We start from the raw sequence: 67,428 nt of genomic DNA on the forward strand, positions 1-67,428 counted from the left end.
AAGTTTTCCCACCATCTTGCCCATATTTAACATGGATGCAATGCCGTTTTCTTACACAGACAGGGCACTGGCCACTTACAATAGAAGCCGATGGAAATCCAGGAGGTGCCCAATCATCGGTCATTGGTCACTGCTTGTTGGGACCTTTGTCTTGTGCTCCAATTTTGTGTATATATATGCATACAGGGTGGTCATTTTTAAGTTTTACAGAATTTTTAGAAATCGCCTGTGGCAGGTAGCATAATTCTTATCATTGAGCTGGGTTAATCGATGAGGCGGACATTAGTAACACGAGCAATCGAAACATAGATTCAACTAATTAACAAGAAATCACTAATTAGCTTCTTATTTTATTACTTTACGACACATATTGCGATTTACGAATTTGAGCCGGTGAGCTTGTGAGGCGTATCCACTTGGAATGAATTTCCAGAATGACACCAGTTTGGAAATATGCGCCATCAAATTCGCCGTAAAAATGCACTGTTGTTACACTTTGTTACCAAAATGCTGTTTTATACATTGAAGCACAACAGTAACTAAAACGCCCATGTATTTCGTCCCACACTTTGGGCAATAATATCTCGAAACTGGTGTTATCCTGGAAATTCATTTTAGGTGGATGCGTCTTGCAAACTCACCGGCTACAATTCATATATTGCAATATGTGTCGTAAAATAATTAACTAAGAAGTTCATTTGTCAATTTTTGTTAATTATTAGAATATTAGTTTCAATTTCTTGTGTTACTAATGTCCGTTTCTTCGAATAACCAAGCTAAGCGATAAGAATTATGCTACCTGCTACAAGCAATTTTTAAAAATTTTCGTAAAGCCTATAATTTTGAACACCCAGTATATACAGGGTGTCCCAACTTTCTTGCACCGACACTTAAATATATGCAAATGCCACGTAGCTGCACAGAACCAAGGTAATGTTGTTTGCCGTCGCTTACAAATACTCAATTTTTTGCATTAGATAAATAATAAGATAATCATTGTAATTAATAATTATTAATCAATTATTAATAAATAATTAGCTTCTCAGATATTTAGATGAAAAGTGTCAATCAGAAAATTATAGAGCAACAGGAAAAACTCCCGATACAGCTTTCTGTTGCCCAATACGTGGTACATAAAAGTGTTTTTCCGAGCGTGAAAGAAGCCCGCGGATACACGCATAGTGCCTCGAGCGGCTAGTTGTGCGGCAATTTTGCGTGTATTCGCAGGCTTCTTTCACGCTCGAAAAAAGAAGAAAAAGAAAAAAAAAACAATTTTATGTTGCACGTATTGAGCAATAGAAAGCTGTATCGGGAGTTTTTAGTGGCAGGAGCGTCGAGTACCATTTGTTCTTTGGACAGTACTTCTGGTTCACCTCCTGAGATGATCAAGAGGTGAAAATAAATCGGAAAAAAATAGTACAGTACAAAATTCACGAATTTCATTATAGATATGATATCAGAGCATAAGTTGAGCTATAAGTTGAGTTACTGAAGTGTCTGAAATAATTAGAATTAATTAGCTGAGACGACCAGGGACGCAATCCAAGTATATCAGAAAAATAGAAAAAAATGGTTCGTTTCAGAATTCATGACTTTCATTATAGATATGATATCAAAGCATAAGTTTTGTTGCAAGCTGACTTGCTGAAGTGTCTGGGATAATTATATCTAATTAGCTGAGACCAGATTAAAAATAAATCAGGAAAAAAAAGTAGTACAGTGCAAAATCCATCGGTTTCTTTATAGACATGATATCAAAGCATAAGCTTAGTTCAAGTTGAGTTACTGAAGTGTCTGTAATAATTAAAATTGATCAGAAATCACTTATTACTGCTTACCAAAGCACAGAACACCAACGCCGGGATGCGAGTGCCAAAAAGAAACACCTAAGTCAAAGTTTAAGGTTGCCTACTCTTTTAAGCATGAAATGCTTTTAGCTCCCGTTGTCGGCGATCTTCAAGTGACCTTGAGCCAAAAGCCAAAGCTGTTATCCGGGCATTCAAAACGAGAACATGTCGGCAAGTTGAAAATGAAATTTAGTCACCCGTAGGCACGAGTACAACTGTGGCATGGACGTAGAGTGCAATATAGTGTACCGTACATGCAATGCATTGTACTTGATATAAACAAAACATATGAGCAAACAAAATAGTAAATGGTGTCTGCTTGACACTGGCTTTAATTGCCACACATCAAAAACCACTATGACAAGTTGCGAGAACAAAACGAGATCATCCGAGCAACCAGTAAAACTTGAAAAAAGGCGGTCTCTGGCACCAACCCTTTACTACACATGCTAGTTACTCTCCAAACAAATTTCAAAAAAAAATTGCTTGCGAGTTCTTCCCAATGTTTCTTGACAATATCACTCAAGCTGTAACTTCTATTACGCTGAAGTTTTATTTGTCATTTCCAATGGCGACGTTAAAAAGGCAGATAGATACAGGGGCAGATAAAGTGGGCCGATCCTGGAGGCAGTGCAGAAAGGGTCCAAGATTAATGGCACCCCTTTTATGTGGGCCGATCCTGGAGGCAGTGCAGAAAGGGTCCAAGCTCAATGGCACATATCTCCTGTTGGCACGGGGACCTGTAACGCTTCCTTGAACTGCCCTTGTCATACGTGGGACCCAAAGAGACAAAATCAACAGCCCTTCCTCTGTCGAGAAAATGGAGTACTGACTATTGATATGTTGTTGGCATATTGTTGAGGAATTGTTGACACAATATGCTTTCAATAATGCCTCAATAGTTATTGAACGTACACAACAATACCTCAACAATAATGTTGTTGAGCACTTCACAACAGTAAAGTCATTGACTAATTGTTGTTGACATATTGTTGAATAATGTTGAGTATTATTGAGAAGTATTATTGAGAAGTGAGAAGAATATATATATATATATATATATATATATATATATATATATATATATACCCACACACTGTGGAATGTTCTGAACGCGGTGTATATCGAGAATCCGGGACCTCAATGAAGTGCGACGAAATGCAGTTGCCTCGCATTTACCGGTATATTACCATTGCATTTTTCTTTCTTTCGCCAAAACGTGCCAAGAGGCGAGCCATGTATGAATAGTACCTACAAACGTAGTTTTTTTTTTTTTGGGGGGGGGGGGGGACTGACCCATGTTAAAAGAATTTCTGAATCTGCGCGTAGGCTTTTGCGCAACATGCAACCTAGCTGAGTATTATTGCCGTCGTTGGAAGCGTTGTAGTGCTTGCGAAGTTATAAGGAGAAGCAGTGAGATTGTGGTGGATGTGAGCATTATCATTCTCCGCTTTTTGCCGTCTAACTGTGGCGTTTTTGTGTGTCATATCAGTGTACGCGCAAAATACTACCGTCCTAAATTTGACTGGCATGCCGTCATAGGGGGCTAACAAATTCACGGGCACGCTTGATTCGTGGAGTAATAACGTTGATTCCTGTACAGAATTAACTGTTTTATTAAGCAATAATCATTTCTGTTAAGTTTATCAGTACAATATTATTTTTTATCTTTGCCAAAAACATATTGAAAACATTGCGTACCTTAAATTACGCACGTCTTTGCTGGACCGATATGCAAGAGCTCGTGCCATGCAGGCGTTTCCTAACCCTGGCCCTCGGGTCACATCCGGAACCCGGGGCGCTTCCGACCGGCCCGTCGCTTATCGCTGCCACGGTAACGGCGACCGGCTTGTTGCAGCACTTTCTATCCCAGGAGGCAGCAGCGCTGGAACTCGGGCTTGTACCATACACTTCTTGACAACAAGGTGAGATATCTAAACGTAACAAGATAGAACATTTTTCGAATCGCAGAAGTAACTTCTGGATTACATCACCGACTATAACTATCTGAACAGCAGAACGATTGAGCATTAACATGCGTTGCGATGGTGTATACAAAATTTCTGTAGCTTTCTGGGTGAATGAATATGAATTCTGCTGTACAATGGCAGTACCATGGTGTACTTATGAGGCATGAGAAAGCAAGGAACTCCGCAATAATTTTGACCGCCCGGAGGTATTTAGCCACGAAGGCAGAGCACTAGAAACGAAGACACAGAATGAGACAGACGAGACAGAGGCTGTCTAGCAACTGAAACATTAGTGGAAGCGAACCACGACTTGGTGAGTAGAAGTAACAAAAACAAAAAATAAAGCACCGACACATCAATACAAGTCAACGCCGATGTGTTGCGGTGGTTTATTCGATATCACTGTGTCTTATAATACATGTCAGACTACTTTTCCAATAAAGTTTCAGTTGCATTGAAGACAGTGCCTGTTCTGTTTGCCTATTTCTGTCTATTCGTTCATCCTGCGCCGCTATCCTGGATGAACTCAAACTAGCCCGACTCGCTATCCTTGAGGGGTTCGTTAACGTGCACCTAAATCAACGTACACAAGCGTTTTCACAATTCACTCATCATAGGAAGGCGGCCGCTGCGGCAGGAATTAAAACCGCAGCCGTAAAGGTCAGCAGTGTGGCACCATATCCACAAAGCTACCGCCATGAGCATTCTGGTTAATAATAATAATCATCAGCTATCAGAGCACAACAGGAAACGCTTATACTGGCAATTAGAATACTTTTGAAAAAGATCTCTAATTAGGTGAAATATTTCACTAGTTTGATGCTAAGTACGTACGTGTGAATTATTGCACTACAATGCCTGAAATGCGTCAGGTTTATCATATGTGGTCAGCAAGGACAAAAAATAGAGGTATTACTTTCAGGAAAGAACCGACCTGGGCTGCAGTTGTCTGTCAATGAGTGGGGATGGAAATACCACTGAAAATTCACTTCGTCATATCATGCCATGATACATGAGTAAGGTTAATGCAGGCAATCAAAGTCGAACACGGTGGATTTGTAAATTTTTGTGGATATCAACAGCATTCGATGCAAAACTACACATTTTTAAAAGAAAGTTCTACCCTAACACTGGCGACATTTCGGATGTTCTGTGCAGACGCCGAGGGAGAGTTGCCATGGGTATTTAGAATATAAATGGTCTGAAACCTGTAGATTACTAAGAAAACATAATTATGACTTTAATTGAGATTGGAGGGGAAGTAACTATTACAGAATTTGTTTGACTGGTATGTGGACACAATTCCGGAGGAGTTTACACTGGAAGTTGTTCAGCTGTAGCCAAGTGGTCACTTAAACGACAAACACCAAATGGTAATTTGGTACCGCATGGAGGTATCACATCCTAGCTGATCACGTACCTTAAAAGATGCGTTTGAAGTTATGTTTCTGCTTTTTGCCCGGCATACCTCGGCCAGCACAACCTTTCTTAAAATTAATGCATAATATTTGGGCACATGGCTCCGACCTTCGGGCGATTGGCCCGCCATGCCAATTATTTTATCTTCAAGGTTCGAACCAAGTATCAGTAAAATATATTAAAGAAACATCTTACTTGCATGATTATGCTGTTTTTTATTTTAAGGAGGGCTGCCTGGAGGCGTGATAGAAAAAATCTTTATGACCCACGTTGTCGACGATTTCTATGAGGGTATGCAATAATATTCATTTATACAATACTTTCTGAGGTCAGCATGCCGGTCACTGCCAAGGCCATACCGTCCGGGCAAGGACCCGCAACATATCGGGTGCCTGGGCAACGCCACATCAGTTAGTACTCATTTGTGTCAAAGCCCCGTCATCTTGTCTTCCAGTGAACTGGCACATTTATTTGTGATTGCACATTTGGTGTTCTCATGCATCTGCAGTAGCTTATTTTCTATTTGTCTTATTGTGTGTCTATGCAAAATTTATTTGAAAATGATACATGTATCATGCAAAGAGCGGCTGCTTATTTCGGTGTAACTGGACACCGTCAGGACAAATCTTGCGGAAATGTTCAGTAATCATATATAGTGTCACACGCTCTGGTGGCTTAGTGGCTATGGTGTTACTCTTCTACTCACGAAGTTACTGATCAAATCCTGGCCACTGCGGCCGCATTTCAATGGGACGAAATGCGAAAAAGCCCGTGTACCATGTATTGGGTGCACCTTAACGCACTCCTTGTGGTTCAAATAATCCGGAGTTGCTCACTACGGCATTGTCCGTAATTATATCGTGATATTGGCACGTAAAACGTCAGTTTCAAAAAAAATATAGTGTCAGTGAAAAAGATATGCTCGTATATGCTGTATATAAATACACCTGTTGATGCGTCATGCTAAGAAGGGAATGGCAAAACACTAGAAGTACGAAATTTATACAGGAATTGGGAAACAGTTAGGCGACATTGCGAAATGGTCAATCAGGTGATGATGCAACAAGAGAACGAGTTAAGTGGATCAATAACGCGCCACAACTCGCAATTCAATAAAATATCACAGTTTCACCCGAAAGGCGAAGCAGCAATTGCGATAGCAAATTTAGTAGTAGAATATACGGAGTAAGGATAGTAGTTTATCGGCTGCACAAACTTGTACACATTCGCTTGCTATCTGAATTAAAAGCGTGGTGTCACTGCACACAAGCAAACATGAATAGATCACACTCGATGACCGCAGACAAGCACTGTCAAAACGCTGGCATGAGCAAGCGCGTCAGGAGCAGCGACCGAAGGTTCGTGCTGTCTATCGCTTCAACAGAAACTGAGCGGCGAAAGCACAGCGCATACAAAGTTCAGAGCCGCGTGGAGATCGCTTTCAAGGTATGGTGCTTGCGACAGCCCTCAGCCGCGCAAAGTGCAAGTGCGCAGTTGCTGGCAGAGTAGAAGCCGCGCCCCCTTCCTCCCGCGCTGCCTACCCGCTTTCCTCCCTTTCGCGCGGGTAATTAATTCACCAGTTCCTCTTGCGCACGGTCGCAAGATACGCATTCAGTGCCGCAGCTAAACGTCGCCTCCCCTCCCTCCCACCCATCCCCCTACGGCCTTTCCGCACGACGGGAGACGTCGCGTTTGCACTCCGCCGTGCGTTCGCTCTAGGTGAAAGCGTGCGTCCCTCGCGCGCTTTCACTCGCACATACAGCATACGGCACGCGACGACGATTTTATCGCCATTGGACTTTATACGGAACCTCACGGCGACAACAACAGCGACGGCAGGAATGCGCTTGGAGTGCCGATATAATTCGCAAGAAAAGAAAACAATTGTTGACAGACTCAGGTAGACTCAGACGTGATCTGTCACTCGATGCGTCGAAGAAGCAATGGCGCTATCGACGGCCACTGAAACACAACATGCGACCCAAAAGATATAATTAGCTGATGTTCCAACAGCTGAGAATTTACGCCGATACGTTAAAGTAAAATATCACATCACATCAATTCAATCATTTTATTTTATCACCAGAGGACACAGTACAACCGTCACAACAGTGATGCCACGCGGTGAAAGCAAAAATCCGTCAACGCTTGACAAGGGCTTTCACACCATTTAACACATAGCAAGCAGCAACGTGAAATCGTAAGTATTTATGCAGTGGCAAACATGTCTTTGAGTATTATATCGATTTCATTCTGAACGCACATAAGCAAGAGCTTTGTAGAAAAAGAACAGTATCATTTAATTTATTTTTTGCGGAAAACCTTTTTCGTGTTTGTGGCAGCAGATAGTTTATCATTTGGCGACCAATGTTGGTACGTGTGTAAGGGATTTTGCAATCATGCAGAGGCTCGCGTGGTATACGGGCAGGTGCATGGTGGTAAATGCGCTAAGTCTGTGAGAAAATAATCATGATTTTTTTTCAGCAAGTACGATATCGCTTAAGTAAAATCGAATTGTAAATTTCAGGCATCGGTTGTAAGTTTAAGGCTTCAATAATGGGTTTGGAGTGTGCATGGCGTGGAGCACCTGTAATTATAGGTACAGTTTTTTTCTGTAGCCTACATATTCTGCTTAAGTTCTTTTCCGCTGTGGTGCCCCATACTAGATAGGAATAATTTAGTGTAGATAAGAATAGAGAATTACATTGTCATAATCATCTTAATCATCATCATCAGGCAATAATTGTGTCCACTTTCAATAGAATCAGGGCGACACTTGACTTCAGCCAACCAAGAGAACAGGCTGGCTTCAGGAAGGGATATTCTACGATGGATCATATCCATGTCATCAACCAGGTAATAGAGAAATATGCGGAGTACAATCGGCCTCTCTACATGGCTTTTAAAGATTATGAAAAAGCATTTGATTCAGTGGAGATACCAGCAGTCATAGAGGCATTACGCAACCAAAGAGTACAGGATGCCTACGTGAATATATTGGCAAATATCTACGAGGATTGTACAGCAACCTTGGTTCTCCAAAGAAACGTAGAAAGTTGCCTATCAAGAAAAGGGTCAGGCAAGGAGACACAATCCCTCCAATGCTATTCACTGCATGCTTAGAAGAAGTATTCAAGCTCTTAGACTAGGAAGGCTTAGGAGTGAGGACCAACGGCGAATAACTCAGCAACCTTCGGTTTGCAGACGAAATTGTCCTATTCAGCAACAATGGGGGGAAAAATTACAACAAATGAGTGAGGACCTTAACCGAGAAAGTGTAAGAGTGGGTTTGAAGATTAATATGCAGAAGACGAAAATAACGTGCAATAGCCTGGTAAGAGAACAAGAATGCAGGATCGCCAGTCAGCCTCTAGAGTCTGTAAAGTACTACGTTTATCTAGCTCAATTACTCACAGGGGACCCTGATCACGAGAAAGAAATTTTCAGAGGAATTGGGTTGGAGAATTATATAGTAGGAGTTTAATTCCTTGCGGCAAGAGAAAGCGCAGACGTGATAGAACACCTACGATATACGAACGCTTAGAGTGAACAAGCTAAGGCTGATTATTCCATAACATAGTTTCGTGAAATATCACTCCCAGAGTTTTCACTATAGGTTCAATTTTAATTGTTTCCGGGCCAATAGTTAGGGTCAAATCACAGTTCGCGGGCTTATTTTTGGGACGAACGAGTACTGATTTTGCTTTAGACGTGTTTAAATTAACGAATTTCTTATCATCCATGTGTTCAGTAATTTCAAGACATCGTTTGCTTTGTCCACAAGTTTATGCAAACCGTCGTCTCTGGAAATCAAGCTTGTATCGTGTGCACAAATAATGAAAGTTGTAGTATTATCGATGTTCAGCAAGTCATTTACATAATATTGACAAGTAGCGGACCTAGGATACTGCCTTGGGGAACGCCATTTGATAACTCTTTAAAATTAGACGCTTTGCCATTAATTTCAACTTATTGCTGTCCGTATCCAAATATGATTTGTTGACAATTAAAAAGTTACCCCATAAACCACAGTGATCTAGTTTTTAATTAGTGTAATGTTAATTCTATCGAATGCTCTTGAAAAGTCAACGGAAATTCAAAGTGCATATGTTTCTGTTTTGAATGCATCCAGTATGATTTCTTTTTGTGTTAGTAGCGCAGTTTCGGTTGAACGCGACTTTGTGAACCCAAACTGAAAAGGCGTCATAATGTGGTGCTTGGTTAAGAATCAAACTAGTTGTTCATGTACTAGTTTTTCAATTACTTTAGAAAAAATGGCAGTATGAAAATTGGTCTATAATTTGATGTCATTTCTGTTCCCACCCTTGAAAATAACAGAAACTTTGGCTATCTGAAGACGCCTAAGAAAAGTGCCTAATGAAAACAGTAAATTGATGATATATTCTAAGACACAGGATACAATATGAATGGCATGTTTATTTGGGCAAATTTCAGGCCGTCAGCGTCACAACACCTGCTGTTCTTTAGGTACATGAAATCAGCCGTAAACTCCTGTGTAGTGACCGGAAACAGAAATACACTTCCGTTAATTTGCGTGCCCATGTACTGGGTGAAATTATTGTCATGTGAGGTCTCTTTAATAGAGGTAAACAATTTATTAAATACTTCGGCAAGGTCATAACCATTGAGGATCTCGTTGTCCACGGTAAGTTTAATCGTTTTTTTTTTGACGTCAGAGCCTAGATTAAGCAACATGTTTAACTTTTTCCAGACGGCTTCAGATGTTTCTTTTTTTCAGGGTCGAAGAGGTTACTGAAACATTCACGCTTGCTTTTCGTTAAGAGAGAAATTGTAGTATTTCTGTGTTTTCTAAATGTCTGAAAGTCTTCTTTGTCCCTAGATTTTAGAAAGTGCTCGTAAAGTGCATTTTCTTTATGTTATAGCTTTAAGGCACTCTGAAGTAATCCTTGGTTCCTTGCTTTGCGTGACCGCTTTTTTGTTTTGACCTGAAAGCACTTGTTATAGGCTCCTATAAAAGTTTCAATAAAGACATTATACGCTGTGTCTGCATCGATTTCACGGAAAACGGCGTCCCATTTTATCCTGAATATGCATTCCGCAAACATATCAATAGTGCTTGGGCATATGCACCGGGATTGTGGAGGTGGTGGCTTTGCATCCTTAAATTGAAATTTCATTCGGCTTAAAGTTAAGTATACGGCAGATGGTGATTAATATGTGTTTTAAGGACACGAGAACAAATAGGTGCATTTAAGCTGTTTGTTATAATGACGTCCATAAGTGTGCAGGAATGAGCATAGAATCGAATAGGTTCTTTCATAACATATGTAAAGGCGTTAGATTCCGCATATCGCAACGTTCCAGACGTTGGGGGCTGATATTTAGCTGATATTTGGCTGATCAATAGTTAGATCTTCACCGATAGTAAGTTTGCAATCATTTTCATTGGCCCACGACCGGAGAGTGTCCAAAAACATAAAAAAGGTAGAAACGTTGCACTTAGGAGGGAGGTATGTCACAGAAAAAATTTCACCGGCAACATCTCGTAATCGTCAGTAATCATAGAAAAAATCTCAACAATTTCGCATTCAAACACATCATTTACTAAAAGCATAACCCCACCACCCATCTTATCACCCCGGTTCAAGAAATAAGTAGCATAACTTAGGTATACGAAGAACTTCAGACTGGTGGCCGATACCAGGTTTCAGTAACCTTGATGACGTCGAAAGAGAATTCACACGATTCAAGCAGTATCGTTTTCTCGTCTGTCCTTGTTTCTGGCTGATTGTGCATTTGCGTGAAACGAAATATGGCGTTTTTTCCCTGTTAGCGATAGACTCAACTCGTATGGCGTTAGAAAATGTGCAGCCATATTGATTTTTTTAAAGATGAAACTGAAAAACGAGTTTAGATGTGTTTTTCTAGATCGCATTTATTTGTTATGTGAAGCACTCGCGACTTCTCATCCTTTCGTGCAAAAATGTTTCCGCCCTTAGACCAGACAAATCTTCTTTGGGCTTCCTTCCGGCACGCAACAGTTTGTCCAAGTAGATTTTTTAACTGCGGGCACAGGTGTTTCATTTATAAAGAGAAAAGTCTTTCCTGGGCAACCAATATTGGCTGCCGTTAAACGCGTATTCTTCGCCTTCTCTAATACTGCGTCCACGCTTTGACCGGCTGTTACACTGCACAACAATATGGGGGCAAGAGCCATCTTTCGTAGTCACGCGATGGACAAACTACTAGTCATCTTCACTCACGGATTTGCAAACAGCTGGTCAATTGTTCACCCTCCACAAGAGGGACGTTTTTTCGCATCAAGATTTCGGTTTCGCGAACACTGCTCTAGGGCGGTAGTTCTACGTTCATCGTTGAAAACGAGCTTCTTCAGTTTATCGCATTGAGTTTTGAGAACGCCATCTTGAGCGTTTAGCTCACGATTTTCTTTTCCAAGCTGCGAGCACTGGAACGACATTTCTTCAAACTTCTTATTAAAAAAGTCAATACTTGTTTTCACGTCACGTATTTCCTTGCGCAGCTCTCTCTCGAGGGAAGTCCGCATCTCACGAAATTCTTGTTTGAACTCTCTTGAAATGTTTTTCCATTTCGGCTGGCGGCATGATTATACACCTCGGCAGCAGCAGCAGAAAGCAACAAAAACGCTGAGAAAAGAAGAAACAGTAACAGCACTGACCTGAAAAACTAGTAGACAGTGGTTTAGTAGGCTGTGCGCAGATCCACCGCTGGTACCAAAGTGTGAATCAGTACACCCGGCGTTGCCCCGAGCCAGACAGTAATCCAGGCGGTGCTCACAGCAGGTCACCACAAAAACAAAACAAAAAAAAAACACGACCGCGATGATCACAGTCCTGCCCTGATATGATACGGGGCGATGCGTCGACGTTATGCAAGAGAGGCACCAGTGACTCCCTTGCTCACCATCGCCATCCCTTGACACGAGGCAATGCATCGGCGACATAAGCTGAAAAGCAGTAGGCAGTGGTTTAGTAGGCTGTGCGCAGATCCGCTGCTGCAGCCATACATTACGTAGTCCATCTGTATGCAGCACTTGTAAAGGCACCACCAATTTATGCTAGTATTGAAAAGCCTCCCGAACAAACATGTAATTTTTTTAGAAATGCAGATGATTGTCAGTTGGGTAGGGAGCTGCGCACATTTTCGACTGTCAAAGCATGACGAACGGATTTAATTTAGCGTAAACTTCGCCCATCGCATTCCCTTCATTTTTTCAGTTTAGCGCACTTAACAAAGGCGGATAGCAGAATGCCAGGAGTCCATAGGAGGCGGTGTCGGGGGGGGGGGGGGGGCGCATGGCGGGAAGCTTCTTCGGAATTTTGCCATCAATAAGTTTAGGCGCTTCTGCTTGCAGAACGAAGTGCGCCTTAGAACTGCATACACCCAAGCACTTGGGTGTCAACCTCACAAAGCGAGGTGAGGTTGCATGCTGGCAGAAAATCTGTAGCAGAGGTCAGCTATTTGGCCTCAAACTACTCCGTCAGTTGAAGGTTGAGTAAGGGTGGACAGTTGGTGAGGTCAAGTTTTGAAGTAAACTTTTTACGCAGCTGCTTACGTGCATATCTGCTACATCTGAATGAATGAGCCCCTAGTGCTAATTCGACTTGACTTCCTAATGTGAATTATCGCATCTTTAGAAGTATGTCTGCCATAGATGTTTGGCAACAGACAAGAACTGCGCTGCCGGGCCACGCGAGTGCTCGATATATGTGAAGTTCGCTTGACCTATACGGTTCACCTCAGCTTCTCGGGTTATAATAACCATGTGAATCTTCGAGTTTCCACTACAGCGGACGGTATATTCTACTAATGTATTCACCGTGCGATCGAGCGGCCGAAATTAATACTTCCAACATGGCATGTCTTTGGAAATACTGATTGCACCTAAAGTTCTGTGCTAGCCATACAGCGGGTTTATCTTGCCCATATTTTCTTCCATGAAATTTGCAGAGAGGGGAGGGAGGGGGGGGGGGGGCGTGTAAAACATTTCGGCCCCTTTTCTTGAGTTCCGCAGCATTTATCGTTGCGTTGCCTTGTCTACGCTGTAATAACTTCTATGATTGAGCCGAGCGCACTCACTCTGCGCGGTCGGTTACACGTTGTGTTGTCCACAGAAATTTCATTTTTGTTGTCAACTCGTTTGTTTTTTCGAAGATTTAGGAAGGTGTTTAATGCCAATCCTAAAAACTAGTCGCTCTGACGCGTAACTGCGGTGTCATAGCAGCAATGCAGTAAAATGTGGCATTAGCTGTAAGATGTACCCGATCTGCAGTGTTAACTGGTCTTGCATGATGCAAACCGGACATACTAGGAAAACTAAAATCGCGTGAAAAGATTCTGTGGCAAAGGGTCTGGCACCGATGGCACCAGACCATTTGGCCCGAAAGTCTCTGGTACCGAGAGTAGTGCTCTATTTCACCCCTTTTTTCCCCCTTTTCGTGCTTTATTCCCTTCCCCAGAGCCGGTTGGCAAAACGGAGGTGCTTCTCATTAACCTCGCTGCCTTTCCTTGCTTATCTTATCTCTCTCTCTTTCACGCACAATATAAACAGTATACGTTTTCGGTATAAAATTCACATTTCGGGAGATATTATTCCATGGCAATCAGAGAGTTCCAATACCAGAAAATTGAGCAAACACAGTGCATTCGTTTACATTTCGAGACGACCCGCCAACCGCTTGTTGGCAGGCCTTCGGTAGCTATCAAATGTTCGAAGCCAATAAGGGCAGGAATAATAGTGATAAATTTACAGAGTCGATAACGTTAAGTAGAGAGCTGCCACAGTACGCGCTGACAAGCCCAGAAAAATAAAACGTCATTAACTCCATATGTCACTAGCCATAGAAGCCACACGTCACGAAGGACTCCCATCGGCTCCTGCATGTTAGTAGGTTCGGTGTCCGTCTTAGAAATAAAGATTACAGTACGCATGTTTTTCAATGCAGAACTGTTCCTTTCCTTCTGTCCTGGGTTGTGCGCACACTTCAGCGGTGAGATTTGGCTAACTATGCAAAACATATGACACAACCCATCTCACGATGACTGTAGATGGTAATGCGTTTTGCATTGAGTCGAAATAGCGACACAACGTATTTCTCCTGTCAAATTGAGTGATTTATGACACCTCTACTGCAGCTGGACACCTCTTGCTCACTTCTCTAAGGATACTCAGCGTCATCTAGCATCGCTGAAGCAAAGCCTGCGTGTGGCCTCCGAAAAACACGGCGCGCAGGTGCTCGCGAACGCTCAAAAACGCGTCTTACGGCCATCGGGCTCCTCCTAAGCGATTCTTTCTTGACACGCAGCGTCATCCATGGCCGAATGAGTAGCGCGTGGGGCTGCTGTGCCTGAGAGAACAGGGTTTGAAACCAACCGTTGGAATTCCTTGGGTGGCTGAGTATTTTGCATTTTGTACATACGTGCTTCTCATCAACGAACCTCCTTCATTTGATATGCGTCATTGTACATTCGAGAGTGTGTAGGCACCACTGTTCAATGAATCTCTTCGAGGCCGACTTCGCGCTCTGATTATGTGCCGCTTGGTATGTGCTGGTCTTTAGTAAACTTGCTCAATGCCAACACGGTTTATTGGGTATGTGTCAGCAGGTATGTGCCGATCTTCAATAAGCATCGTTGACGCCAACTTGGGTAACAATATATGTGCCACTTTACAATGACAGTACGGAAAAAGGTCTAAATTTCTCTGATGATGAGTGAAATTGGATCCGCGTCACAATGGTTCTTCAATGACCTCAAACCGATGCTTTAGGAGGCTGCGCGACAAGTGCTTTCGGTGTGCGCAGATTTTGAACAAACATCTTTCACGCCAACGCTTTAGTGAGCTACGCTATGAATGTGCTGCGTAGTACTTCTTGAAACTTGAGTCACTCAGCACGTGCCGCTTGATGTGCGGCAAGCGAGCGAAGTATTCTCAGCGTTCGCAGGCACCGGTGCGCCACGCCTCTCATCTCGGAAGCCACGCGCGGACTTTTAGGCAGCGCCACCAGATGGCACAGCCTGTTCAGAAGTAACCGCGATTGAGGAGCCCGATTGCCGCATGACGCGTTTCCAATCGTTCGCCACGCAACGGCGCCCCATGCATTGCGGAGGCCACGCGCAGTAAGTGTCCTTAGGTGATCGCGCCGATTGGTAAACAATCCGATGCGAATCCGACGCCGAATGGTAAAGTTGTGCTTTACCATTTGTCTGACGGATTTCACTGTGAGAACTCAAGACATACTACTCCAATTGAAGGAAGACGTACTGGACCATGTCACCACACATGTAAAATGCATACTCGCACTGGACCTTAAAGGCGCATTTGATAACGTAGCTCATGAGGCCATCCTAAAAAACTTATCGCAACTCAATTGCGGCGAACGAATCTATAACTACATTCGAGCATTCTTAACGGACCGCACGGCAACGGTAGGCGTGGATACCCTCAGAACAAAAGAGAAAAAGGTTCCAAATAGAGGCACTCTTCAGGGATCAGTCTTATCGCCTTTTCTCTTCAACGTCGCCATGAAAAACCTCCCAGAGCATCTAGAGAAGATTCCGCACCTTCGTCACCCAATATATGCGGATGACATTACCATTTGGACAACTCGAGGCTCGGATGGAGAACAGCAGGACGCCTTGCAAGCGGCGGCAGACGCTGTCACCGAATACGCCAAAGAGTGCAACCTGGAATGCTCCCCAGAAAAATCCGAGCTCCTCGTTCTCAAAAAGAAATCAAGAAGAAAAAGCACAGAGAGAGAGGCCATAGAAATACACCTAAACCAAAAACCTATACCCAGAGTCCAAACACTCCGCATATTAGGTGTCTCCATGCAAAATAGTGGTCGCAATAACCACACTGTAAACGCACTGAAACAAACTGCCTACAGCGTAGCTCGCATGATTAATAGAGTTGCCAGTCGCAGACATGGCATGAAGGAAGAAGACTTATTACGCTTAACTCAGGCCCTTATCGTCTGTAGAGTCACGTACGCGACACCTTATTTGAACTTAACATCAACAGAAAAAGACCAAATAAATGTGTTACTGCGGAAAGCGTACAAACAAGCCCTCGGCCTTCCTCCAGGCACCGGAACAACGAAACTTCTATCCCTGGGCATCCACAACACCTTAGAAGAACTAATTGAAGCACACCGACATGCACAAATCACGCGCCTCAACCTCACTAGAACAGGCAGAGCAACACTTCGAAGGTTGCAATACCCCGTGGCGACAACCAACAATCAAGAAATACTCCGCAAGACCCTACACGAGCAAATAATGGTGGCGCCTGTTCCGCGTAACATGCATCCGGAATATCACTTGGGCAGGAGAAAAGCACGAGCGATAATAATGGAAAGGAGATACGGCACTCTCTCCACTGCTCGCTGGACAGATGCGGCCATGTACCCGAATGGAGAGGGCATGGTAATCAGCGTGGCTGGACACAGACAGCAAGAACTGGTATCCGCCTCCGTTCGTACGCAGAACGTCGCCGCAGCCGAAGAGGCCGCTATTGCCCTCGCCATCTCGGCATCGAGACAAAACGAAGAACTATATATTCTTACAGACTGTCAATCAGCATGTCGAGCCTACGCGAACGGCCATCTACATAAAATCGCATGCGATATTCTACATCGCCTCAACGAAATACCCCGCACCACGATAATTTGGACACCGGGACATGAAGGCGTCAGCGGAAACCATCGTGCACACACGATAGCCCGAGGTCACTGCAACCGGGCACTGCAAGAGACGCCAGAAGACCCAAGTCCAGACACACTACAAACTTAATACGATATACTGCAGCACTACCGCCTTTCGAGAAGAACGATGCCGCCACCCCACCCATCCCTCACCAGAGCTGAAGCCACGACCTGGAGGCAACTCCAGACCAACACCTTTCAATTTTTGTTCACCAAAACCTTGCACCACATGGAGAGCATGCGCGGTCGATGAGGTTGGATGATTTTCTCCGCCACCCGCGATGACACGCCGGTTGCCGACGCTGGATTTTCTGCACATGGGGCCCTAAACGCTATCGCGGTAATATTGAAGGCAATGCGCAATATATTGTGCGGAGGCGGTCTAAGCAGGTTAATACCCACGTTCTGATAAATCATAAACAATGTGCTAGCATGAAATGCACGAAATATCTCCATACCTTAAAAAAAAACTATCAAGCTGGAAAACAATAAGTTTTTCACAACCAGGAAGAAACGTCAGAGTCAAAAGTTGTTTTATTTGGGCATTGAATGAATTACAACATTTGTGTATACAGAAGGAGGTCCCATAGTCGAGACTGAATCGGGACCTCCTACAGTAGTTAATGTAGCAAAATTAATTAAGGCAGCAAAGTGTCTCGGTACTTCAACAGGTATATAAACGGGTTCACCAATTCGCACAATGGCATGCACAGAGGGAGAAAAAATGGAGATACCATGATGAGACTTCTTATGAAGGCATGGGCATGTAATGAGACGGCAAGATAACGGATGGCCGTTAAGGCTAAAAGGCTGGATTCCAGGTGAAGGCAACCATAGCACGGGGTGGCAGGAAGTTAGGTGGGTGGATGATGTTAGAAAGCTTGCTGTCGGATTTACATTACATTTCCTATCTTTTTTTATATACGGTAAAGCGCGACAATACCGGGTGTCCGAAATTAAGTTTTACGGAATTTTTAAAAATTGCCTCTGGCAGGTAGCATAATTCTTATCGCTGAGCTGTGTTATTCGAAGAGGCTGACATTAGTAGCACGAGAAATCGAAACACATATTCAACTAATTAACAAAAATTTACTAATGAACTTCTTAGGTAAATATTTTACAGCACATATGCAATTTGCGAGTTCTGGCCGCTGACTTTGCTCGACGCATCCACTTGAAATGAATTTCCAGGATGACACCAGTTTCGAGATATCATTTCCCAAAGTGTGGGACGAAATACATTGCCGTTCCATTTACTTTTGTGCTTCAATGTATGAAACAGCACATTGTAAAAAAAGTCACAGTACAACAGTGCATTTTTACGGAGAGTTTGATGGCGAAGATGTCCAAACTGGTGTCATTCTGAAAATTCATTCCAAGTGCATACGTCTGACAAGTTCACCGGCTACAATTCGTAAATTGCAATATGTGTCATAAAGTAATTAGCTGATAAGTTAGTTATTTGAATATGTGTTTCGATTTCTTGTGCTACTAATGGCTGCCTCATCGAATAACCCAGCTCAACGCTAAGAATTATGCTATCTGGCACAGGCGATCTTTAAAAATTCCTTAAAGCTTAATTTTCAACACCCGGTATAATAGGCATTGTACTTGTGGTCACTTACAGACACACTTATATTCAACAAAAGATTCCCTATGTTCATTGTTCAAAGGTGAGCAACTGTCGGAAATTTTTGAACCTTACCCTACATACACACCACTGTCTCAATGCGCACATGAGTCAAAAACATAGAAAATCTCCTGTTTGCGAGCACAGGCGCAAACAGAGTAACGATGCCGGCTATGATAATCATTGCCTCGTCAACAACGGCCAACATCTCCCAGGACAATGGCCCTTCAGTATTCTAAACAGTTTCAAGCGTTGAATCGCCCTTTCTACATGTACACGTTCCCGGGCCACTAGCAGGATTTTGGCTGCATCTTCCTGTGAAAACGGTGCCTGCTTCCGCAGAAATGGAGGCTGCACAACACCAATCCCCAAGCTTGCACATATACTGTCAATACTGAACCCTTTGTCCACCATAGTGTCATTATTTAATGGCTCTAGTCTACCCATTATATTTGAATCATCCACACACGCTTTATCAGAGGCACGGCCTCCAAATTAGTCACTCAAAAATATGATTAGTGCACCTGGGGATAAAACAACCAAAACTTTATCTGTGTGAACATCTTTGTAGAATTCGACATGACGCACAATGAGATTTTCCCCCCTCAACTTCTGTGCAGTCAAGTACGATTCTGACATCCCTGTACATTACAAAGCATTGAGGCTGAATCTGCTGCACTTATGCCTTGCTCGGCCATGGGATAGCTGCTTCCAGGACAGCTGCCGAGGGGCGTATTGTGCCATAAAAATAACAGTGTACTGTCGCCTCAGCCACTGAAAATAATGTGGCTAAGCACCCAAAGGACAGAAAGGTCTTCAGGCAAACAAGCACTATTGTCACTCATTCTAATACACTCCTTTCAGCTTTCAGATCGTCAACTCCAGCCACAGCATTAGCAATAGCCATAAGAAGCCTCATATCCTCTACACCTGTGAATGCTTTAACACAAGCATCACAGTGAAACAGGTCAATGAGTGTTCTCCAAGCGCTGGGTACTGTGCCGGGGTTAACCTGCACAGCCTTATCAATAGATGCAGTCTGCTTCTGGTTAAACAGCAGGAGGGTGTCGATTGCAGCACTATCCATGTCTTCAAACTCTGTTGGGTGGGCAGCGAGGAGAAGAGCCTCAGCAGCGTCATCTTCCCCCGTGTTCTCTGTGGCCTTGCTTCCACTTTCATGTTCAGATGTTTCCTGTTAATACAGACAGATAATGGATAGACAAATTTTACGAACAAGGCAAAAAGTGCCACATTTTTCATTGAATACAAATACTGAATGCAAAGTTAACCACTGCAAATGTTTTTGATTAAAAATGTTCATTATTACTTGTAAATATCACATAACAGGGCATGCAGAATTGAGTTCCACATTGTGAGAATGCAAGTTTTCAGCCCCACTTGAACTCATTTAGGTGTTGAACTGATTTCCTTAATGTAACCAGCTATGAAGAAGGAGATATCGAACCTTGGAAGCTTGAGCACATGACTTTGAGTCAGAACTTACAGAGGCTAGACTTGCACTTTCTCAATCATCCAGTGGTGATGAGCAAGAAATCTTTGGAAGCCCGTCAAGCGGATCAACAGTCTGGAGTCCTGAAATACACATACCGAGAAAATGTCACCATCAAGTGTAGTTCCTTTGCCTGCAAATAACGACAATCGCGTCAAAGTTTGTCTGATTCAAATATCGTGCAAAATTAGCAGCGCAGAAAAGTATGTTGCCCGCTTTCCTGAAAATGAGAATGTACCAAATGCCAACAAACGTCTCGTCACAAAATTTAGAAAGGTATTTGCATCTACTTAGTATGTAATAAGCACAGTAAGCACTTAGGCTTTAAAGAATAGCTACCATCTCACTTCATAACCGGTTCATGACTGTTTGTGAATTGCAGATTTTGTAAAAAGAGGCTTACTTGCTGCTCTTGCCGATCCTGTGCAGCATACAGTGAACAATTACATGTAATTAACAAAATTTGCCTAATCAACCTCTTAGCTGCAACCGTTATCACACACTCGATGAAGTGAACACAAAGCTATAAATAGTAAAAATAAATCATACTGGTAAACGTGCTCACATCTGTATAGCTAGTAAATGCCTGCAAAGCAATCAAATGAACTATTTGTTTTTATTCCGCGGCATTGGTGGGCATCACTGCACACATTTATACCTCAGAGCAATTATGTGCATGTCTCCCCCAGATTTTTTGTATTTCGCTCGAAAGGACGAGCTCAGTCCGCTGGTGCATCCGCAGGCATCGCAGTACACAGCGTCCGGAAACCCTGCTTATATCTCTTGAATAACGCTACCTTCCAGTGTTGCAACCAAAACATTTTCTCCCGGGTCCGAGTTCTGACGTTCGAGCGCTGAGCACAAGTTCAAGGACTTGGTGCCAGTCAGGCCGGGAGCATTTTGATAGGGGCGAAATGCAGAAAGCGCTCGCGCAGACATATTTTCGTGCATGTTAAAAAACTCGAAGCGGCCAGAAGTTATCCGTACCCTCTACCAAGTGCTGCCTGCAACCGATATGTTTTTCTGCCTAGTAAAACCACGTGATCTGGCGTTTCGTCAGAGCTGGCAGCGAACATCGATGTTGATCACACAGTAAACAAGGTCTTCCGCCAAAAAATCAAGAGACGTACGCAAGTACAAAATATTCACTTACCAGTTGTACCAAAAAGAAATCTTCGGGCACAAAGTGTGCGCTGCAAACCATCATCGTTTTCGTGACAGGCTTCCCAATTCACAGTTTCACTGCCCACTCCTTTTTCAGTCGATCGTTGCAGGGAAACGAGTGTAGGCTTATCTCGCCTTTGAGTGCACGATGTGTGTACTGTGGCACACAGCACATTTTGTTGCTCTTGTACTTCTTACTCATATTGATGAAACAATACGTCAAAAGAATGCCACTACGACTCGCAGTACCTGTCTGAGCTTTGTTGTTCACTGCAGAGTTGAGAAAAACCACCGTAAAAAGCCACGCGACTAAAAACAATGCACCAGCGCACTGCACCTCTGATGCCGAGTGAGGGTGGGCTGCGCGGGCATCCTCTTATCGAGGGTTTCGACGGCTGCCGCATGGCATCGCCACTCTCTGAGAAAGTTGCGAATCGCGTTCCACTCTTAATAGCGAAGCTTAAGCGTCCTCCAACTTTTTTATTTATTTGCCACTCAGTGCGCGGCACCGGAGAAGCGCCGGTGGGAGAGCGCGTGATTTACCATGACAACGACAGGCGACGCCGACAGCCCGAGCGCATAAGGTGCTTCGCACCTAAAAGTGAGAGCGATGGCGATAGTCCGCCTCGCAAACTGGAAAAACAGAACGATGGGTGGATTTCGCAGCAGTGAACACAAACTTCCCTAAACGTTTGCCTGTGACCTTGTCAGCCATTTCAAAAAAAAAAATGTCACAGTTTCGGCCTAAGGGCGAAGCAATGAATGCGATAGCAACACAGCAATGTCATGCGAAGTAAGGTGAGCGGCTTTGGTAGCAATATGAATTGTAGTAAACATGAGCTGATTAAGTAAGCAGGTGTGCTGCGGCGTAAGTAGACCGACATGAAGAGAGACTCGACGACCACGAGAAGGCGCGTGTGAAACGGTGGTGTTGATGAGAAGCGCTTCCCGTGGGCAACGCGTGCGAAGGGACACACCTGTAGCGCTGCACTGCCGATCCGGGCAGCATTGCGTGTGTAGCGTGCGTTGGAAAATGTGGCCCGACTATTACGAACTGAATGAACAAGCGTGGTGTGAGCGCGCACAAACACGAAGAGATCACACTGAATGACAGCAGACAACGACTGTCAAAACGCTGGCAGCAAGCATACGCCGCAGCGGGCGAAGGTACGTGCGGTCTATCGCTTCAACGGAAACTGAGCGGCGAATGCCGTGTGGAGATAAGAGACGGTGCGAGCGAGCGACGAGCGCGGTTGTTGGCAGAGAAGAGCGCCCCCCCCCCCCCCCCCCCCCCTTGCTCCCTCCGGCGCTGGCTTCCTGCTTCCTTGCTTGCGCGTGGGAGATTGAGTGCGTTCGCTCTCCGTGATAGCGCGCGTCCCCGCACGCTTCCTCTCGGGCATACGGCGCGCGGCGAAGATTTTATCTATAGGGAACCTCACGGCGACGGCGACGGCGACGGCGACGATGACGGCGACGACGACGGCGACGCCGACGGCAGAAATCCGGTTCAAGTGTCCATATAATTGCTATCGCAATAAAAAAAAGAAAAGCTGCAGCTGTAAGTTGCTGCATCGGTGGCTGCAGCAAATCCTAGTGCTAGTGGCAATGAAGTGCCCTGTTTTGACGGTGGGCGCAAGTTCTCCAAGCGCCACTATGATCACTGAGGTTTGGTTACAGCGTGTGCCACCTAATATAGGATGCCTCGGTGCATCTTTTCTGCTTATATAACAATCGAAGATTTAGCTGAGCATTGGAAGTTACATTAAAACCTACAACATAAAAAAATGAATTGCAATTCATTGTGTAAGAAAAGGTCAGGAGCCGCGTACACTGAAATAAGGTTACTTGATAGGCCATCCCTTTTCTTGGGATGCTTTTACAGTGTGGGTGCGCTAGAAGTAATTTTTTTGTTACTTGTTGTGAAGAACTAAAGTATAAATTTTCGTCTACTGAATAAAACAGGGCTTGTCTCACTCAATACGAAACACGAGCTTCCCATCAGCGGGGCTTTCTCGATTATAGTTATGAAGGCTGGTTTGTCGCCTTTACGCGGCAAGCATTATGTTGACACTCTTATTGTAGCACGTGCGGCATATTAGGAGTACCATATTTAGCATTCGCACGTCGCCAAAAAAACAAAATGTGCTGCCGGAAAACAAGTATACGGCATACAGCATATTACGTATGTTTGCACGCAAGCACGCACTGACTGCCTGACTGACTGACTGACTGACTGACTGACTGACTGACTGACTGACTGACTGACTGACTGACTGACTGACTGACTGACTGACTGACTGACTGACTGACTGACTGACTGACGGACGGACGGACGGACGGACGGACGGACGGACGGACGGACGGACGGACGGACGGACTGACTGACTGACTGACTGACTGACTGACTGACTGACTGACTGACTGACTGACTGACTGACTGACTGACTGACTGACTGACTGACTGACTGACTGACTGACTGACTGACTGACTCACTCACTCACTCACTCACTCACTCTTCCCCCCACACGACGTGACTCACCTACCGTAAACAAAGTTTTAACCTCTAACGATGATTTCAATGTGGATGAAACCAGCAGTACTTTGTTAGCAGTCTTGTTATAAGACTTATTATGCCTAACGCCCTGTTGGAGTACACGTTGTTAAAAAACATAGAGCTGTGGTTCACTCATAATAAACCTATTGTATACTCCCGCATAAGGCCTACACTGAATTATGAACTCTTAAGTTCTGCTTCTTTCTGTTTCCTTAGATTGCTATGCCCGAGTTTTGGAACCAAGGACAGCCTTCCTCTTGGGTGCAGCATATTAGGTTTTGTCTTCAGCAAGAACAAGCCGAAGGAGACGGGTGCAGTGAATAACAATATTGGCCCTCTTCTATGGCCTCTGAAGTTTCCATCACCGAAACTCAGAATATCCTAGTCACGTATAATACTAATACCCAAAGCCAGACAAGACAAACAAATAATAAATAAATAAATAAAAACGCGATACGAACCGCAAGTAAAACGGTAATCGCTTTCTCCAGCCAAAGCTGTAATAAACCTATCCGATGCTCGACGTGAGCCGTTACACAGCCTAGGAGAACTAGCAGCACGGTGCTTCCAAAGATTGCTCAGTTGGATTTAGCTTTTATTATTTATGCGGGTCATGCTGTAATATTTTCTATATCGCATGGTTGCATCAAGCAGTAACATGGCAAACCAGCTTGTTTCTATCACGTATCGTAAAATAGGAGTTTATGATTGCTGCTCAAGCATATTTTCTTTTCTCATGCAGTTAGCCCTTAGACTATAATATCACATTGCTAAAGTGGATGGCGTTCGACGGTATTTCCAGGGAGTAAAAGCAGCTTCAGAATTCTTATTTACCGTCGGGTGAGTAAGGATCCAGTAGGTGTAGGAACACTTTTTTTCCTTTTATTCGTAGCAAGGAAAATATCTTTCCACTGGAGGCATTCAGAGAAACGAATGTTCTAAGCTTTTTGTGAGTTATTCTGAAAGTATTCAAACCTCGAATTATAATAAAAATAGGTGAGTGGGACGCGAGATTCAAACAAGTAATATTTTGGCAGCTAGTTACTATTAGCTGGATCGCGGCAGTAACAAGCACTGAAAAGTAAGCCTTTAATAACACGTGAGAAACTCGTTATAGGCTCAGTCTTTGGCGACGTTCGAGACTGTTGATGAATTGGTTTATGATTCAAAAGTACCTAAAGGACGTACATAGATGAAATGAAGCGGAGGCAGAGCTATTTTTTCACCAACTTTCACTAAACGCACGAATCTGCTTCTATCTGTGAACATAGAAAAGAAATTCCTATTTTGTTTACTTCTTTTAGTTATCACCTACGTATCTCATCTTACTATATTATGGAATAATTGGTGTATATGAACGAGTAGGACGAGAAGTACAGCACCGGGGATATAACTGCAGTTCTTAATTGAAATAAAGAATTAATAAATGGAAATGAAAGCGGATGAAAAAACAATGGGTCGCACGAGGGATATGAATGCACGTCTTCGCATTACGCCTGATGCGCGATGCTCCAACCAATTGAGCTAACGCGGTGCTGTTTTCAAGTCAACCTTCTGAGGTACTTCTGTTTATCTACTAGAAGTGATGCTCATGATGATGTGTGGTGTTTTATGGCGCAAGGGCCAGGTATGGCCAAAGAGCGCCATGACAAATGGTAATCCTATCGATGAATTGTGAATGGCATGGACAATAAATTCCTCATGGTATATGGGACATGGCTGTAAAAGGGCCTAAAAACTGTCACTGTAAATGGCGTAAAACGTGTAAGTGGTAAAATAATGACGATAACTAGTTAGTGACGTGGGCTATGGCAATAGGGTTTCAATAAAAACGTATGATGTAACAATTTTAACAGTGATACTAGGGCTTGAAGAGAGCTCTTGAATACAAGGGCTGTTAATCACATGCTAAAAATTACCTGGCCAAATGATTTTCAGGGTATTTACTTCATTTAATAATTTGAAAACAGTTCATTTAAGAACTGTTTTCAGGTTAAAAAGCGGTTCATAGCTAAGAAAATATGACGGGTGAAGAGGTACGTTTTCGCGATATGCAAAAGGAGGAGGGGGAGGAGGAGGAGGAATAAACATTTATTGCGGAAGCAGCACTTTAAGATGGCCGGGCCTAAGCCTCCCATGAGGGGACGTCGAGGTCTTGCCTCGCCGCCGCCTCACAGGCGTGCTGTGTCGCCCAGGTTTGGTCGTCGAGGGCGGAGCTCTGCAGAGCCTCACGCAACCTCGACGAGAGGATCGTGGTGTTAATGTGTGTGTACTGTGCTGTGCTGGGCCAGATACTGTTCAATAGCCTGGCAACGGAACAAGAATTCAGGATCGCCAGTCAGCCTCTAGAGTCTGTAAAGGAGTACGTTTATCTAGGTCAATTACTCACAGGGGACCCTGATCACGAGAAAGAAATTTACAGAATAATAAAATTGTGTTGGAGTGCATACGGCAGGCATTACCAAATCCTGACTGGGAGCTTACCACTGTCGTTGAAAAGAAAAGTGTACAATCATTGCATTCTACCGGTGCTAACATATGGGGCAGAAACTTGGAGGTTAACAAAGAAGCTCGAGAACAAGTTAAGGACCACACAAAGAGCGATGGAACGAAAAATCTTAGGACTAACGTTAAGAGACAGGAAGAGAGCAGTGTGGATCAGAGAACAAACGGGGATAGCCGATATTCTAGTTGACATTAAGCGGAAGAAATGGAGCTGGGAAGGCCATGTAATGCGCAGGATGGATAACCGGTGGACCATTAGGGTTACAGAATGGATACCAAGAGAAGGGAAGCGCAGTCGAGGTCGGCGGAAAACCAGATGGGATGATGAAGTTAGGAAATTTGCAGGCGCAAGTTGGAATACGCTAGCGCAAGACAGGGGTAAATGGAGATCGCAGGGAGAGGCCTTCGTCCTGCAGTGGACATAAAATATAGGCTGATGATGATGATGATGACTGTGCTGGGCACTCCCACAGCATATGCGGAAGCGTAGCTGGGTGAGTGCCACAGCAACGGCAGTCGGGGGTATTGTAAACTTCAGGGAATATAAGGTGGAGGCGGGCGGGTGAAGGGTACGTATTTGTTTGTAGCAGACGCAGGGTGGTAGCCTGCGCCCGGCTGAACTTGGGGTGAGGTGGGGGGAAGGTTCGGCGACTAAGGTAAAATGCCTTAACGAGATCGTTATAAGTAGTCAGATTGTCCCTGGTGTCCAACTCGTCTCCAGTGTCTCCGGCGCGGTTGACTAGTCCTGGCGCAATGGAGTGGGTGACCTCGTTGAGGTTGGGGAGGTGTGGGTGGACAGTGCCCGCGTGGGCCGGGATCCATGTCAGGGAGATCATGCTTTCTTTAGAGTGTGGTGCCTGGCGGAGAATACGAAGAGCTTGAGGAGAAATACGGCCTTTGCTGAAGTTAGTGATGGCTGAGCGAGAGTCGCACACGATGGTGTGACAGGTGGGATCTACAGTGGCCAGGGCGATGGCCACTTCTTCAGCCGTTTCGGCAATGGGGGTAGTGACGCTGGAGGCGTGGTGTAGGACTCCATCGCGTGTGGCGACGGCCACAAATCGTGTGCCATGGGAACATTGGGCTGCATCAACAAATGTAACGCCAGGTACACGAGCAAGGGCTTTAATGGTCGCTCCGGCCCGAGCTTGGCACCGGGCCCTGTTATATTCAGGGTGCATATTTCTAGGAATAGGGTCTGTGTGGATCCAGCTACGGATGTCAGTCGGGATCGATTGTTTGGGGCCCTGTTGCTGATGGTAAGTAAAGCCAAGCGTAGATAGAATAAAGCGTCCCGTTTCAGTAAGGGTGAGCCGTTCAATTTGAGAGCGTTGTTGTGCTTCAGTGAGTTCGGCAAGGGTGTTGTGAACTCCTAGTTGGTTGAAGAGTTCAGTACTGGTGTAATGCGGGAGGCCAAGTGCTTGCTTGTAGACCCCTCGTATGAGGGTGTCGAGCTTGTTTTGCTCAGCCCGGTACCAGTTGAGGTACGCAGCAACGTAGGTGATGTGGCATATGACAAAGGACTGCACGAGGCGGAGAAGGCTTTCTTCTTTGAATCCCCCTCGTCGGTTGGAGATGCGTTTAAGAAGCCGTAGGGTGTTTTGAGATTGGGCGCAGATCTTGTTGAGAGCCAAGGCATTGGAGCCGTTGGTAGAGATGGTGAGACCGAGGACCCGGATACTAGGGACGTGTGTTATAGGACTGCCATCTTGAAGGCGTAAGGTGATAGAGGAACAGGGTCGGTGCTCAGATTGGTGTCTTGGAGGGCGTCCCCGTTGAATGGGCTTGTAGAGAAGAAGCTCCGATTTAGCCGGTGAACAGCGCAGTCTGGTCCCTTGGAGATAGGCTTCAACCGTGTCAATCGCCGTTTGGAGGGCTGACTCCACTTGACCATCGCTGCCTCGGTACGCCCAGATGGTGATGTCATCGGCGTAGATGGTATGGTTGATATTGTCGACTCATTGTAGTTGCTGGGCAAGGCCAATCATGACTAAGTTAAAAAATCATGGGAGAGATAACTGAACTTTGCGGGGTGCCTTTGCTGCCAAGGGGAAGATGGTCTGATCGTAAATCCCCATCCGAGAGGGTGGCCGCGCGATTGCAGAGCAAGTCACGGATGTAATTGTAGGATCGCTCTCCCAGGTGGAGGTGGGAGACCTAGTCAAGGATAGCTTCATGGGAAATGCTGTCAAAGGCTTGAGTGAGGTCGAGTCCGAGGATGGCTTTCGTGTTACGGGAACGGTCGTTTAGTACTTGATGTTTGAGCTGCAACATAGCGTCTTGAGTAGAAAGGTGAGGGCGAAATCCAGTGATGGTGTGGGGATAGAGTTGTCTTCGAGGTGTGTGCTGATGCGTGCTAAGAAGGCGTGTTCCATCACTTTGCCAACGCATGAAGTGAGGGAGATAGGCCTTAGGTTGTTGAGGCTAGATGGTTTGCCAGGCTTTGGGAGGGAAATACCTTTTCCTCTCTGCTTCTATTGCAGGGCACTGAATAAGAACATGGACAACTGTGAGAATATTGCCGCACTTACAACAAGTCGCAGGATTACTCCCAGTCAAGAGGTAAGAGTGAGTACTGTAAATGTGTCCTATTCTTAATTGACAAACGTACTTCCTTACATCGTGCCGTTTTCCCAGTTATCCAGTTCCCTAGTTTTGGTTTTATCACATGTAGCTTATTTAGTACCTGACTATCCCACACTGCTTGCCAATGCCTTCTCAGCTTACGGCGTAGAAAAGACTTCAGGTCTGTGACAGGGATGGGGATATTTGCGTCTGTATCGCTAAAGGTTGCGGACGTAGCATTTTCGTCAGCAGGTTCATTGCCTTTTATACCTTTGTGGCCAGGTACCCAGCATACGACAATCATTTGGTTGCACCTATATGCGGAGCACAACAAACTGTACAGTTAATTAAAAACGGAGTTCTTGTGCTTCCGTAGACTACTTAGGGCTCTGACTACACCTAATGAGTCTGTGAAGACAATAGCCCTAGCGACATTCGTGAGCCTTATGTGTTGAATAGCCGAGAGTATAGCGTATGCTTCCGCTGTAGAGATAGATGTGTGTGGATTTAGTGCCCCAGATGTAGAAAATGAGTCTTCGGGAGCTGCGTAAGAAACGCCAGCAGAGGACTTCGAAGCATCTGTATAGTATTCTGCGCAAGAGTACTTCTCCTGGAGTTCAAGAAAATGGGGATGCATATGTGCATCCGGTGCTTGTTTGGATATTTCTATAAAAGACATGTCACACTGAACAGTGTGCCATTCCCAAGGCGGTGGAAGCAAAGTAGGGGCCATTAGTACATTTTCTAGAAGGGGATCTCTGATTTTTCGGACAGTGCTTCCAACCGGAGAAACCCAGGGGGCCGGTTGGCTGGGCGGTTACGTAACAGCCTGACAGTGGACATGTCGCGAATGGTAGAATGACATGGATGCTGGATGTCTGATTTAACTTTCAGGGCGTAGGAGAGACTTAGATATGTCCTTTGGAGATCTAGAGACCACTCGTTGGACTCAACGTACAGGCTTTCAACAGGACTAGTCCTGAAGGCACCTGTAGCAAGACAGATACCCAAGTGGTGAACGGCATCTAGCATCTTCAAAGCACTAGGCGTAGCAGAGTTATAGACTATGGCTGCGTAGTCAAGGCGCGACCGTATGAGACTTCTGTACAAGCCTATGAGGCACCTCCTGTCACTTCCCCAAGATGTCCGGGACAAGATCTTCAGTAGATTCATTGTCTTCAGGCACTTCGCTTTCACATATTTCAGGTCGGGGATAAATGTTAATCTATAGTCTAAAATGAGGCCCGAAAATTTATGTTCATGGCTCACAGGTAGCTGTTGTCGGTTAAGGTAAATAGTGGGGTCAGGTAACATACCTCGCTTGTTCGAGAAGAGAACACACGTGCTTTTTTGTGGGTTTCGTTTAAATCCATTTTCGTCAGCCCACGTAGATAATTTGTTTAGTCCAAGCTGCACATGTCGCTCACAGATAGAAATACTACATGATTTAAAACCTATTTGTACGTCATCCACATATACAGAATAAAACATTGTACGTGGTATGACTGTATGGAGAGAGTTCATTTTTACAATGAATAGAGTGCATCTAAGCACACCACCTTGTGGTACGCCCGTTTCCTGTGTTAATAGACGGGATAGGACGTTACCAACTATAACACGGAACGTGCGCTTAGACAGGTAACTTTGGATGACATTCAGCCGATTGCCTCGGATTCCCATTCCAGCCAGGTCACGGAGAATTCCGAAACGCCACATGGTGTCATATGCCTTCTCCATATCGATAAATACTGACAAAAAGAATTGCTTATGAACAAAAGCATCGCGAATATTCGTCTCGATGCGGACAAGGTGATCAGTTGTAGATCTACCTTTCCTGAAACCGCACTGTAGGGGGTCTAATAGTTTGTTACATTCAGGAAAATGGATGAGGCGCCGGTTAACCATTTTCTCAAACAGCTTACATACGCAACTTGTCAAGGCTATAGGCCTATAACTGCTGACCGAAGTCGGGTTCTTGCCTTCTTTTAGTATTGGAATGATTATTGCTTCTTTCCAGGCGGACGGAATGTAGCCGACAGAGAACACGGAATTAAAGGGAGACAGTAGTGTTTTGTGGGTTTCGGGATTTAGGTGTTTAATCATTTCATACAGTATTCTGTCATTTCGCGGAGCAAACTTGTTACAACAATTTAGTGCTGCCTGAAATTCGCCATATTAAATGAACGGTTGTAAGGTTCATTTCTATTTACCTTCCGATCTAGAGGCAGTCGCTCCGCTTGTTTTCAATATCTCAGAAATGTATCCGAGTAGCAGTATGAACTTGAAATCTTTTCAAAATGTGCGCCTAGAGAATCAGCTTGGTCAATAAGTGTGTCTCCTTGTGTATTTATTAATGGTAGAGGATGAGTTTCGCGGCCTTTTATTTTATTTACCATGTTCCAGGCTTTCCATTCATCTGTATATGAATTAATGCTGGAGATAATCTCTGCCAGCTTTCCCTTTTAGCCCCGCGGCGCGTTCTTCTACCTTCCGACTTTATTTTCTTGAAGCTGATTAAGTTCTCCGCAGTTGGAGAGTCGCGAAGGCGACTCCAAGCCTTATTTTGATTTTTGCGAGCTTCCTTACACTCCTCATTCCACTAGGAAATACGTCGTTTCGAAGATGATCCGTTTGTTTGAGGGATACAAAGTGACGCAGCATCAGTTATAAAGGTCGTCAAATACGACACTGCATCATCGGTAGGAAAAGTAGATGTCATCCCAGGTCATATATGTGAGCTCTCTGTATCGTTTCCAGTCGGTACCGTCAACTTTCCAACGAGGCAGATGTGGAGGAGCACGCTCATCGTCTTTTGTTAACATTAAGATGATTGGGAAATGGTAAATCCCGTATGGATTTCTGATAACGTTGCACTCTAGGTATGGCACAAGTGCTCTTAATGCGATATTTAAATCTATGGATGAGTATGTTTTGCGTGCCACGCTGTAGAACGTTGGCTCTTTTTTATTGAGCAAGCTCGCATCTGTGGAGAAAAGAAAATTTTCAATTAGGCGCCCTCTTGCATCACAACGAGAATCTCCCCAGAGGGGGTTATGTGCATTTAAATCGCCTACTATGATGTAAGGTTCGGGAAGTTCTGTTATAAAGCTTTGGAATTCTGTTTAGGATAGTTGGTAACTGGGAGGGATGTATACAGAGCTAATTGTTACCAGCTTATTAAACAGCACAGCTCTGATTGCAACTGCCTCAAGGGTAGTTTGCAGGTTCAAATTCTGGCAGGCGACACCTTTATCTACTAGTATGGCCACACCACCCGAAGAGGCGAGGGCATCGTTGCGATCTTTGCGATAGATCACATATTGTCGGAGAAAGTTAGTGTGTGAAGATTTAAGTTGTGTTTCTTGGACACACAGCACCCTTGGATTGCACTTATTTACGAGTTCCTTAATGTCATCAACATTGTGTAATAGACGTCTGACATTCCAGTGTAGTATCTGTGTATCCATTTTATATGTGTCTTGTGCTGTGTGTCTAAGAGCGATAGATTAAGCTAGCTCACCAGGCCTTTCCTGGCCCCGTGATGGGGTTTTCCCTTTTTTCTCGGCGTGCTCCACGGAGCTGCGCCGTTCCTTTGGCGTCTGAAAAGCCGGAATAGTGCTACTTGCATCCATTGCCTCTTCAGAGGCGTTGGATGACGCCCGCGCAGCGGGCACACTCGGGGTTTTTCGGGCCGGTCTGCATGAGCAGTGGCCCTGGGGCCGGCAGGCCCGAAGGTCTGCTGGCCCTTCGTGACAGGGGGCGGAGCAGTACTGACTGCTCCTGCCAGAAGGGCTGATGGCGGAGCCACCGTCCCACTCCGTGTGACGGTAGACGGATACGACTGATTATGTGCAGAAAAACGCTTGCGCGCTTCTGGGAAGGAGATGTTTAGTTTGACCGTGAGTTGTATTATTTCTTTTTCTTTTTTCCATGACGGGTACGATCGCGAATAGGCGGGGTGGTCTCCGTCACGGTTTGCACAGTGGGTTGCGGAAGTACAGATGTCTGAGGTGTGTTCTTTGGATGCACATTTTGCACATTTTGCCCTCGGCAGCTCTGAGATCCATGCCCAAAGCGCTGACACTTGAAGCATCGACGCGGATTGGGAATGTACGGTCGTACGCGAAGTTTACAATATCCGGTCTCTATTGAATCAGGGAGGTCACTTGTTCCAAAGGTAATTATTACATGCTTTGTGGGAATTTCCTTGTCGTCGCGCCTTAACTTAATTCGTTGCACCTTTACCACGTTCTGGTCTTGCCATCCATCCAGCAGCTCGCTTTCACTTACTTCAAGGAAGTCGTCATCGGAAATCACACCGCGCACAGTGTTCATTGATCTGTGGGGGCCCACAGAGACAGGGATATCACCAAACGCAATAAGCTTTGTCAGCTTGTTGTATTGAAGCTCGTCACGTACTTCCAGAAGAAGGTCGCCGCTTCCCATTTTAGTAACTTTGTAACCAGAGCCGATTGCCTCTGTCATACTTTTTGCAACAACAAATGGTGATATTGTGCGGACTGTCTTTGTTTCATGTTTACTATGTATCATGTGGTACTTGGGAAAGGTTTCTTTAGGTTTCATAAAGAAGTTGAAACTTTCATCGGTGCGCCCCCTCTTCAGGGAGCGATCAGGTAGTGGGGGGAAATTTGAAGCCATATATAGCATTACTGTATTCGGTAGGAATGCCCGCCGCCCACCTCGGAGCCCAACCTGGGGACGTCACAGGAATAGAGGTATTCTACTCTGCGTACGTCAGCGGTACATTCCCACTATAAACTAATATATATATACCCAAGACTGGATATATTACACAAGGTTAACCCTTGCCGCCTGGAAAATAGGAAGTTAAAAGAAGTGAATAGAAGACAGGAGAGATGGAAAAGTGAGAGGGAATATCTACTAGAACTAACCCTGGGAGTGTTAGTAAGCGCCACCGCTCACGGCTTTGGCGCGCGATGTGAAACATCATTTCTGCTGCAGGCGTCAGGTCTACGTGAACTTTTTGTGTAAAGGTAACCACTCAATAAACCCACACATGGTGCCTGAAGGCATCAATGTTGCCGGATTCGAGACCCTCAGCTATGTAATGAACGAGAACCGAGGGGCCCGATTTGTATTAGACATATCATACGAAGTAGAGCACTGCACGGGCCGACTTTCAGCCCGGGCCCGGCCCGGGCCCTGGTTGTACTTTGGGCTGCCCGCCCGAGCCCGACCAAAAGCTGTTATGGCGAGACCCGTGCCCGGCCCGGGCCCGGCAATATTCTATGTTACCCGCCCGGCCCGGCCCGGCACCCCTTTACCTTTAGACCCGAGCACTGGCCCGAGCCCGGCTCGAAACCAGCCCGAACCCTGCCCGAGACCGAGAAAGATCACCGAGCGGCAATAAAAAAATAAAATAAAGAAGAGAATTAAAGGAACTTATTCTTAAGGCATAAATACATGTCATATGCAATTATGAACACTATTTGAGCAGTCTGAACGCAAATACCAGTGCGTGAAGTAGTACGAGTGCCCCTGCCGAGCAGTATCGCCAGCAGTTTCCAACGGCGTGACCTTGATGCGGCCCAATCCACTTCTATCGCAGCACCGCCACAGTAGTTTTCCACGTCGGGCGCCTCACTGCAAAGCATGCGCCGCCCCAGCCGCTTGCCCCACTAAACCGTATTCCAGCAGACTATAGCCGAAACGCAGCCACGACCGGTCGTGAGCGCAGCGCATAGATTCAGTAAATGGAGAAAGAAAGCTTCTGGTTGCTCCATGGTGCAGCGTAATGCGCTGCTGCTAGGCGGCCGGTTGAGAACATGCGTGCAATCATGGATGGACGCAGTGCCATATTTCAGCCGCGTGACGTATTATCTTACCAGTCATCGTTTTAAAAATTCGCCTTTGAATAATCGGCAGTCGCGAACGCGCTTGCACCGCGCTGAAAGCAATAATTACATTTATTTAGGTAAGGAATACATACAATGGCATCCTTTGGTTTGAGGCGACTTCGGTCTTTCTGTACTTTTACATTCTGCTCAAACATCAAAAAATACGACGGAAGAAGAAAAGGAAATACACATGCGTAGCACTGCTAGCTTCCACCTGTTCCGGAGCAACAGGTTTTTCAGAGTCGAGACGCGCGAGGATAACTCGCTGCCCGTTACATGCACTTACACCACCAGAAAGTCCGTGCCCGGCCCGGGCCCGCATCAAAATACCCAAGTGCTGCCCGGGCCCGAGTCAAAAAGTACATGCCGTTCCCGAGCCCGGCCTGAGCCCGTGGATAAAGTGCCCTACCCGAACCGGCCCGGACCACGGGCCGAGCCGGGCCCAGGCTTTCGGGTAGGCCCGAGCCCATGCAGTGCTCTAATACGAAGCCAACAAACAATACTATGCACTAATACGTAGCCAACATATATATATATATATATATATATATATATATATATATATATGTGTGTGTGTGTGTGTGTGTATGTGTGTGTGTATCCATGCGTGTGTGGGTATTGTTGGGAATAACAGAGAGAGGTAGCATAGCAACGGTAACGAATCGAGCCATACATGATAACGCAAACCTTCGCGCGCATTCGTCCCATCTGATGACGATGATGATTTATTGGCATCCCCTTTGAAACGGCGCGGTGACAAGTAGACACATAGCCTGCTTGATTTATTCATGTACGCTGTAGATGTATTTCGTTCTAGCATTTTTGTGTACATCTCTATAACCTCTTTTTTTTCTTCCTGAAAACTTCCCTATTTACATTGTATGACTACTTATGCCTGTAATGTATCCGGTCGTATGAATTACTTTCCTGATTTTTTTTCCTAGCAATACTCCAAACGACTCTTGCTTATCTCGACTGCTGACCGGTTGATGCTTTTGTCCACTGTAAAGCCAGGCGCTTCTGGAAGGTGTACGTTACCTACGGGTCTCACTGGGTGAATCGCTTCGCTTTCCGTTAGGATGTGCTGAGGGGTCTCCGGATTTTGCTACTGCATACACATGCCTCATCTTGTTGCGAATATTTGTTTCTGTATGTGTTTGTGCTTAGGCAACCAGCTTGAGTGTCAAATAGCAAGGCACTGCCCACACCCATTGGATGGATGGATGGATGGATGGATGGAAGGATGCTATGAACGTCCCCTTTGAAACGAGGTGGTGGGTAGCGCCACCAAGCTCTTGTCATTATTTTGCCTAATGTCCTACCTTTATTCTTAAGAAAACACACAGATACAAATAATTCCAAGCATCAAACATTTTGAACCATTACTGGGTGTACAGATGTAAATTGTTTCTGTACATCTCCATCGTTTGCGGTTTCCCTACTGTTCTGCCACCAAACCTCCAACCGCCTCTTACTAATCTCTATAGCGGACATGTTTACTTTCCCCCTGTTATCCCTGAAAGGAGGTCAGATGAGCCTAGACGGGCAGCTGTGTAGATTTCTTCCTATTCCAATCAAACATGTTCCACCAATTCCTGTTTAACTTGGTAGGGCGCCGCCTAGTGGACGCCACGCGCACACGGTTCGCATTCGTTATTCGTTAATGTCACATGCTCGAAGCTGCCATGAGAGCAAGCGTTTAGGTCGGGCTCTGGCCGAAGAGTAGGTAATAAACTAGCGTTTTTTTTGTATGTGCTTCCTGACCCTACCTACTGCGTAACAGCTGTCTCAACTATCATTCACCAAGACTTAAAAATATGCAAATGCCAAGTAGTTGGACAGGACCAAGATAATGTTATTTGTCATCGCTTCGAGATAAGTCATATATTGAAGACGTCTTCGCTACGCGGATGACGTCTTGAATACATGAAATGCAGTATCCATACACCAAACGAATTCATTCGTCAATTTAGCTAATCTTACTCTAGCCTAAATTTAACCATCCACCATTCTCCTGGTACGCTTCCTCCATACCACGGTTTACAGATATGCCAATCTCAAAACAACGCTTTTCAAAAATCCCGTAGAAGGCCAGCGAAATTTAGAATATGCCACAGGAAGTGACGGATTTCTGTCGGGCAAGGACACCGCATTGTAAGACCCTGTAAGGAATGATGACTACGACCATCGCCTAACCGAATTCAATTGACGTTAAGGAGATATCGGTAAAATTATCGAAGTCAGGCCTACCAGGTCCGTTCATTTTTAAAGGAGGCTGACATTAAAACGAAATTACACTTCAAAAGGCCAATAACTACTATAATCGAGTATTAACATACATCCAGAAACCTACACTCTGCTGAAATACAATTTCTTGATACTTAACAATGCACTCCTCAGAAAGGCCATTCCAGAGGTAACAAGGGTTTAGCTATCACCTGTAAAAAATTAGAGGACGCTTAAGCTTCGCCTTTAAGAGCGGAACGCGATAGCGTTATCAGGCCCCATTCGCATAGCATTTTTCTTTGAGTAGGCTTCACTGCAACGCAGAACGTGGAAAGCCAGCTTACAAAGATCCAAGCTTACACTGATTCCTTAAAAGTCGGCTTGAGTTTTAAACAGAAATGCACCACTCGGAAGACGTTTTTCCAGGGGCGATATAAGTCGTCTTATATTAAAATGTGAAGGCCCTAGGACCTTTTTTATTATTTTATTATATGGTTGCTATTGGCCCGACGTGCTCGCGTGTCTTAAACGCATTAGGCAGGCCAAGTCCCAATTTGACCTGCCGAGGATGCGAGTGCCATCTGGATAAGATTTTCGCAAGTAGCCTGCCCGAGCGCGCCCTTGTTGGTATGGTAGAAATGCTGGAAAATGGGTTTGTGGTTGAGTTTCTCGTAACAGGTTTATGTTTTCTCGTAGATTAAAATTACAGTCCGATGCCAACATGTCTGTAGGTTGTGGTTAAGTCGTACTTAACTATTTTCTGACTGATTTTACTGCGAGAAATTCCATTTTTGTTCACTAACACCTCGCGCCAGGCGGACCGCGCGGTCGGGGTGGTTCGGGATGATTTTCTCCGCCACGGACGCCAACATCCATGCCGACGCCGAATTTCCTGCGACACGGGGCTCTTAACGCTATCGCGGTAAAAACCTTAAAGTACATGTTCGTTCACAGAAATGTCAAGCTCATGTGTACTGCCCATATATCAGCAGCTTGCGTTGCCTCCAGGTGATCGGAAAGCGCCTTCAAATTGTGACTAAATTAGCACCTGTAATTACAAGTGTACAAAAATAAATCCAGCTTTGGGTGCAGTAACTCTATTTTGATTTGTGCGCTGGAATCTTTGTTATGCCACAAACAATATATCGGCATAAGAGCAGTGCAAGGAGCTGTACACGGTTGCCCTGCGAATGCGGCCAGAGAACAAACTTCCTAAATCACTTGCTGACTTTCACGTATCGGGTTACAACGTCAATAAACTTAAGATGTATATTATAAATCAAACTTCCGTTTACAAAAAAATCATACGGTGATTCTTCTGTCATGCATGGTATGATTGTTCCAAAGGCGGCTGTTATATTTGTTTGTGGTGTCTATTTGTTATATGAATGATAATATAAACGGCAGCGGTGAACTTTGGCACCCTGTTCAGAACCCAGCCATCTGCATTATCCATGTCTCGTATTTATTATTCTTTTATAAACCATTTTGTTTTTATTCAGTTTGACTAATGGTCCTTCGTATTTGCCATACATTTATATTATTCTGATCCATGGTGAGATAGTCAGATATATAAGCATTGCTGAAGAAAGCAAATGTACGTTGCCCTGACGACGGCAAGCGCACTTGGGGAAAAGTGCACGGCTGAGGGTTCCCGTGTTCAGCAACTGTAGATACTGAAAGACAAACGTAGTACGCCATTGTTTGAGAGGAAAAGTTCCTTTGAGCCTGAAAGGCCATCTCTGTAAGTATGCCGCAAATAAATAGCATTTCGTACCCTACTCTTTCCTTTTGCAATATTCTATGCCTTTTATTACGCATCCTAACACGTAAGTGTCACGCTCGGGAAACCACGCCTGGGAAATATATTTTTCAGAAGGCATTAGTGCTAGAGAATATCGAGATATCGATATTGCGGTCCATTTGCGCAAGAAGACCGTAATCAATGTCGAGGAGTTGCATATTTATTAGCCTCATTTGCAAAATGTAATGGCAGATCTTGGTATCACGGACATCGCTTGGGTGAAAAATACTATCGCAATTCGGCGCCACAATTTCTCGCTTATTTATTGTACTATCCGTGTGATTTGTCCCTTTCGTATATTTGTTTCAGCAATACGGTATTGTTTCGTTGTCGAGCCACCAGGCTTTCGTTTTTAATTCTCGATTTTTATAGCATGAAGCGAGCAGCACGCTATCGACATGAGTTATTGAGCCACTATATTACGTGAGGCAATGTGGGCGCACATATATAAGGACATGGTCGAGTGAGTGCTTACAGTGGTTCATATGTCTTCTATTTTCAGGTTGTTTTCATTAGTTCCATGCTAGAGACACCGCGTGAGATTTATTTCTGATTACCCAGCCAATAAAATCTTATTCCTTTTTACATCTTTCTAATGGGACGACGTGTTGACGTGCAAGCGAATTGTTTAATTTGAAATCACCCGCCGATTTAACGACAAGTTGTACTAGACCAGCCATCCCCCATTTTCTTCTTGTTTTCTACTGTGAGCATCTTTTTTTTCTTTTTGTTGTTTCTTCTGCTTTTGTTTGTTGTTTTTTACGCCGAGGATTTGTGAAAGTCTAGTACATCAGGTTATTTTCGTGTGCCATGGGAAACCAGCCCTGCCCAGGGGGCGCTCGTGAAAAACGGCCCTCAGCACCGTATGTGAGAAAGCGCCACAACTTTCAGTTTCCCAAACGAACGCGAGGCCGCGGGGAACACGTCTTTATGTTTTACGAAACTGTAACCTTAGCTAGTTTAACCATCTTTTTTTTGTCGTTTCTCTCAGCGTGAATATTGAAAACAGTGACGCGGCACCGATCATTGAGGACGAATTCTCTCGTGAAAAACGCCCTAGAAGTGTCTTGCGCCAAAACTGCACGAGAGCCATGCATGCACCAGCAGCTGCAAGCTGACACCGCCGATCGTGTTGCAGTACGGTTTCGAGAGTGTCGACTCACTGTGAGAGCTCTTGATGCAAAATAACTCCAAAAGGGCAAGGATTGCACACAGTAAAAAGTTTTCTAGCTTGATAAAACGATACCTGACAAAGACGGTTCAGCGTTTCAGCGAAATAAAATTTACGATCGAGTGAAGAAGCTATACACGCCGTCGGAATTCAAGTAAGCGAACACCATGTTCAATTTCTCCATATTCCCTACGCAATTAAAGGCAGTTCCTTCGTAAGCAGAGTGACGTTGATTTCCTTGAAGCCACTTATGGTGTCCACGGCGCCAGAATTGAAGGCGCGTCTACGTTAGCTACACGGCAACTCGCCGCACGCCGTTAACAGTTCGCGGACCGCCGTACGACGGTGGCCTTGCTGGAAAACGGTGAGATCGCCCTGTCACGCAGAGGATCTCTTTGCTAGATATCCCTGCGGCACAGCGGCGTGGTCATTCAGCGACAGAGGAGTGGTCGCGACTACGCCCTGGCGTCCCCGGCAGCCCCTGCCGCCGCTGACGATAACGTCGCTAGGCCTTTTACAGTTCACTCCGAATCTGTAGCGTACGGCACTTCAGAACGAAACACCGACGCTTCCAAGCAGCAATCATTAGTTACCGTTGTTGCCGCTTTACCCTCTCCTCGCAATAATTTCACACGAAGAAAACATGCTGTATATGCAATGCGTGCATGATCACGGCCGAGCCGGTTCGCAGCTCTCGTTTAAACGTTGGATCATGGATATCTTCTCTTTCTTGTTTTTTTTAAATATAATGAATTTATACGCGTCACTTTACTCTAGCGGACATGATTTTGCCTGGAATAGAAGCTTCATAACCAATGTTTGTGTCACCGGCAGCAGCGTCGTGCCGGTGCAGCGTCTATGCGTTGTTTCTGCATTAAACACGATGTGTTCACCGTATATGTTCGCTGTGAGAGTATATCCTTAGCATTCTTATTTTATGTCTTTTCATTTTGTCACAAGGCACCATGCACCGCTGGAAACCCAGTGGCACTAATATTACTCGTAGCGCCCCCGAAAAAATGCCGGCTGTATATATGCGATCTTGTACTAAGAACATGTATGCAGTCTTGTACTATGAGCATTGCAATTTGCGCTTTTAATAAAATCATATGCTGAAGGTTATTATGCCGGAGAAGCTGTAGAAATAGTTCAATATTAAACGGCGTGCGATCGCGCCCGCATGCCTGAATCTAACGTCGCCGTCGCACATGATCAAAATTTGCACGAAAAATAATAGACTGATAGGGATATATTACGGCTTTTCTAGTTGTAGCAATTAACCACGCAGGGTAGCGATGGCCTTCAAACTTTTTTTTTAACCTCTTTTGCAGTTGACCCACCGTATGCCGCCGCTTGGGATTTTCTTCTGTTTGTATGACTGAACAATGCGCGCGATGTCCGCAAGGGGCGCTGTGTGTCAGCTCGAAACTCCGGCGCTGGTTCCCCATAGCCTTGTTTCAGCAACCCTTGCCCTGCAATCACGTTACTCTCACTCGCCGCCGCGCCATCTAACAGTCACAGCGTCTATTGGGCAATAACTGTGTTATGAAATGTGTTGGAAGCCTGAGTGGTAGCGGTGTCTTTGGAGGCTGGCTTTCACGAATTTATGGTGCGTAAAATAATCGTTCTGTCGACTCTGTTGGGCGTGGCTTTCATTTTAAATCGACCTTTTTCTACATTTGTTTGCGTCCAGGTTTTGTTCAACCATTTATTTTACCTGTGCTCGTGGCTGGCATTGTTATTGCAAACAATTGTTGTTTTAAAGAGCTAATTGATAACAGCTAAAACTTAATGCTAGCTAACACGGCACGCTAATATATAAAGAAACATAAAAAACGACTTGACCACAAGCATATCTCTTGGATATTCTAGGGCATCCAGTTAGTCCATGAAAAAGCAAATTTAAGCGGCATCACGGGTGAGCTAGAAAGGCTGAGGTACCACGTTAGGAAGGCCAACTGCTTGAGCATTATTTTCGTGTCATACAGATTTTGCGGTCAGCATTGCAGCTTTCCTGAACAAAGGACTTTTAACAAGCATTCAGAGGCCGCCTGTTTGTAACACTTTTCATCCGATTTGCTGATGTGGACCGGGGAAAGGAAGCACTTTACAAAGACCTCCGCACGCACCATTGGCATTTTCTTGTGTTACATTCGAGCGGCTGTGCAGGGACACGTGTAAAAACAAGAAAAAAAAACAGAAGGAAGAAAAGACAGTCTACATGCTCTAAGAGTCGTCTGCCCTAAACAGCTGCGCCCACGCTATGTAGGCGTCTTCTTCCGCCAGCCCTATTTTCGTTTTCCAAGATTATTGCGTCCTTGCCACGACATCGAAATGGAGCGATACCCTCTGGGAAAAAACGATGGCCAACAAACAAAGCAGAAAGAAAAATCACCACGAAGATATTTGGCTGAAGGCTAGCGAACTACATGATACAACGCATGGGCCGACAGCATCGACCGTACACTGAGTCGAATTTTGTTTCGTTGAGATGCTCGCCACCTCGCCACCGACGTTCTCCTTTGATCGCTTGCTTACCGCTTCACTGTGGCCGCCATGAAAGAAGAGGGCGGATGACGCGTCGAGAGAGCCAAACCTATGAGAGAGTGAGAGAACACAATGAGAAATAACACAAAAACTAAATGCGGGGAGGGGATTGTATTCTTTTTTTGGGGCTCCCTGAAAGCGGTAGCATTGAGAGCTGCTGTTGACGATCGAATTGCAAATAACGCTCGAGGATCTTGTATGTAGGGACGAATAAACTGGAAAAAAAGAACAACAGAACAAAAATAAAGATCAATATTGTTTGTGTGTGTAGTAAGCGTTTGCAACGCCACAAGATTACAAGGAACGGGAGATTGATTCTGACTTTGCATACGGAGGCGATGCACAAGGTATGTGTTATAACCGCTCAAAGGCGTCAGTGCTCATTTAAATATTAAATGAGCATGTAACACTATTTCGCGTTACAACGACGCGCACAAATGGAAGAAGGTTCGTCGCAGAAAGAACAACTTCAAAGGCAATTATTTGAGTTATTCAATTTGAGCAAACGTAACAAAAGGAAAGCAGAGTTGGGCTGATAAATTTACCACGGCTTTCGGTTATACTTCGTGTAACGGAAGACAGATCGAAGTATCATTGGTCTAACGCGAAATGTATTGTGTGGTTTGAAATGTATACACAAATTTATTCCCCTTGTCGATATGTTCAATTGACCATTTGATATTGCTGTTCATGGGTGAATGAATGAGCAACAACTTTTGACAGATGATTCACAATGCCTCGTGCGCTTATAACCCCCCCTTTCCAATCTTGGATCTTTGTTTTATACTTCCGTATATATGTACGTATATATGTATATGTATGTTATATATATATATATATATATATATAGGAACATATTATAGGAAAAGCAATGCCACGTCAATAAAAGTTGTCACCATTATCAATATTGCCAGGTGTTGATCGTACTGTCAACATGTGGCGAAATTATTTTTGTATTTAGGCCTAAATATTACAGCTTTTGTTTTCATTCTCATTAATCCGAATTCTATTCAAGACTGACCTGTTTTCTATAATATTGATAGTGGTATTACAACATATAATATGTTCATGTTTGTAATTACTTGAAAAAATATACATATAGTACAATGACAAGCCTACACGATATTTTTGCGGCCGTTATAACGTTCACCAAGTGATAAATACAGATGTTGAATTACCGAGCCCACTTTATGCTGCCCTGTGGTACAAAACAAATTAAAGATTTCAATGTCAGAGATGGAGTTATTAATCCGCACAATTTGCTGTGCGCATGATATGTAAAATTTTATTAATTAAAGAACAAGTCGGTGAACGCCATATTAGCACAGTTTCTTGCAGAGAATACCCTGGGTGACTAATTCGAAAGCCTTCGTAAAGTCAATGAAGACATCAAGAACGCGTGATTTTTTTTTTCGAACTGTTGAAAGATGCCTTCCTTCGGCTCGAGTAAGGCCACATCCGTTTATTTATTCCTAAGGAAGCCAAGTTTGAAAGGGTTTAAGATACTACTTTTTTAAAACAGAAAATCTAACGTGCAGCATTTTTCTATAGGCCTTCAAAAATAGTTGAACAATAGATGGATGTTTGTAGCTTCCTATATCCTTTCCGTCACCTTTTCTTGCAAAGAACAGACAATATGGCAATGTGCATTTTGGTCGGAAGAACTGCTCTTGGTTAAGATAAGTTAAATATACGAGTAAGTAATCAAGTAATCAAGTTTCATCATGCTATTGTCGACATCGTGTTGTCATCATAAAGTCACCTCATGCCATTGTGGTCGTTTCGTCGTTGTAATTTTGTTGTAGCGATTAGACTGTCATCAAAGCCTAACACGTGAACATCTTTCATTATATAAACAGGAGTGAATTAATAACCACTCTGAAGAATATAACAAGAAAATAATTGATACAAACTATCAAAACCAAATCATTCGCATTGCACAGAACTGTTTCTCAGTTGCCAAAGTTGGACGGCAGCGCACTGCCGAACTCATTAGAAGTCATTAGCGAAATTGTCTGGTGGTGAACGAGAAAGCGCTGACCGAGAGGAAAAGAAAGAGCGAAAGGTCAACACTGTTTACTAACCGAAGTGTCGGTCGCTGTGAATTGCGAAGAGCGAGGCCTCCACAGCAGTCTTTCCGGTCCGCAGTTTCTGTCTGACTTTTGGCTCGCAGTTTGTTTTGCAGGCTCTTATCCAGCAAAAGTGTTGCGGCACACGCCGTAACATGTCTTTTTTTTCTGAATGAATGGCCCCCGTGTTTTGCCGGTAGTGAGTGCTGTGATATATATGCTACTACATCCAGAACATATCCATTTGCTTATCACTCTAAAACCTAGGTTTAAGTTAACCTACTCTTCGTTCATTCAATCAGTGCGGTCTAAACTACACTTCATTTCCTGCATAGCAGGTAACGCTAAAAAGCTAGAGAGAGTTTATATTATTGCTCGCATTGGTGCGCCAAATTTTGAAAAAGAAAAAGGGTTGGCTCTGGCATCATGTAACACGGCTTAGTATTATGTGTCATAATTTTGTGCAGCAAAATAATGCGCTGCTAAAATGCGGAAGGCGTCCGACACGTGAACCCATTCATTGCCGGACGGACCGAGTGACCAGCGGCCAAAGAAAATAGGTTGCGCTCTCGACCAATACATAGTACGGCGCATACCGAACGCACATGTGCGTACAAACAATACACATTTCACGTACTTTTACGCCCGTGAGTTGTAGTTCTAATACACGAAGTAGTTATTTTGAGTACAAAGCTTGGCAGATTAAAAGCAACTTCACTGCGAAACGCGTGAAGTGATACGTTCCGACACACTACTTAGTAGCTCCCGTGGTGTTGACTGCGAAGTACGAAACGGGTTATGGGGACAGTGCCAGTCCTGTTCTTTACTCCCACTGTAAAGTAATATGGCTGAAGTGTTGTGCATATAAAGGTCCCATGCATATGAGTACTGCTATTATGATGATATATTTTATTTGACTTGTTTGCGTTGCGCTTCTTTTACTGTGTAAAGTGAATCAGAAGTGCTTATAAAAATCTTGGACTTCTCATTTCACCTGATTTCGAGTGTCTGCATTATGACCACACCTCTCTGACCCGTCCTGCTTTTATTGATGTTAGCCGACGCGCATCGTGCACTGCTGGCTACATCTGGTCAGGAATACGTTTTTAGGGTAAAAATCACATTTACATAGTGGCTACCGCGTTTTTAAAACATTTTTACTTCCAATACTAAGAGCCGTTTACAGGGTGGGTATGTTTCATTGAAGAAATAAGACAACGTGTAAGCACACAAAATAAAAGCGCTAAAAAAGAAACCGAAACGAACCCTGCAAATAGTGTACAAATAGCGTACAACATGTGCCATATACTGCATGTACAAACAGCACCCGGCACATAGAATAGCTACTGTAAGCAAGTAAAACAGTGCATTTACAATACACTAGAAACAGCAATAACAGCATACCAATAGCATACAAGCAGGATAGTACAAGCCAAAATTTAACAAGTTTGAACTCCATTAGTTTCGAAGATTGCTAGGGAATTCCTACCTGTAAATAACCCTGCGTTGAATTTATTGCGTTATTCGATTGTTTTGACTAAGAATGCCTGCTTGAAAACATCGATCGTAGACATGGAAGGTTTGATCGCATATGGGTGACCGGAACCAGGTGACACCTTTCCAGGAGGCAGCAAGTAAAGGTCGGGAAATATACTTAGCATGCCAGCTGTAATCTTAACCTCGAAAATTCTCTGCGCGTAACAAATTTCAGGAGGCTAGCCTTGGCGTGTAATGCGGTAATAGATTCAGTTCTCTGGTATTTAGATTAAAAAAAAGCACGGCTGGGTGCTGTACTCTATCAATCTAATTTAGTTGGTGTGAGCCGTACAAGTCCGAAACTGCACATGCGTACTCCAATGCGGCTGCAACAATTATCATGTTAGCCTTAAGTTTTACGTCGTAGCGTTCCAAGATTTTGCTACGCCTTCCCGCATATGGTAGTAACATGTTCGCTCCAGCTCATATCAGGTGGGATTGTCACGCCGAGGTGTTCACTTTCATCATCCGCTGAGTGCATCATTACTTATTTTATAGCCAAAGATGATTTCTTGTTCACACAGTCATGCACACCAATTTGTCGAATTTACTTTGCATATTGTACGAACACCAGTCTGAAATCATATTTAGGAATTCATTTAGAAGTACTTGTTCATGAACGCTCATCACTCGGCAAAACAATAGGCAATCGCCTGCGAGAAGACCAACTTCAATTGCTGGACTCACACCATTAGCAACAACTCGCGCGAAAAGTTACGTGTTATGGTTATATTAGTTATATTAAGCTTCTCGCAGTTTCCAAATGCCACTTGGTTCTAGTACAGTAAAAAGGTTTCATGATCATTGACCTATCTCGATCACCCTTCTTTTCAGGAATTTTTTATCAACCAGTGAAAGCTTGGAATTTGTGTGTGCATATAAAGAATACGCTGCAGCAGTACTCTTGTAGTTGTCCCGCGATTGGTTTTAGGAGCGAAGCTCCTTATAGCGGCACCCGTTCCGTCCCTGTCGTAGTAGTAGTAGTGTGTAACCAGTCTGATAAAAATGAGAAAAAAAATTCTGAAGTTGTGTCCGTAGCGCGGAATCGAACCAGGGAGTCCGTAGCGCGGAATCGAACCAGGGACCCCTCGCTTCCGAGCGCGCGGCGTTAGCCCACTACGCCACGAAGCGCAAATAGACACACGCACCACGATGGCAATAAATACCCAACATTAACGAAAGGCCGCGTTTCTAGCGCATTTCTAACGCGTTTGTGCTAGCGCGTTACGGCCCGTGTAAGAAGCTGGTGTAAGACGCTGTGGCCTCTCCGCCTTACCTTCAACGCGTTTCGAACGCGCTGCCCAAGGCGGTGGCAAGTCAAGTTCAAGTCGAGGAGCGTTTATGAATACGGGGGGTATACTCTCTCAGCAGTCATGTGATGGCGTCGGCAAACGCGGTGCACGTTCCGGCATGTGTAAATGGCTGCGTAAGACGCTGTGGCCGCTCCCCCTTACTTGAGAGTACTGCACGTTTCTAACGCGTTTGTGCTAGCGTCCCCTTAAGCGGGAGATCCGATGATTCCCTCCGGAGCTTCGCCCACTCATCATCATTCACCCCGTGGATATGCTGTGATTTTTTTTACATCCCCACAGGGCATAATCTTCAACTAACACCACAATTAGCTGATCGTCCCAACACAGATCACTGGGAGCGATAGCGTAATCAAGCAAAGATAGTTTGAGAGAAAAAATACGGGAGAAGACTAAACAACATGTTAGTTAAGCCATGCGAATTTAGGTGACATGGCCGCTGTGTTGCTGCCGCTCCTACTGAAGACGTCGCAATGCAGTGCAAGCTTTGTGTACTCAGGAAAGTCAGTTGATGTCCCTCCGCTTGGCAGCAAGGTGTTGTTGGCCCACGCGACGTCATCCACTCCTGACCACAATGACGAAAACTCGATGAGACGCTGCCTGAATCACTTGCAACACCGATACCGACAATCAGTAGCAAAGTCTTAGTGCCTATTGACTACAGGAACCATCCGACATAGGAGGGTTGCCGACAGAGGGTATACACACCATGAGTTATCAGCACATGATCCTTGCTTCCGGTGGTTCCGTATGATGTGGTTGAAGTTGGTGCGCGCTGTCAGCAAGGGTGCTTTCTTAAGCTGCTTCAATCGAGGCCGTCCCTTTCATAAGCGTCGTCCAGACGGGGACAGTGCCCGACACCGACTGTGACGGGCAAACACGCGCCCCAAATCGGCAGTGCGCATTCTTTTGGCGCTCTTCCCCCGAGGCCACCTCCTTCACCAGCGCACACCTACCTGGCGACGCGGCCCAACACCGGCTGTGACGCGACGACAAAGAAGCTCACTTAGAGGCGACCACAATCGCCACCCTTCGTGGAAGCCGGGCAAACGCGAAGGCCCATCTCCCGACCCTGGCAAGATGACTGCAACAGAGAGCAAAAAGCCAACTCAACGACTTTCGTGGAAGGAGTGCGAACCCCTTGTTTCCTGATTGCCTCGTCCTTGCTTCGAAGGTTGGATATTAGAGGCGGAGTTCTGGAAACAATACGACCACTCTAAGTGGCCGCACCAAGGTCATCAGATTTCCTACTCGGGTCACCTGGGGAAGACGACTGTTTTATAAGTGCACACCTTGGGTGCAGTTGGTCCTGACGGGTCCTGATGTGTGCTGAGACATGTAGTGAGTCAGGCAGTCAGTGCTCCTACATGGAGGGGGCTTCCATCTCTGCAGCCACTATAAATATTTCAATATAAACCGCTATTCTCTCGCTCCTACTCCCGGATGTACCCATCCATGTGGCTGGAATGATCACCGGCCTAAACGCTACTCCGAGTCCCAACAGTGCATTGCGTAATCTTTCACCGACCACGCTAATCGTAAGGCTCATGTCGCTTACCCACCATATTTGCTTCAGGCTACGAGCAATGCATCTTTCAATAAAAAAATTCACAGAGCTGGATGTCACTGCTACACAATATTCTCGACTGGTTCAGTAGGACTACCTCAAGAGTCAATGACATGGGTTTCATGACTGCCTTTACAAAGTACTCAGAGAAGTGGAAGCTGTTAAGCAGGGTCCGGTCCTAGCCAAATACATGCCAAGAGTCAGATTTATGATATTTGTGAGGATTGCAAGCCCCGTTCCTGTACCACGCCGTGCAGCTCTCCAAACGACCTTTCGGCATGATAATATAAAAAATAAAATCAGCTCGCGAAAATTTTAGGACAGTGAGCGCCAATGCCCATCAATGCTGATAAAGCGAAGAGCATTGCGTCTACCGAAAAATTTAAAACTGTCGTGTAAACGTCCACCCCGAACATATTCCCAGGCTTAAAAGCTTATGGAGCATTAAAAGTGTTTCAATTAATTCAACGTTTCTGAATTTATTACGCCTGTTGTAAATAATTTGTAAGCCCTCAGTTTTTCTATATTCATGGGTGTTACAATACATCCAAGTGTCCTCGGTGAGCTGAACGAGTCAGCTTGTTTATAATTTGTGAAGACAGGGTGCAGGCTTAGGAGGAAGATTTAACTCGGGCCCAACTCCGATGCCGACCATTCAAATGCATGCAAAACTCAGACATGCTTTTCTGAGACATCCTGTTGCCCATATTTATTCAAATTTGTTGCAACTGCGGTAGAAAGTTCTATTTTAGTGACTGTTTGAAGCGAGATATTTATTTATGGCTGGAATGTTTTAACGGAAATCGCCGATAATCGATAAGTTTGAAAAAAATATACAAGCATAAAGTTTAAAAACGACGTAACTCTGCACCACAAACAGATATCGCAGTTCTGTAAATTGCATTCGTTAGAACATAGACTAGGGCATAACATGCATTATGACCAATATTGCATAATATTTATTATTTATGCGAAATTGTTAGAGTGCTAACAAGGCGTTTCCAAAGATCCTGTTCATATAATTGTGGTGTAGTTACAAACCATGTCAAATACATCAGTTCTGTCCCATATAGATGTACTATTGGAGCCAGTTTTCCACATCCTGATATCGTTTTCATTGCTGAGTGACAAATTTGCGAACCCAATAGTTTTGTTTTCGGAAAATTTTGCAACCGAATTAGCCATGTCAGCAACCACAGAGCGTCCTGCTTCCAGCAGCCTTGAAGGTGCTTTGAGGACTGGCGTAGAGGAGTTAGCAGCACCTCCTAGGTGCACATCCCACGAATTCTAGCCATGCTCCGGGCAGGGGAGACACTTGTACCCGGTTTTACCGGTGGGTTTCCGGCGGTGCTGGAACTCGAACCAGCGACAAGCCGAAGCCGAGGCTGGGCCCTAACCACTAAGCCACGGTTTCGGTGTTTTCTGAAATTTTTTTATTTTTTTACAATTTTTAATAAAGCAACGACAGCCTACGTCGAAAATTTCCTTCACCAATCGTTAGATAATTTCGTTTTCTTGTAAATGCAAGATACCTCATCATAGTTGGTGCAGTTGGCACAATAACTACAAAGTAGCAACAAGAATAGGCGCTGCCACAGAATGGGTCCTGATTAGCAGCGAGATTTTTAGTGTAAGCCCATAATAACACATACATGAATGTTGTGGAAAGGTGTGTCCATATTGGACATGAAGGTTAGAAATAGTAATGCCGGCCTCCGACACAATTGTGGCTGACTCATTTGAAATATCTATTTTATAGGTGGCGCAGCAGTTCGCACCCAGTTTAAAAGTTTATGATTCTATTTTCTACTGGAAGTATGAGTCAGCCAGCCAGAAACATATACTTTTGTAACGTATACACTGCTTATCGGCGCAGGACACTCACCAAAATAATTTCGAATAAAATGAAGACAGGACTAAATGTACCCTTTGTGTATACACATTCGCATCTGAAAATTCTAAAGCAATCGGGCATCATTTCATCTCACATAAAGTGTATTATCATTACCTTGCTCTGGGCATTCTACAAACTATACAGCAGTGTAATTGCCAATAAAATCAAGGAAATAACTTAAGTAAATCAAACGAGAGGAAAGTCTAACTTCAGAAAAGGACATTTTAACATTGTATCACACCAATGTCATTATTAAGTTAAATTAGAAGTACGCATGATCTAACCAGTTCCTCTATGCAGCCTTCGAAGATTACACGGTGTTTGATTGCACAAAAATGCCCTCTGCGATGAGCATCTTCCACAGTGAAAGGGTACAAGAAGCGCACCTGAGAGTCCGAGAAAACATCTGGATAGGTTCGTAATCCTAAAATATCGTTAATAGTGGGTTTTAGGAAAGTCATTACAATATCTCCTTTAATTTTCATAGAATACGTTGAAGACGTATTCAGAACTATGTTGGGAACAAATGTGAGAAAACAGGAATATCCCAAAAACCTGTGTTGACTCTACTTGGAAATGCCTGGCGATGACCTACATATGCTTGAACGCTTTAACCGCAAAATGGACCAGCGAGTCTGCAAATTGATGTGAAGAAGCGAATCGCAATGTTGAGGTGTCTGACAGTGGAGCAAGTGTTTGTGATTGGTGGTATCCGTCTACAAGCAGATTAAAGATACATTTGTTATTCTGTAAGAGCCTCGAAATTCCTTGAAATAACGACTGAACAGAAAAGGGTTCTTCATATACTTTCCCGCCTTTTAGGTCATAACGTCTATAAAGCAACTAGCCCAGAAACATGTGCAGAAGCTTAAACGTTTTTATGGCAAATAGCATCGGAGAACAGGTCCAATATGTATATTTTTATAAGCATAAAAATGGCTTGGAATGCCCATTTATTCACCTACTAGCCATGACCGGCTGCTAATCACTATGCTTGAAAAGTGCGTATATAATCAGCGAGAGAGAGAGGAGCTTTAATGGCAGAAAGGTGAGTTGCAACTCACGAAGTGGGAGAAGTTGCTCCGTTCAAGAGCTGGCGCTGGGAACTCGCTTTCCGCCGAACGGCTCGGCCTATACCTTCCTACCAGCACGAGTAGTTTTGATGCGAAGCATTCTTTGCCTCATTCTTGGCACTTTGCGGCAGGTAGGTAGGTACGTAGGTTGCTGTCTCACCTAACCTTGATAAAAAGAAAACAACGTGTGACCGACGGTAGAATCGAGCCCCTGTCGCCGACCACAGCAGCCCGGTTCTCTAAAGATTAGGCCACGATCACCGCATACTTCACTCATTCCAATGACAGCCAACTCTTTGAAATCGTCTTCTGCCCGCGTGAGAGCTCGCGCTCTGAGGCACCATGCTAGCCTGCACAATTACCGGGACCGGCCCACTTTCATCCCGGCTGTCCTCGTAGTATGCTACGTAGAAATTGTGCGACGTTGTAGCGATTTCGTGGTCACCCATGTTAATCATGCTTTACTATTTCTTGCGGAGTACAAATGGCATCGTCGTTTTACATGCAGCACATGCGCGATTGCATATCACGTAGCCATGGGTGACGTCGCAATCTGCGTTTTCCTCGTTTATGCTCGTAGAGTTCCTACACAGAAACCAGCAGCTTCCATTTCCTAAGTTCGCGTCGAACGGCCGGCGTAGAGATCGGGCCGTTGCCACATTCTTCAACGCTCTCGCTGTGCCCCCTGCTGTCGTCACGGACACATACAATCGCAGCCAACACAGACACAGCTACTGAATTTACACAATCATGTTGGCCCTCACGATATCGCTTTGTGGAAGCCCAAGAAATGACTGAGAGCCAGGTACCTGCAAAATACTACGCGTGACATTGATTGCCAGAGTGCTTGCGAAACGTTTTTGGTATTCAACACTTTTATTTCCCGAACGAAGGGTTTCGTCCCTTTAATTAAGGTGAAGAGGTCGGCCTGAGTGATGTGCATCTAGCCTGCTACGCCACTGCAGTTAGTGTATCATACAATTACCTATGCGTCTGAAACAATGAGGATTACAGCAAAGCATGAGGAGAAGCTGAAAATCTCGCAAGGATCGATGGGACAAACGTTGACGTAAGGTTTCGACATAGAAAGAGGAGGTATAAATTTGAGTGCGAACAAGTGAAGATGCCGCATTGAGAGATGTGAACTTTGGCAAGTCATTGAGTTTGTATGTAGTAGGTAATAAATACGTTGTCTATTAACATCAAAGAACAAAATCCAAATAAATGGCGTTGCAGTGAAACCTGGCAACGCATGAGGTAGCATGATAAAATTATAAATTTTAGATGCATGGAATGATATCAGTTACCAAATACAAGAGTAATTGGACATGGTATGCAGTTTTTAATGCAGCCGTCCATGGACATAAAACAGACTTATCAATATGGGATGAGTGAAAAACCTGAATATGCAAGCTTATAGTACTGTGACCATTCATATGGGAAAGCGGAATAGGGAAAACGGTTTAAACTTATATCCTTCCGAAGAATCCTGCTTCACTGGCAAAATACCACAGGAATGGCAGGGTCCGAGTGGCATTGGCTTCCGGCAGGAGGTGAAATTCATTGTTCATACAACGATACATTAGCACGAAAGACTATCCGGCTGGCCTCCAGGCCGGGGCGCTGCCACATGAGATGATTCATTGTTGGACAGGCACCCGTGCTGCCAGTCAGGCATGCTGTGCTGACGGTATCTGAGTCATGTTGCATGACACGACGACTTGCACTTGATGGCCAGCTGGTATTCACATTCTCTGTAAGGGCTGCGCCGGTTTTTGTCCAGTCAATGAAAACTGGTGATCCACGTGATGGGCCTTTGGGCAGAGGTTGGGACTTAGCTGGAACAGCTGAATAAACGTCTGTCCTGTTTTGTTATTCGAGCGAATTCGGCTACTCTTCCGGGTCTTCTAGGGATTGGGCGGGTGTGGAAGCGTGCCCATGCAGCGAGCGGGAATTCGGTAACGCTGTCAGAAAGACGTGAACGGGACAATGCACACTTGGTGGGTGGAAGGACCCCGGTTGTATCATTTAAGACTACATCAACAGCATTTTCGCACCCACTGGTCCGAGCGGCCCGTTGAAAGACATGAGCCTACTTCTTTGTCTTGCGCGCAATAGGTCCATTTACCAGGTTCCTTTCATTCTACCAGGGTTGAATTTTGGGAGATATATTCAGAAATTCATGGGATATAGGGATGTCTAACTAGAAATGTTGATGTCCGGTGTCCGGCTGCATACGACGTTTTCCTAATTACATTTGCTTTCTTCAATGACTTCTTCCACTGCAGGAAGACAGGAAAGGCGACGGAGTTCTGTCCTCGTGTGTCAAGGAAAGAAGGACACAGAAGGCTGACACCAGTGGCGTAGCCAGAAATTTTGTTCGGGGGGGGCTCAGGTTGCAGCGCGGCCTCCTCCTTATAGAATTTGTCGAAGGATCAAATGCATGAATAATAACTTCATTGCCAATTCCATTGTATACTAGATGCTGCAAACGAATTATTGAGCGCTATGCACTGTCCATTAAAATATGTATGTTGTCATAAAAGAAGAAATTCGTATGCCCCAAAAATTGTGGCAGAAATAACTGATATCAATGCTTTCGCGTTTTTTTTGTCTAATTAATAAGTAATATAAACATCACATGAACTTTAGAACTATTGACCCTTTTCGCGGAGCAGTTTGTTTTAGAGAAACGAGATGGCGCTCACGGCGGTGCGCAATACCTCTCCTCAGCGACCGCGCACGAATACGAAACCATTACCGCTTCTACCTTGCTTCTGTGCGATCAGCTGTCGGAAATGCAACTGAGTTTTCGCTAACACACTGTGCTCCAATCATGCTAGATTGAATAATGTGGATTGAAGACGTGTGCAGTAGTTGGCTGCAAAAATAGTCACTGGCATGTTAAGGAATAGAATGAATCTGTGTGGCGAAGTTCGCGGACCGCTGCTGCAACTGTCCGAACGTGTTACCGGCACTTCGTGATGTACGGCTTTCCTCGAGGATGCAGAAATTTGCTCATCCTCCAGCCTTGTATCGCTAACCTTCAAAGAAAGGGCTTCATCCCCAGAACGTCGGCAAGAATGAGTACCACTCGTTAAACAATCACAAAGGGAGTAGCGCCGCTTGCTGTCATAATAAGTTTCGCGCACGTTATCAATACACATCTGTCCAAATGACAGGAAAACTTACGCCCACTCTATCGCCGACGTATCAAGAATGAGTGAATGGACTCACACTTGATTATATGCGCACTGTATACACACAATAAATGACGGACTACACCTATGGCGCACCAATGGTCGAAGCTGAATGTTTCGTGATGGTCCACAAGAGTAAGCAAGTTACTAGCTGTAATATATATTTGCTACAAGGTATTACAACGTACAAACAGCTACGTTTCGAGCCTTGTGCGCAGCAAGAACAAATCTATCGGATTCGGAACTGAGCACACCCGCGAGTGATTAGGCAGAAAATAATCAGATAGTGGCCACACCGAGGAACTTCGCTGAGTCAGAAACTGACAAGCCACTGCTTCAAAATATTTGCCGAATAAAGAACAAAGAGCAAAACATACTAATCCTGACTGAATTCATAATCGGACAGCTTGGAATACATATTTAACCCAGCTTTTAGAACAAGCACCATATACGCTGCTTATGCTATTTGAATCAGATAGTGGCCACACCGAGGAACTTCGCTGAGTCAGAAACTGACAAGCCACTGCTTCAAAATATTTGCCGAATAAAGAACAAAGAGCAAAACATACTAATCCTGACTGAATTCATAATCGGACAGCTTGGAATACATATTTAACCCAGCTTTTAGAACAAGCACCATATACGCTGCTTATGCTATTTGGACATAGCTTAATCAGCTCCGAAAGCGCTTTTGCATGTTCTCTGAAGCTGTGATCAAACCTTCGTGTCGTCCATCTAGTCACCGTCTTTGATATCTCCGAAAACAGAGGTTTTCTAAGCCGCGCCGGCGTCATACACTTCCATTGTAAACAAGGAGGCAGCGGAGGCAGTTGAGGCAAGCAATGGACGCGTCACCACGTGATCAAATATGGCAGCGCCCACGGGATCGCCGCGAAAAGGGTCAATATCAGTTCGAAACCAGCAAAGCAGTGCATGCAGCTTATATTAAAAACGTAAAGGCGATGAAATGAATAAGTTGAGGACAAATATTTTGATGAATCTTTGTCATTCAATAACCTTGTTTAGATTTTTCTACATATGCAACGGCCAGGAAGAAACCTCAATGAAACTATCCCTCGTTGCAATCGATTGCACAGGAGCAGCTGTAACTCGTCGTGTATTGTAATTACACCGAGATAATACTCGCAGCAGTGAGTACAAATAAAATGTGGGAGTTCTGCAAATTATATATTAGAAATTGCGAAGATAGAATGGAATATACAAATGCGAAGATACAACTCGCTAAAGGGCAAAAAAAAAGAGTCGCTGGAAACAAAGTTCGCTGCTTGTATACACAAAACCTCGCAATAAGATATTTAAAAATACGTATGAGTCTCCAATAAATCTACGTATTTAAGCAAACGTCACTGCATATAATGCGTCAAAGAAGACAAATAAACATGTTGCTCAGTCACAGATAGTAAACTTTGCGCACAGAAAGACAGATGATCTAGGCAAGAATATAACTATGATCGCAGAAATCGTGATACGTACTTGGGCCATGCAGCGGTCGCGACAGCGCCATGTGGGTAGAATAATAGAGGAATAATGCATAGATCAGTACGAAAATGTGTAATTTAACTGCCTGCACAACGCCAACAATAATTCTGCACCCAAAATTAAAGGAGGGTATTCCTTCGTATCAAAAAAGAAATAAAAGCAGGTAGCTGAAAATGAAAGAAAAGGACAAACGAAGGCCACAGATGATGCGGTAAGTTGAACTACCCAATATCCGAGTGTGTTTTGGGCGAACGCCACGTGCCATAGGCCGGGCTTTCAATGAACAAGGTCGGTCAAAATAGTTATCGGTATTCTCGTAATTTTTGTATTCGCGTGATAATTGTTATCATGATGCTAACTGCTAGAATAAACGACGAAAATTTCTGCGGTTTTAAAAGCGAATGAACGGTCATACGTTTTCATAATTAAGAACTTATGGACCTGAAGCAACAGTGCTTTTTACTTGCATTGATTTTTGCTGCTTCGCTATCTAAAGGACAAACTTCTCTCGACGGGAAAGTTGAGCGAAGTGGTCAATGACTTCGGACACGTTGATGCCGACGTCTCTGTGGCTGTATAGAAGCGCCAGCCTAACCATGCGTTCCACAGACATTGTAGAGCGCAAGTAGTTTTTTAGTAAACTCTTGTTAAAAAAATATTCTCTCTGCGCTGGCAGTGGTCACTGGAAGGGTGACTAGAAGCTGCAGCAGTATTTACACATTTACATAGAACCTGCTGTCGCAATGAGATATGGGCATCTATTCCGGTGCTAAAACCTAAAACACTCCCTTGATGTCGATGGCATACTTGTTTAGGTACCTTGCAGAACCTAGTAGGCTGTTCGATTCCAGCGATGCCGCATTTCGTCAGGAAGTATGGAGAAGCAGCCTGCTTTTGAATCTAGGCTTTCTTTGATAATGTCACCACAAATTTCTATAATTTGCTTTTGTGCGTCTGTGCTTAAATACAAGGCATTACTGGGTCAACTTTCCAAATGGTTCTTCAGATATGTATCTCCACAATCAGCTCGCATGCAAAGAAGCACTCTGAAAATGCCTGTATTTTCAGCAGGGGCACTGCTTAAATCCATAGGGCCCCTGTCCCTGTGGCCACGGAGAGCCAGACCTTGTCGCCCGCAAAAAAAAAAAAAAAAAAAAAAAAACAAATCTCAATAATAGGCCGTTTACTTTCTTCTGTTTTCTCATATTTTACTTTGCCTGCTCTGGTCCAGCTGATCAATCACATTGGGCACGCTTCCTGAAAATGTTTGCAGAAAATTATCAGCTGCTAGCTGACAGTCACGGTGATATGTAGTATTTTCGTGTGTGTGGGAGATTGCGAGCGCGCGCTTCCATTTATGGAACGGCTTGGGCACGAGCGTTCCAGTGCGCGCATGTTGGCCCAAGTTTATAAGAACATTAACCCCATAAAGTTCTAGAATTGAAAATCTTTTAAAGCATGCCTTTCTAAATGTCAGCGCACCTTTCGCGTCAAAAGTTTATGAGAACTTTATACCCATAAAGTTTCGTAATTGAAATCCATGCGCTGCGTATATTCCGCGGCCGCTGCGAGATGCCGCAACGCGCCCGCTCGCTATCGAAAAGCCGTTGAAAGTTTGTGCTCGGATGGGGCTCCTTGCGTTACGTGACTCCAGGTGCAAGGGCATTGTCACGAAATCCAGCCCCAGTTCGCAATGTTCGCGCCGAAATGTCTTTTCGAGCGTGAAAAAGACATTGTAGACAAAATCCAGAATGATTGCCGGCGTCGGTGGTAGTTTTGGTCGGTGGTGCATGCCCGCACGAAAAAATTTCGGGGGGGGCTGAAGCCCCATCAGCCCCCCCCCCTGGCTACGCGCCTGGCTGACACGAACTGTAATACAATATTATAATAAAAAATACGTGCCTTATAATCTTTGACACCGATTGTTATGTAGAATTTCAAGAGTGTCTGAAATTGTTTGGGATTTAACGCCGCGTTTTTGTTCCGCATGTAACGTCTATAATACTACTGAAGATTCTGGAAATAAATCAGCCATCATGTAAAGCATCTCATTGCATTGCTCAGAGAAATGAAATACCAGTTATCTTGTCATCAGAATTGTCGCATTACTACGAAAAAAATACTTAGGTTATCGAGTGCGAACATGGTTTTGATTAGGATAATGTGGGGCGCATGTCAGGCAGTAGAGCACAATAAAATAATCACGATAAACAAACACGAGCACCTAGAATTAGAAACTTCACTAATCCTCCAGTCACCATTAAGATAATAGAACTTCTGAAAGTATGTAAGTTATCTTGTGCTCCTTTCTTATGATTCGAAATTTAGCGGCAGCCGATGTATTCCATAATCGACGAACAGTTATGGATCGAAAATCTCCTTTTTACTTCTAAATGACGATGCAAATAGACAATAAAATACTAAATGCATATGTAGATTTAGATGGTACACTATGTTACTTTATTCTCCCAACACTAGAACCTGACTTAATGGGCACATAGGTGTTAGTGATATGCAGGGAAGAAATAAAGCCAGAATAATAACCCTATTGGTAATAAATTTTTAGTGGCTGAGATTATCTGCCATTAAAAAACAAATGAACGCTTGCAGTGGCTTCCCTAAGTGATTGGATCACGTGCCATCACATGAAATACCAGTTAAAATCCAAATAATTGACTAACAAAGAGAACGAAAAAACACACATAGAAAGTCACATTAAACTAAACGCTAAATAAACTAGTTTTCGAAAAGCGTCTAATGTAGCGTCAAAGCCACAACTTTCCTATTATAGCATGTACAATACAAGTGCATTTTTTTGCAATTTGACACATTTGCTTCAATGTTTTGCTGCTGAAAACTGTTGCAAAGAAGCCGATAGCCTTTTTTCTGTAATGTCCTCAGATGTTCATGTTAGCGCCTAATTATAATTTACTTTCACGAAAAAATTTTGCTCTCATCCGATTATTTCCTTTGATGTGGCTAATGTCGTTGGAAAAGATGATGATGATGATGATGATGATGATTTATTGGCATCCCCTTTGAAACGGGGCGGCGACAAATAGTCACCTAGCCTCCTTGATTTAATCAGGTATAGTATACATGTTCTTTATCTAGCATTTTTGTATACCTCTTATTATTTTTCTTTTTCAAAAATTTACCTTGTACCGCTGCCTATGATTTTACGAGATCAGGTCGTATCCATCTTTTCCCTGCTTTTTTTCCACCAGTACTCTAATCGTCTCTTGCTGATCTCTACGGCTGATCTGTTTATGTTTCCTTCCACTTTAAACCCAAGTGCTTCTGGGAGTTGCACGTTACCTAAGGTTCTCGCTGGGTGGATCCCGTCGCATTCCATTAGAATGTGCTGAGTGGTCTCTGGATCTTTACTGCAGCATACGCATGTCTCATCTAGTTCCGAATATTTGTTCCGATATGTTTTCGTCCTTAGGCAACCGGCTCGAGCCTCAAATAGCAAGGCACTGCCCTTTGTGTTATCGTACAGTTTTTCCCTTCTAATTTCTTTCTTCTCATTCTTGTAAATCTCCATTATCCTTTTCGTTTCCATTCTTTGCATCCAATTCACGGTCTCTATTTCTCTCACTTTCTTTCTGATGACCCCTAGTTGTCTATTTACAGCCTCGATTATCCTGTACTTGGTTGCCAACTTCCTTGACCTCTTCCTCCATTCTGTGTCCACGCTTTTCATGTAGAGATACTTGTGCACTTTAGCCGCCCATTTATTTTCATCCATGTTCCTGAGCCTTTCTTCAAAACTAATTTTGCTTTGTGCTTCTCTGACTTCAAAAGAGGCCCAACCCATGTCACCCTGCACTGCCTCATTTGTCGAATTACCGTGTGCTCCCAAAGCCAACCGGCCTACTGATCTTTGGTTAACTTCCAAACCCGCCAATATATCCGATTTTAAGCATATAATGGCATTTGCGAATGTTAGCGCTGGCACCATTACTCCTTTCCAGATTCCACGCACCACTTCATACTTATTGTGTCCCCACAGTGCTCTGTGTTTCATTATTGCTGCATTCCGCTTCCCCTTTATTTTCAGATTATCTTGGTGGTTGCTTGAGTAATTCTTTCCTTCGTTTATGTGTACGCCGAGGTACTTATATTGCTTTACTATGGGTATTACTTGCTGTTGAATTGACACCACGGAGTTACTCGTGTGTTCATTAAAGATCATAATAACTGATTTCTCTGTGCTAAACTTAAGGCCTAGATTTGTCGCTGCGTTCCCACAGATATTCGCAAGTATCTCTAAATCTTTTTTATTGTCCGCTAGTAGCACAATGTCGTCGGCGTACATCAGTCCAGGGACCTTCTGATGCACCATTTGTCCATTACGCATGTAGGATAAATCAAAACCTAATCCGCTGTTTTCCAGTCGTCTTTCTATGCCCTTGACGTAAAGCGTGAACAACAATGGTGACAGAGGGAATCCTTGCTTCAAGCCTTGGTGAATTCCCACCATTTCATTGCATTTCCAAGGCACAGGTACTACAGCGACACCTGCGTTGTAACTCACGCCCTTAATACGCGAAGCCTAATCGATCAGCCAAATCAGAACCTTGTAACACCACTGCGGGCGGTAAATGTTTGAAGGTTATTTCCCTCTAAAGCTCACGCGGTAGCTAGTTTTATTTATTATTAAAATTGCAGGCAGAATATTTCTTTGAGTGCTCGTGATTAGAAAGACGATATGAACCCGCTTTAAAACTTTCCAAGCATGAGCGACGAACTTTCAGCACAAAAATTTAGGAAGCTCTCGTGAGAAGGGTTTTTTCTGCACCGTAATTAGGGCTTCGAAAGTTGTTTCACTTTTGGAAAGATCGGGAGCGTTATCTCCCACCGTGCCATGCATTATTATCTATCACTCACAAGAAAAAAAAATTGAAAAAACATTGTTTAGACAACATTTTCAATTGGCGTTTCGCTTTTGCTGCTATTGGTCGCATATTCTGATGACTCATATTCATTGCCTTCGTGTACACGACATGCAAGTATAGGGAGCACATACCTAAGTGTTATCGTGACAATGCAGGACACGTTCAGCTATATCGAATATATGCTTGAGCCTCTCATCGCCGTGACAGCTTTACGTAATTAAAACGACAAGTTGTAGCACCTAGAATAGAGACAATTCGCGGTTCACATGAAAAAACCCACAAACAAACGTTAACTTTTATGTTATTACTGGAACGTGACTGTGACTCAGGGGTCTCATAAAAGCTTACAACAAAACTGTTAAGAAGACCACAACGACGGTTTTTCTTACTTACATGAAGGCTTTCTAGTTCTCGTGCGAAGGTAGCGACGCTGTCCGAAAGTCTCACAAAATCAATCAGAGAACAAACAGCAACGCAGCCGCATCAGAGCCCCTAATTTCTTAGGAGGGTCATTATCATTGGTTAGAGAATAAATGTTAGTTTGCGTATAGATCACGTGAATAGAGAGAAAAATAACTTTATTAAGGAAAAAAATAGGGTTAAGGGGGCTTAGTCCAGGACTCCAGTGGCCACCGCCACGCGCCGTGCCTGGTCGAGGAGGCTCAATTGAGTATCCAGGTCAGTCCGGGCGAGGATGGCTGCCCAAGGCTCCCTAAAGGAATTTTGTGCTAAACGCGGTGAATTTAAATTTTGGGGTCGTGATTGGCACTCCCATGTCACATGGGGCAAGGATGACCTCCCCTCACACCAGGGGCATTGACTGGCATATCTGGTTGGCCAGATGGCATGCCATCGCCCCAGATGTGGGTAGGTGTTTGTCTGGATTTTTCTGTGTAGCCGAACCTCCTCCACTTTTAATTGCGGGTTTGGCGCGGCGAGTTCTTGGCGAGAACGACGTTGATGTTCTAAGACATCGCATGCTAGTATTTCATTGTTATTTCCGATTGGGGTGTCATTCCTTGCTCAGATTGAAGTCTCGCGAGCAAGGGCGTCTGCCCCTGTGTTACCAGTGACACCAACATGCTCCGGACACCATACAATGTGATGTTCTTGTCTTAGTCGATCGCCGAAGATGTTAAGGGTGATCCTAGGGATTCTTCCGTGGAGTAAGAGTCGGCAGGCCGCCTGGGAGTCCGTAAGGACGTAGGCGGGCCTGTCTTCTCCCTCCCGTGTCTTTATTGCCAGGGCCACTGCAGCCGCCTCCGCTGTGCTGGTGCAGGTTGTGCGGACTGAAGCTGTTGTTATGGTTCTTGGAATACCGGAGGGTTCCGAAGCAGCCACGATAACGTGTCCCTTAATGTTTCGTGCTGCGTCTGTGTATATTGTGTCGGGGTTATTGCCGAATCGTTTTTCTAATTGTTTGGCTCGGGCATTACGCCTGCCTGAATGATATTTTGGGTTCATTTTTTGGGGGATGGGGGAGATCTTTAGTTTTTCTCGCATGGTCCCTCGATATGTCCACTAGTTCGCTGCTGCAGTATTGTGGGTTGATCGGGTATCCCAGCTCTTCTAGGACCCTCCTGCCCGCCTGTGGCATATTAAGGCGTTCTCGTTGTTTGGCCATTGTCATTGCTTTGAGTTCTTCAAATGTGTTGTACACCCCAAGAGCCTCGAGTCTCTCCGTGGATGTCCCCAGTGGTAGACTTAGGGCGGCCTTATACGCCGTGCGTATTAGGATGTCTGCCTGCTTTGTCTCTTTACGGTTAAGCTCGTGATACGGGAGGCTGTAGGTAATTCTGCTTATTGCAAAAGCTTGAACTAGTCTTAATGCGTCTGCTTCGCTTAGTCCTCTCCTGTTCCGCGTAATTCTTCCTATCATTCGCGTGATTTGTTTTACTGAATTCTTTAGAGTGTTTAGGGTATGGTCTGCTCTAGTATTGTGTTGTATCCACAGCCCTAAAATCCTCCCTTTTTGGGATTCTTTAAGTGTCGAGTTTCCAAGCTTCAGTTCAGCTTTTTCAGTTTTGTTGTAATATTTTCTGTGCACCGTAATGCATTCTGATTTTTCAGGAGCGCATTTCATTCCGTTCTCAGTGGCGAAATCGTGCACTATGTTTATGGTGTTTTGAAGAGCTTGTTCTTTTGTTCCGATTGAGCCTTTTGTCGCCCAAAGAGTAATGTCATCCGCATAAAGGGCAAAATGCAAATTTGGACACTTTTCCAGCCTATGGGCTAGATTATTAATCCCCAAGTTGAACAGTAGGGGTGAGAGGATGGCACCTTGTGGTGTGCCCCTATTTGGCATATTGAAAGCGCCGGATCGGTTTCTCCTATGCCGATAGTAGCAGTTCTATTCCCCCCAAAATATTTGATATAATTGTAAGTCTTTTCACCGCCCCTGGTTTTCTCAGGTTCTTTCAATATTAGTTCGTGCGCGATGGTATCGAATGCGCTTTCCAGGTCTAGGGCCGCTACTAAATGTTCACTACCTGGTGGAATGTGGCTCAGTACCTCTTCCTTCAGTCTTAGGAATACATCTTGTGTCGATAAGTGTGGCCTGAAGCCATACATATAGTTTGACAAGAGGTTATTGTCTTCTATATAGTTTCTAAGTCTTGTGTGGATGACTCGCTCAAAAAGTTTTCCCAGGCAAGACGTGAGTGAGATGGGCCTGAGGTTTTCTATGTTACGAGCCTTGCCGGGTTTAGGTATCAAAATTATTTCTGCCTCTTTCCACTGCTCTGGAATTTTCCCGGTTGGCCATACCTCTCTGTTAAAGTATTCAGTTAGTTTCTTAATTTGTTCATGATTTATGTTCCGTAGCATTGCATTAGTTAACCGATCCTTTCCAGGCGCTGTATTTTTCTCAGCTGCCTAGGTTGCTGCGAAAAGCTCTGCTTCCGTTATGGGGGCGTCCAAAATTTCGTTCGGGGGCCCATCGTATGCTTTCGAGTATGACTGAATAATTGGTTCCCCTATGTATTTTTCTTTCAGTTTGGCTATGAGTTCGCCCTCTGTGCCCTGGAATTCTCCCACTATGGTTGCAAGGGCGCGTGACGATTCTGATTTTGTTGCTGCTGGGTCTAACATACTTCTAAGTATGTTCCAGGTGAATGAACAACAGCTTCAGTGCATGTTTACTTTAGACAGTCATTCCTACTTTGTTAACAGCGAAGCTGTTTAAGCCAGCCGTAATTTATGGTGCGTATCAAGAAACTACCCAGAAAGACTTTCTTGCCGAGGCGGGATTTGAACCCGGGTAACCCCCGGTGCCAAGGCGAGCGTCGTAACCGCTAGTCTATACAGCAACCTTTTTCCCCATTATTGTAGACCCTACAGCAACGCTTGCAGGACATGCATTATGCGAACCATATGATTGCGTTCGAGCGTCATCGTCTTCGTCCACAGCCGCGTTCGTACGTTCGTGCTCAGGTCAAGAGGTCTTGCGCGCTATGAGAGCGAGAGAGATAGAGAGACGCATTCACAGAGTGGGTCTCCTTGAACGCATTATCGGCATTGGAACGCGATGTCGGTGTTGCTAGCTGGGCTATGCAACGCGCAGTGACGGCCGTAAGTCCGAGACGCGCGCGCTTCCGATAAGAAGTTCGCCCTCACTTCCGGGAAATGCTGGGCTACGATCGCCCAGCTTCCATGGACGAAGGAAAATGTAGGAGGGAGCTTATCGCAACGCTATTGTCGTCATCTTTGGTGGCCCAACACGTGATCAAAACGTCAAAGCTCGGAGGATACGTCAGAGCGCGCGGTAGGTTTTAGCACTCCCGGTTGATTTTTTATTGCGATAGCAATTATATCGACACTCCAAAGCAGATTTCTGCCGTCGCCGTGAGGTACCGTATGAACGCAACGGGGATGAGTGCATACCCGCATTGGATATGCGGGTATGCGGCGATGATATGCGGATGATATGCGGATGATATGCGATGATATGTGGATATGCGGGTATAACGGCGATGAGCGCATACCCGCATTGGATATGCGAGTATGAGAAGAAAGAAAGAAAGAAAGAAGGAAGGAAGGAAGGAAGGTACGCAATAAACAAAGAAAGAAATCACGTGTGGCTCATACCCGGGCGGCACATTTCAGCTTCGCTGGTTTACCATCTGCACAGGGTGCACATGGTTTACCATGGTTTATCATGGTTTACCATCGTAAAACATCAGGAGGAGGAGGGAAAAGTTATTTTCTTCAGATGCAGAGTTATTTAACTTACTGGGTTTCTTCTGCTAGGCGGCGTGAGGTGGCCGTAAGCCCTTGACTTTCGGTGACCTCCAAAGCCCAGTTGACGGTCCGCAGCTGGACCGCGGGATCCCAGCTGGACACCGCTGCCTCCCAGTCTGAAGTGTTATTAAGCTCGAGTTCCGCCCTAGGTTTGACCCCGGGGCAGTCGCTCATTATATGTGTCAAGTCCGCTTTATAGGCGTCGCAGTTCTTGCATTTAGGTGAGAAGCAGCCCGGATATATTAGTGAATACTTGTTAAGGTTGGCAAATGAGCCAGTCTGCAACTGTCTCCAGTGTTATATCGTAAAAAATCAAAATGTTTTTTTCTTTTCGCGCACCTCTCATGCTACGTAATCGTACCCCATTTAGCCTTTTCACCCCACGTGACAGCTGTTGAAAGCGGTACTCGTTTACTACTAGTCATTTAAATTCATCTTTACTATCACCAGTCCACCTAAACATCGGCAACACTTACTCTAACTATATGTATACCACGTGTGATTGCCTACGGTGAACGATCGACATAAAACGACAGCGTTGGAAGCACAATTGTATATACTAATAGCTATGCGAGTCCTCTGCGCCAGCGTAGTGCTGTGGTATAGTGGTTAGCGTGTTTGCTTTTCACGCGATGTACCGGGTGCGATTCCCAGTGTTTCCATGTTTCTGTAATGTGCGTTGACATGCTTGTGTGCTGCGTGTTGTCAATTTCCTATAATATGGTGGTGCGAGTATGCTATGTGTATGAAACCGCGCTAGAAAGTACTCCGGAAGCTGCCTACAAATAAATGATTTTTTTTCTTAAAGAATGCCCATTGGGCCGCATAATAATTGAGCCGCATGTAAGCCGGACAGATTTGATCTGAGCTATCGCATAAAAATTTGGCATTATGCGTACCGTTTAACCAAGCGGCCCTATACTCTGCAACGGATGGGGTTGTTTAAATGCGGGACACCTACGCAAGAGCCGCATAAAATAGGCCGCTTACGCAGTAGGTCACTTGCAGTGAGCCGTTTGAAAACGTCGAAATTTTGATCTACTGTCCGCGTTACATGTGCTGTTTTAAGCCGGTATTGACTAAGAGTGACAAAGACGATTGCAGTGTTAGATGATTCTATTAACAACTACGAATACAGAGCTTGCATTTTGTGATAATTATAATAACAACAAAGTACCTCTCACACGTTAAGGCAAATGAAGCACTTCTAGAAAAAGTTTTTTCAAGGGCACATCCTCTGAATGCATTTTGTTCATTGGCGTCGCGCTACTAAGTTCGGAGGCATAGGTTCCATCGCGACCGTGGGGGCCCTATTTCAGTTGGGGTGAAATGGAAAAACGCGCGTGTACTTCCAGCCCAGAGCGCATCATAATCGCATCATTGTCTTGACACGTAAAGCCATAGGATTGGTGTATGAACTTTGTGCATACAATCTGGTATCTAGGAACATTTATTATGTTCTAATATTCCTCACTTGCTGGCAGTGCAAGAAGTCCTCGGAGCAGAGGCAGTCGCATGAGTCCTTGAAGCTGTTGACAAAACAAAAATATGAACGAACTGCATTTCCATGAATAGTCACATGCCGATTACACGCACAGTGTTGACAAATATTCGTTTTACG

General features: G+C 44.5%; 1 pseudogene; it reads right to left on the bottom strand.

Moving 5' to 3' along the window:
• Nucleotides 1-19,433: 19,433 nt before the first annotated feature.
• LOC119462305 (protein-S-isoprenylcysteine O-methyltransferase-like) lies at nucleotides 19,434-52,416 on the bottom strand (annotated as a pseudogene).
• Nucleotides 52,417-67,428: the final 15,012 nt, after the last annotated feature.

Source organism: Dermacentor silvarum, chromosome 8 (assembly GCF_013339745.2).
Source record: "Dermacentor silvarum isolate Dsil-2018 chromosome 8, BIME_Dsil_1.4, whole genome shotgun sequence".
Lineage (NCBI taxonomy): Eukaryota > Metazoa > Arthropoda > Arachnida > Ixodida > Ixodidae > Dermacentor > Dermacentor silvarum.